The 68,709-nt window shown below is 55.2% G+C and overlaps 5 protein-coding genes and 1 long non-coding RNA gene across 6 annotated transcripts in view; all 6 read left to right on the top strand.

The window, feature by feature from the left end:
* p115 (General vesicular transport factor p115) overlaps nucleotides 1–10,515 on the top strand; it is a 21,151-nt gene extending 10,636 nt beyond the window's left edge. The window contains exons 10-22 of the mRNA XM_037228079.1: nucleotides 1–74; nucleotides 533–683; nucleotides 764–770; nucleotides 1,658–1,863; nucleotides 3,079–3,201; nucleotides 4,088–4,198; nucleotides 4,958–5,138; nucleotides 5,770–5,888; nucleotides 6,905–7,049; nucleotides 7,386–7,594; nucleotides 7,992–8,153; nucleotides 8,382–8,513; nucleotides 9,337–10,515. The exon at nucleotides 1–74 is cut by the window's left edge and continues 57 nt beyond it. Of these exons, the coding sequence (XP_037083974.1) occupies nucleotides 1–74; nucleotides 533–683; nucleotides 764–770; nucleotides 1,658–1,863; nucleotides 3,079–3,201; nucleotides 4,088–4,198; nucleotides 4,958–5,138; nucleotides 5,770–5,888; nucleotides 6,905–7,049; nucleotides 7,386–7,594; nucleotides 7,992–8,153; nucleotides 8,382–8,513; nucleotides 9,337–9,357 (1,641 nt within the window). The 3' untranslated portion in view covers nucleotides 9,358–10,515. The remainder of the gene's footprint in view (nucleotides 75–532; nucleotides 684–763; nucleotides 771–1,657; nucleotides 1,864–3,078; nucleotides 3,202–4,087; nucleotides 4,199–4,957; nucleotides 5,139–5,769; nucleotides 5,889–6,904; nucleotides 7,050–7,385; nucleotides 7,595–7,991; nucleotides 8,154–8,381; nucleotides 8,514–9,336) is intronic.
* A 1,802-nt stretch (nucleotides 10,516–12,317) lies between these two features.
* LOC119104383 (uncharacterized) lies at nucleotides 12,318–23,236 on the top strand. Its single transcript, XM_037228078.1, has 4 exons — nucleotides 12,318–12,380; nucleotides 17,960–20,705; nucleotides 23,070–23,180; nucleotides 23,227–23,236. Exons 2-4 carry the CDS (start codon nucleotides 19,327–19,329, stop codon nucleotides 23,234–23,236), a joined length of 1,500 nt encoding a protein of 499 aa, XP_037083973.1. The 5' UTR covers nucleotides 12,318–12,380; nucleotides 17,960–19,326.
* Nucleotides 23,237–23,287: 51 nt separating this feature from the next.
* Nucleotides 23,288–25,143, top strand: LOC119104258 (uncharacterized). Its single transcript, XR_005094916.1, has 2 exons — nucleotides 23,288–23,326; nucleotides 23,592–25,143. It is a non-coding gene; the product is annotated as an uncharacterized LOC119104258 (long non-coding RNA).
* Nucleotides 25,144–34,840: 9,697 nt separating this feature from the next.
* On the top strand, nucleotides 34,841–38,550 carry LOC119104382 (uncharacterized). The gene is made up of 4 exons (XM_037228077.1): nucleotides 34,841–34,897; nucleotides 36,766–36,928; nucleotides 37,551–37,750; nucleotides 38,428–38,550. Exons 2-4 carry the CDS (start codon nucleotides 36,802–36,804, stop codon nucleotides 38,548–38,550), a joined length of 450 nt encoding a protein of 149 aa, XP_037083972.1. The 5' UTR covers nucleotides 34,841–34,897; nucleotides 36,766–36,801.
* Nucleotides 38,551–38,668: 118 nt separating this feature from the next.
* On the top strand, nucleotides 38,669–41,925 carry LOC119104381 (uncharacterized). The gene is made up of 5 exons (XM_037228076.1): nucleotides 38,669–38,787; nucleotides 40,178–40,261; nucleotides 40,655–40,741; nucleotides 41,281–41,412; nucleotides 41,911–41,925. Exons 1-5 carry the CDS (start codon nucleotides 38,764–38,766, stop codon nucleotides 41,923–41,925), a joined length of 342 nt encoding a protein of 113 aa, XP_037083971.1. The 5' UTR covers nucleotides 38,669–38,763.
* Nucleotides 41,926–42,201: 276 nt separating this feature from the next.
* Nucleotides 42,202–53,287, top strand: LOC119104257 (protein lin-54 homolog). The gene is given in 7 exon segments (XM_037227953.1): nucleotides 42,202–42,257; nucleotides 43,375–43,493; nucleotides 46,364–46,580; nucleotides 46,582–46,599; nucleotides 47,146–47,233; nucleotides 49,157–49,429; nucleotides 52,048–53,287. Coding segments are annotated over 6 exon segments (741 nt in total). The 5' UTR covers nucleotides 42,202–42,257; the 3' UTR covers nucleotides 52,074–53,287.
* Nucleotides 53,288–68,709: the final 15,422 nt, after the last annotated feature.

The raw sequence follows: 68,709 nt of genomic DNA, 5'->3' as shown, positions 1-68,709 counted from the left end.
TCGGAGGTGATTCGGGGCTCGGATGTGAACCAGCAGTTCTTCGCGCAGGTCATGGCGCCCTCAGAGCCGCCCCGGTGAGCTCGGGTTTTGGCGAGGACGTCGAAAAGCGTGTGTGCATCCTGAGTTCTTTGACTCGGTTTTTCTGGGGATATTATTGGCTTCTGGGGATTTCTGGGGATGAACTATGACTTTCCGTGTCGGGTTGTGGGTACTCGGCTCAGCTGGAATCACATGCGCTGTCTTGTGAATGATAAGCTGCGTGGTTAATTCTAAGCCTATTGCAGTACTTTTGACTTTCATTTTTGCGTTCCGCTTTTGGTTCGATTTTGCCATTAGGTTTCCACCTGGAAGTATTGAGCTCTACTACAAGTTCTTACGCTAGTGCATTCTTCCATCCGGCGCGTCGTATTGCCGTGCCGGTGTAAGATCACGGACGTCTGATCACGGCGACGTGCGACGTACTAGAGCCTGGTCCACACGACAGCGGCCGCACATTGCCGAGCCCTGTGTGACGCGTTGGCCGTTGTTCCAGACCGGCGATCGTGGTCCTGCTGATGTCCATGGTCAACGAGAAGCAGCCGTTTGTGCTGCGCTGCGCCGTGCTCTACTGCTTCCAGTGCTACCTCTACCGGAATCAGCACGGCCAGGCGGCCGTGGTGCAGACGCTGCTGCCGAGCCAGACGGTAGGAGGGTGAGTGGGGTTAAGGGGACCGGCAGGGTTAAGTATTCGTGTTGTATACGGTTGAGAACGTCTGTTGGTAAGGCGGGCTGTAGCTGCTTACGTGAGGTTCTGATTTATGTGTGCTGGTTGACTTATTTGCATGCATTTGGAGGAGGCATGTGCAGCTTCACGTGCTAATTCGGTGTGGTGGCCAAATTTCAATCTAGTGCTTTTGTGATGTGGTGCTGAGTTCAGTTCAGAAGTTAAGTAATTTATGCATTTTTAGCAGTGGCTCCCAGTGCTGGCGCCTTGCACCTAGTTCAAATGCGCTGTAGCTGGGGTGATCAGCTCGGTCGATGGATTTCATTTTAAGCGCTCGTTTTGTCTGCGCAATCTTTTTATGCTGGCGACATGTGACATCTCGCTACTCATGAGTCAGAGGAAAAAAGAATGAGCAAAACACTTAACAAACAAGACATAATAAGACATAAGTCTAGTGAAACATATTATGTCTGTGACGCCATTCGACCATTCTTACGGCAGACCGGGCCGGATTGTTTCCCTAACAGACCAGCAACTCTAAAGAGCCATATCCTCTCCAACCAATCACCACTATCGTCTTAACAGGCCCCAACTACCCACTATCGCCCCAACAAGCCCCAACCACCCACTATGACCCACCAAAATCGTAACCACTGACTAACGCTCCAATAAGCTCCAAGCACCCACTATCGCCCCAATACAAGTCCAATCCACCGCCCAACGGCCCAAGCCCACTGATCGCCACACAAGCCACCCACTACGCGTGGGACAAGTTACCACTATCTTCCCATGAAGCCCCAAACACACACTATCGTCCCAACAAGCTCCGATCACCCACTATCGCCCCAACAAGCTCCAGCCACCCACTATCGTCCCAACAAGCCACAACCACGTACTATCGCCCCAACAAGCGGTATCTGACCCGCTGCCGGGCTGTGCTCGCGCGCCCGTCAGCCTCCGGCATCACGGCGGGCCAGCTGCTGTGCGGCGGCCTCTTCTCCAACGACCCGCTCTCCAACTGGTTTTCGGCGGTGGCTCTGTCGCACGCGCTGGTCAGCAGTCCGGAGCAGCGCGCCCAGCTGCTGCGCGTGCAGCTGGCGACCAGCGTGGGCAACCCGCCCGTCAGCCTGCTCCAGCAGAGTGTCACCATACTGCAGCAGGTGGGCGGCAGCGGTGGTGATGTCTACTGAGGTCTATAGAGATCCGCCTGGGTTTGCCGAGGTCTACCAACGTTTGCTGAGGTCTACCGGGGCTGGCCGAGGTCTACTGGGGTTTGTCGGCGTCCATCGGGGTTTGCTGAGGTCGACTAGGGTTTTCCTAGGTGTACCGGGGTTTGCCGAGGTCTACCGTGATCTACCGAGATTTAACAGGGTTTGCGGAGGTTTACCGGAGCCTGCCGAGTTTTACCGAGATTTAGCAGGGCTTGCGGAGGTTTACCGGAGCCTACCGAGTTTTACCGAGATCTACGTGGATCTACCGGGGCTATCGAGGTCTACCGGTAGTAGCCAAGGTTATACTAAAGAAAACTAGTTGTCATGGTGTGGACCGGGGCGTACTGGTGTCTACCGAGGTTCTCCAGGCGTCGGTCTACCGAGTGTCTCCGAGACTGTACCAGCGTGAACCGTATCTGTGCTAGTGTCCATCTAGATCTGTCCGTGTCAGACGGGATTTCTCTTGTTACAACTGTCGCGCTCCGATGGGGTCCTCCGTGGCTAAAAGATGGCGTCAATCGAGGCTTTTAAAATTTCGGCTCATTGGGCCGACAGCCAACTCTTGTAATGGAGGAAAGAAATCGGCAGGCACCTTTCCTCTTGGGAGATTTCGGCGTACCCAGTGAAGCCTGAAGCTGAAGGTCTACCGGCATCCACCGCTTGACCGGTGGACGCCGGTAGAATCCGGCCGGCTCTGACCAGTGGATGAGCTTGAGTCCATAGGAGGACCATTGCGTTGGGCTGTGGCGTGCGCGGCTCCCCGTCAGTGCGCGGTGCCATGCGCGATCTGTTTACCTGTTGCTTTCGAAATGTGAACATCTCACCCCGTGTCCCCCGGCCCCCGCGCGAAACCCCATGACCTCCCCTCCTGTGTCTGTCCTGAGCCTGCGCCCATTACCTCTGGTCTTTCTCTGCCCCCCCCCCCCCCTAGATCGATCGTTGGCCGTTCCTTTCGCCCCCCCCCCCCCGTCCCCAGACGAGACGCCGTGGTTTGCTTTCTTGTCCGCTCTTCTTCCCCTGAGTCCATCGGCTCCCGTCCGCCTCTGCCCTCCCCCCCCCCCCCCCCACCTCCTCCATCCCTAGAGTAGGGTTGTGACCTCTCCTCCCTCCGGCGCCCGGCCCCGGGACGGGTCACGTGACTTGGCGCCGTGCCTGCGCCGCCAGACGGCTCGGCTGCAGACCAGGGTCGGCCTGCTGATGCTGCTGGGCACGTGGCTGGCGCACTGCACGCCGGCCGCCAACCAGCTGCTGCACATCCCCAGCACGGTGCCCTACCTCATGTCACAGGTGAGGCTCGCAGGGGTCACGGGCGAGGTCAGCGCAGGTCACAGGTCACAGCTGTGTGCCTCGCTGCCGGTCAGAGGGCCGCCGCGGCAGCTGTCGGGTCGGGCTGTGCTTCGTCGCAGGTCGGAACTGCGACCTGCCTCGCGTCGCAGGTCAAGAGCTGCGACCTGCCTCACGTCGCAGGTCGGAGTGGAGTTTCAGGTCAGACGAGAGGGGCACGACTCGGGTCATATGTCAAAAAAGCGCTCAAAGTCAGCTTACAGGTCAGGAGTCTGCCCTACTTGAGGTCATAGCCTACAGTAGGTCACATGTTGTGCTGTCACGTGGACGAACTCAGGTCGCGTTCGTCGCCTGTTCGTAACGTATTCTTGCCCAGCCAATCAGGACCATAGGACTGGTGGGATCCGCTGATACTGTTGGGATCGGCTGATATTGATGGGATCGGCTGATACTAATGGGATCAGCTGATACTGATGGGATAGGGTGGTGCTGGTGGGATCGTCTGGTACCAATGGGATCGGCTGATGCTGGTGGGATCGACTGATACTAATGGGATCGGCTGATGCTGGTGGGATCGGCTGATACTGATGGAATGGGCTGGTACTAATGGGATCGGCTGGCACTGGTGAGATCGGCTGATACTGGTGGGGTCGGGATACTAATAGGATCGGCTGATACTTATGGAATCGGTCGATACCGGTGACATCGGCTGATAGTGATGAGATTGGCCGGCACTGGTGGAATTGGCTGATACTGATGGGATCGGTTGGCAAGACCGTTAATAAAAAACTTCCACGGAATGTCGGAGAAGCTGCTCTGCCCTCCGCCCCCCAGCTCGCGCGTTTGTGCTCACCAACGCAGTGCGTTTGACCGTGGCCTGGGCCGGCAGCTGACGAGTAACGAGAGCGACGAGCTGGAGCAGCTGTGTCAGGGCGTGTGCGCCTTCATCATGGGCCTCTGCGTCATCTCCACCGACAGCTCCGTCCCCAACTACACCAAGGTCAGTCGCCTGCCGCACTACGCCGCACGCCTTGAGAGAGCCCTCCAGGCAGCATGAGCGTCCCCGTACGCGGCGCCGGGCTGGTCGAGAGTCACGGCAGTTGGCGTGGCGGCTGCGTGGCGCTGTGCCTGCTGCCTTTGCCTTTTCCGGCTGAAATACATCGACGGCGAGGGGATCAGTGAACAAAGAGGCGGCTTTTCTAGTCTAGCAACGACACAAATCAGTCCTAGATTTATTTTAAGGTCCAGGTGGCGTCAAAGGAAGCCGGCGCTGCAGGCAACCCTCGCACGCACCAGCTCTCACTCAGGCTTGCGCCTGACGGTAATGACCTTAGGTCGGTCGGCAAATAACGTAAGTTGACTAGAAAGCCAGTGAATGGCCCCGACCAGTTGTTGGGTGCCCTGTCACGCGCATCCAGGCAGGTTGCTCCCCGACTGGGATGGACGTGTGTCTGACATAGCGTCTCCGTCCTGAGCTGACCTGACCTGATCTGGTGATCCGGACATCACCAGATCTCTTCGACCTCAGCAGTCTCCGACCCGACCTGGCCTGACCCGACCTGACCTGACCTGACCTGACCTGACCTGACCTGATCTGATGATCCGGGCACCTGACTGGGATCTCTTCAACCCCAGCAGTCCCTGGGTTCGACGTAACGTGACCTGACCTAACCTGATGATCCGCGCATCTGGCCAGATCTCTCCATCATCAACAGTCCCTGACCTGACCTGACCTGGCCTGACCTCGCTGCATCCTCAGGAGGACCTGACGCAGCTGATCGAGCGGCGCGTCGGCGTGGAGACGTTCCTCAACAAGCTGAGCCTGGTGATGAAGCACGAGCTGTACAGCCGCAGCCTGAAGCACCCGCAGCTGAGCGCCCGTGAGCCCCGTCACCTGGTGTTCGAGCACGAGTTCTGCAAGCTCTTCAAGGCCCTGGAGGGTGAGTCCGGCGCCGGAGCAGGATATAGGCGAGAAGGTGATAGATGGGCGAGAAGTGCCGGTGGAAAACTAATCAGGAGGGATGGTGGGCAATGTGGTCGCGGACTCTGCGAGAAATTAGGCGGAAGTGGTGAGAGGCTGCAGACGAGTTGTAATTGGCGCGGTCTCAAAACAGAAGAGTTGTGGTTGATGCAGTTGCGAATTAGAAGGGATCACGCTTGGTGTAATTACAAAATACAATGGATTTTAGCTGGTGGCATATTTCTCGACGTTTGTCGCCGTTAGGCTGTTAGAAACCGGGGTCAGTGAAGGTTTTCTGCTGCGAGAGTGGGTCCCAGATATTTATGAGGCGGACCCAGTGCCTCTGAACACCTGTTCCCGTGCGACCCAGGCAACCCTCGACTATCGCTGTGGTCAGCTGAGGCGGGCACCGCTATTCAGAAGCGCGTCAGACTGATGACGTCACTGGCCGTTCACAAGCAACGTAGCCAAAGTTTTGCTCGGCGGTGTCACACAGGGTGACGTCCTAATGACGTTACTGACCGTTTACAGGTATTGTAATCACGGTTATGCCGCGAATGGTGTTTCGCCCAAGGTGACGTCACACTGACGACGTCACCGCTCGTACGCAGGCGCTGTGATCAAGGCGGTGACGATGGAGGACGAGGAGGGCGGCAGTCAGTCGCCGTCGCCCGAGGAAGAAAACGACTCCCAGATGGTGCAGCGCTACAAACAGCTGATCCGGCAACAGGTGATATACTTGTGACGTCATTTGACGCGGAATGCGTGGCGTGATTGATTCAGTGGGTGTTGTAAGGCGTTGGCTTTATAACCTGGGTGCGTGGAAATCGCGTTCGTATAACGCGTTGACGTTCTGCCTTTTCGTTTGTTTGTGATTTCCTATGACATTAGGCCTTCGCATGCTTTTCAAAGTTGTCTCAAAAAGATGCTCGAGAATCAGCCAGCAAAGACAGTGTAGGTATTAGTGCAGTGAGCCTGCTAAACTGCACCACGGGAGTAGATGGCTCTCTGTATGTCGCTGGTGATGCGAGCGTGATTTGGGTGCAGTCACAGCGCCACCCGTCATTCTATGTCGGCTTGCATCTGCCTGTTGTCCAGGTGTTCCCCATGCGGCTATCACTTCAGTTGGGTCTGAGCAGTCTACCACCCATATTGATATCCATTGTATGATCGGATCATTTTCGCGTATACATCGATTTCTCGGTCGCCGTCCATCTGTCATCTGCTTATCATCTGACTGCCACCAGTTGTAATTTGTCTCTGTGACCCGTATATGCCGCTCATCTGTGTCGTGACTCAGCTGCTTGCCACTGAGCTGTTGTTTCATTGTCAGCAATCTGGCATCTGCTTCTCACCATATATTATCTACCCATTTACCCTACCTACCCTTATTATCTACCCGTCACCACCTGTCATCCGCCTGTCACCACACGTCACCTGCCTGTCACCGTCTGTTACATACTATCACCATCTGTCGGTGGTCTGTCATCATCCGTCGCATGCCCGTCACTATCCGTCACCTGCCCATCATCATATTCACACACTGTCACCATCTTCATCCGCCCGTCACCATCTATCGTATGTTCATTACCGTTTTCCATCTACCCGTCACCATATGCCATCTGCCTGTCACTTTCTGTCACATACTGTCACATGCATCACCATCTGTTGGTTGTTTGTCACCATCTGTCTTCTGTCTGACACCATCTGTCACCTATCCGTCACCATCTGTCGTCTGTCTGTCAGGACGAGGAGCTGGCCAGTCTGCGCGCCTCGCGGTCCGTGCTGGAGGCGCAGACGGAGGCGCAGCTCCTCCAGATCAGCGAACTCAGCTCCAGCGTGGCGCAGCTGCGTGACCAGACCACCTTGCTGCGCGCCCAGATCAACACCGGTGCGTGCGCCCTCGGTCGCCGTGCTGGCTTGTTGGCTAGGCTAGGCTCGGTCGCCTTGCTGGCTAAGTTTTGTGACACATGTGCTTGTGTCTGACTGGTGTCGGGCGTGTTTGAACGACGCCGATGTAAAGGACATCCAGGCCGCCGTCCGTGTCCAGCTTTGCCCTCCCAGCTCTGGTGTGAATTCTTGTCCTTTTCGCCCTGTTTAGTGAAACTATGTTGCGCGCATGTGATGTTTGTGGGACATGTTCAGGAAGGGCAGCCGTCGCGGTCATTCTTGACTCTTTATTGCGGCGCACGGCCTGCTTGAGCGCACCATGCCGTCATGTTCCCAGATCCGAACCGACCGGTGGCAGCGGGCGACGCTAGCGCTTCAGCCTACCAGCAACAGATGGCGTTGATGTCGGAGCAGCACAACCAACAGATGGCAGCACTCAACGCCGACTGGGAAAGGCGCATGCAGGAACTCACCAGCGAAAACTCCCGACTCCAGGAGATATTGGAGTCACAGGAGCAGGAGCAGCAACATCAGCAGCAAGCAATGGTTAGTGGGAAGTGGGAATGCAGTGTTACTAAACATTTTGTTTGTTCTTCTGTCCATAACCTTTAAAACGTGGATGTGATGTTAAAAGCGGATCGGTGAATTGTCGATTCGCGGTGCAACTGATAATTTTAGGGCTTGAATTCAATTGTGTTCTGTCTTGTTACTTAAATCAAACATTGATGTCTTAGGTTCGTTGTGTGCATACGTTTGAATGTATTGTGCAATTTGCTCTCTGAGATTCCATCGTCTCCAGCTCAAACAATTCTAACGATGGAATATGACTTGATGGAAAACCTAAGGCAGCTGCTGTTTTTCAGTAGATTCTCTTGAACATGCTGCGTCGTACCGTTCGTTCGAAGATAAACGTGCTCGTTAACCGGCTTGCGTTGTTCGTCAGACCAACATGGCGCCCCCCGCATCGCCGGCTGCTGACCCTGCCGAGGTCACGACCTTGCGGTCTCAGGTCAGCGACCTCCAGCGACAGCTCGCGACGGTGCAGCTGGGCGGCGCAGACGCCGAGCTCGCGACCCTGCGACACCAGGTCAGCGACCTGCAGCGACAGCTCGCCGCCGCCGGCGCCGAAGCGGCCGAGGTCGCGACCCTGCGGCGTCAGGTCAGCGACCTCCAGCTGGCGGCGGCGCGCGGCAGCGACGCTGACGGCGAGGCGGCGACGCTGCGGTCACGAGTCGCCGAGCTGGAGTCGCGTCTGGCGGCGGCGCCGGCGCCGGCGCCAGCGGAGACGGAGCCGGAGCTGCAGCGGCGACTGCGCGAGCTGACGGCCGAGGTGGCTGAGCTGCGCGCGCGGGACGCCGAGCTGGAGGAGCTGCGGCGCGAGCAGGAGGACCTGCTGGTGCTGCTCACCGACCAGGAGGCGCGGCAGGAGGAGTACAAGCGGCGGCTGCGGCAGCTGGGTGTGCAGGTGAGGGGCGAGGGAGGCACTGTTCGAGGACGGACCCGGCACCGACTGGCGAGATGTGGGGACATTCTGGTGGGAGAGACGAGCTTGATGAGCTGCCCTGATGCCAGGGGCTGTGTAATCTGGCTGTTACTATGGCGGTAATATGGATTTGGTATGGCTGTGTGCTATGACCGTTGCTGCCTGTGGTATGTGGGTAGCGAGTCTCCGTCGCCTACTGCACAACGCCGAGTGGGTAGGTGATTGAGGGTGCGGGTAGAGTGTCAGTGCTGCCCAGCACCGGGTCGGCGGGATCCCAGGTGGACTGTGTGGGCTGTGTTTAGTGCGATGGACTGGGGGACTGTTGACTGGGGCAGTCTGGTGTAAGTCTCAGTCCGGCAGCCTGATCAGTCAGTCTCCACGGACTCTCTCTCTCTCTCTCTCTCTCCATGGCGTGCAGGTATCTGGGCGCCCTGAGTTGAGCCGGCGGAGCTGGCGGGCGTGGTCGAGGGTCGTTGGGTGGCGTGTCGGGAGGGGTGGCTGGCTTGGTTCTCAGCAGCGGTCTGGTGAGGTATTGAGGGGGCCAAGGTATGGGGCAGTAGGGGTGCTAGCCGGTGTGGTACAAAAACCCGACTTGTGGTGGGCGGCAAGAGGTCGATTTGGCTCACCTGTGGTTGAAAGTTAAGAAAGCGTGCTCTAGATAGTCGTCAAAAACACCTCTGCACAAATACCCCGCCATCCTGGCACCATACAGCACGGCACCACTGAGTTCGATGAGTCTCTTGGCAGTGTGGTGATGCTGACAGACGGGAGGGACCCGCTGACCCTGACGCCACCCTGCCTGCAGGTTGAAGACGACGACGACTAGCTGACGCTCCCGGCGCTTCGCCTCAGGACAGAGCAGATATGGGCCTACCACTGTGCAATGCCCGCCGGGCCCGGGCGTGGCACTCCCAGCGTACACTGCAGCGCCGTGGCGCGCCCAGTGTACGTCGGCTTCCACACGGGGCCTTCCCGCGCGTGTCTGGTGTCTAAGGACGGTGTGGCAGCAGGGAGCTGGTGGTCGCCGTGATCGGGGCGTGGCTCGCGGGCGCCGGGCGGGGCGCATTCTGGGGACCACGCCCGGGGCGGTGAAGACCGTGGTGATCGTGGACGTCAGCTGTGCTGTCGCAGGATTGATGGCACCGACGTGGCTGAAGCGGCGGCCGAGGCTGAAGATGAGTTAATGGAGCTGGCTGGGGCAAGCGTGAAGGAGCCGGTCTGATGGTGCCGAAAAGCGATGTGTGCCTGATGTGACGTGATCTGGCCATGTGTTGCGCTGGTGTAATGTGGAATGTGGTGTAATCCGCAGTGATGGGAGTATAGAGGACCGATCGGTACGAACAATTGCTTCGGTTGTGATTGCCCCGGCCGGTGACATGGTGCGCTGCTGTCTCTGGTGGCGGCCGGAGTGCGGCAGGCGCTCCGACCCATTAGCAGAGCCGAGGAGGGGGGGGGGGGGGGGGACTAGGTCCTGCCTTTCTTGATCGTAACCGCCAGTCATCATTGATTTTCGACGGGCCGGTCCGTCGCGGCTTTGGCAGAATGTGGCGGTCGCGCATGCGCATAGCGGTCCGTTTGGTTGACAACCAGGCATATCTTGAAAAGCCGGGTACATGAAGTCCGGGCACACTGGCGTGTCACCATTTCTGTGACCTCTAGGTCACCGGGTCAGCGTGCCGCTCGGTCTGTTTTGCCGAGGGTTGGGGGCTTGCCTGTTGTGACGCCCAGTGCAACCGTCGCGGAGCTGTTCGTCGTCTGGGCGCAGTAGCTGTACATAACACGCGCTCGTGTTTGCGGGACCTAAGCTTCTGAGGGAGGACGTGCATTCCGTCACTATTTTTATACGCTGGTGTGCGGTGATTTTGGACGAGGGTGCAATGCCGGGCCGTTATTGGAATATTCCAGAACTGAATCGCTTATCAAACTGTCGTGATGGGTGTTGAAATACATGCGTTGTCAATGTCACCTTTGCGCAAGTCTGACGACTTCACACTTTGCTCGGCCTTGACGGCATGAATCCGGTGACTGATATAAACAAAACGAGTCGATTCGTGCGAATTCGGACGGCCACTTCATAACGACATGCGGGGAGGCCTTTCTGGACCGCACGGAGATCGCGCGTTCAGGTACTGGAGTCATAAGTTTAAAATTGTTGTTCCATGGGTTTCCGTTAGTCCATATATGACCGCTCGAATCCTCTATTGTGCATTGTATATATATATATATATATATATATATATATATATATATATATGTGTATATATATATATATATACATATATATATGACCGCTCACATCCTCTATCCTTGCCTATGCATAATTTAAAGAAAAGGAGGTGACCGCTGCAGCCGAAGCTCCCCAAACACAAATATCATCTTCGAAATCGTAGCTTGTTGGCTCGATGAATACGCTTAATTAACCTTGATTTGCGTCCATTGGATTAGGCGTCTTCCCTTTAAACGGTGTTCGATATACCTTCACTCTGCCTCAGTGCTGGGGTTTTAGCAGTGACCCGTCAGCCGCTGTCACCGTTCCTCATGCAATGCTCCACTGAGCCACATGGTTAATCGGGCCCGTCTGGAGGCGGCCGTTATTTAAGAGCAATGTCCGCTGCCTTGTCGCTGACCAATCAAAACGTGACAGCAGCCCAGACCGATCAATCAAAGCGCAAGGATATGTCTCAGACGGTTGTAAAAAAAAAACTCATCGAGGTTGGGAAAAATTGCTTTAGTCGAGGGAGAACGATTTGAAGTGCTACGTACGTCATCTGGGTGGGTTGTAAAGTGATGTCATACCTTTCACGTCATCGCTGTAACGTCGCGAAATACTCAGTGGCTCCTCTTACGCCGCGAAATATATGCAATGATTCCTACCGCGTCGCGAGGCAGTTGCGGTTATTTATTCCAGGAAAAGGGCGAAGTTCCCTATTTCTAAACATTGACCACATGAACCCCACTCTATTGCCGTCCTTTTGTGAACCCTGCATGCACGTCACCTTTTCATGCTTGGCAGCCTCCAAGCGCGCAAAAGTCGAGCAGGGCGAAAATTAACGCACGAGTCCCATGCGGTTTTCAAAATGCGTGAGATGTTTGCGCATCATGCATACATACTCATCGCCCGCAATTTGAAAATGGCATGCGACTTGCGCGTTAGTTACGCGATACTTGCGAAGCGTTTGTTATGACGAAAGAAAGCGGACGCGTTGCTAAAACGTGCCTCAGGGAGGGTGCCAGATGTCAAATTACCTCCCGAAACCCGCGCATTTGGAGGGAAATTCTGCGAAATCGTCCATTATCTAGCGCATATGTCTTGACTCAGCTGGAAGGAAGGGGCGGGGGGGGGGATGCAGGCAAAGGTACTGGGTTAACATAACCTTCAACATTGGCAATATTGTTGTAAGATGTGTGTTGTTCCACTCAAAATGACGGCACATGGAGCACCGTGATGAATATATATGTCTGGTTTGCCAACAGTTCGGCGTTATTTTCTGTACTTGACCATGCATAGGGCACTTAGCAGTGTTGAAGAAACAGGCGGCAGCTATCCCGCCATTTCGCACGGAAGCACAGGAGTGTCATTAGCCCACACCGCAAAAAGAGGCGGAAAGTGATCGGAAAGCCTGCAGCAGCGATGAGCTGAGTCTCGACAACCCATGTTCCGAATCCACACTGATGTAAAGACTTGATGACGTCATCAACGGCGGTGAGCCATGCCGGGGCCTTATCGGGGCGTTGATAGGCCGGCGCCACTCAGCCAAGACGGGCGCCTGCGATAGGCTGCAGCCACGCGCGTCTGCGCGCCCGCGAGTCTGCATCAGCCGGCCAGGTCGCCGCAGGGCACGCGGACAGGTGAGAGACGCTGACCCCTGACCTCTCTGACCCGGGCTTGTTTAGCGCTCGAGTTGCGTGCGCGAAATAACCTTCCGATCGACCGGCGGGCTGGTGAGGCAGGTTCGCATGCGATGACGTAGTTTGACGTTGAGAGGAGCGACTTTGGGCGGAGTCCGGGCCACAGGAGCGTTAGTTACGTCTCAATGGCGGTCAGAGGTCGGTGCTGATACTGGCTTGACCCTCGGCCAGGCTGGTGTCATGCTGGTGTCAGGCTGGTGTCAGGCTGGTGTCAGGGGCGCAACGCTCAGGGCACGTTACACCAGCGCTGAAGTCGCCAGGCTGGCGTGGAGCGGAGGAGATGACACTCCAGCATGAGGGAACTCGAATGCCAAGAGCCCTGGCCAACTATCTATGCCCCCGCAGCTAAGCCCATGTTTGCCAGGCGTGCCCAGGTGTCGGTGAGAGAGACTTGTGCCGTGGCAGCTGGAGAGCTGGTGCCCCGAGATGCAGGCTGACGGGGTCCAACAAGCATTTACGTTTAAAGCAGCAGCATCTTGGAACGAACGTGTGTTTTGTATGTTCATAGCTTTTGTTATACACCCTGGGAATGTACTTGATTGCATTGTGGTCTAGCGTATTTCATTTTTAGTGAAAAGGGGTGTTGCGCATTTCTGTGGGGCTTCCAACTGAAGTATGCATACTGAAGATCATTCCGTGTAGTTCATGGCCCTGCCCTTCATAAGATCTAAATCCCTCTAGTTTCACACACATTTCACATTTCTTTTTCTAAGCACTTCTGAGCTTCACGCCCGCGAAGATGTGCAAACCATTTCGTGCAGGTTATTTCAAAGTCACCAAGGCATCCATAACACCAGAACCACGTGATAAGAATCCTGCCATTTCATTGGTCATCTGGCGATCAGAGCCAATTAGAATATAATTGCCGGGTCGTTCATACTTGGCGTTCGTGAGCACGATTTCCAGATATAACGACCGTTAATTGGCTCTCAATCAAAGTGATGCAGGGTACGATGGGGCAATTAAAGAATGACGTATAGGGGAGCATATGCACTAAATAGAGAAACCGTGCTGTCTAGAGCAGTATTTTTCGCTGGAATTTGTCCCAATACTTATGAGTGAGCGCATTTCATCATAACTAATGCCTGCTTTAATATCTTCAAATAAAGATTGAAGCCTTGAACGCTGCTTTTCCGCGTCATTAGCCGAGTGCCTCCGCGGACATTCCTGTCTCACTCCTGAGTTCGCGGGTCGCCTACCCCGGGAGCTAACCGTGCATCGATTGCCGGTCACCAGACTGTCAAAATGGGCGTGGCCCGGAAGTCACGCCTCCGTCGGGCCGATTTGATGCGGTTTGTGGGTCGGGTGGCGGACCGGCGACCGGCGCCATGGTGGGGCCGTTACCACTGGCACGCTTGCCATGGGCTGTGGGAGAGTTTTGTGGCCATTGGACAGTTGGCCTATGCACGATTGATCGGAAACCGCCAGGCAAAAGGCGCAGTTGGTCTGCTGTTTCTAGAGAGGAGATAAAAGATCATGTCTTTGAGATACGCTTGTATATGTTCTGGCCACCAGGATCACACTGAGGCATTCCAATAAATGGAATCCTGATGTCTATCGTGTTGCATGAAATGGCAGGTTTCTAAGCGTGATACAAAATTGAGCTTTCCTACTTTTGAACCGACTGATCTACGAGTATGAGCACGGACACGAATGCATGATAAACCGTCTGCCATGTTGGCTGACCAAGGATGATCTGCAAACGTACGGATTATAGATAAAACAGTTTTATTGGCCTTATTCGTCTCAGAATAACCTGGGGATTAAAGAGATGGAGGTGATGCTTGGGCTACGTGGCTTTATCGAATCGAATTTTAAATTTAGACATTGTTGAATTTTGAAAATCTTATTTCGTTTTGATAAAGGCATGTAGTCGAAATATCACATTCATCTCTCCATTTATCTGGTCATTCTCCGACGAATAAGACCATCAAGGCTGTCTCACCTATATGCGTAATGTTCCTGACATATGCACTTCACAACGAATGTACAGATTCGTTCATTTTTCTCCCCGGGGCCGCCTAGACAGAGAACAACAACGAAGTGAGGGTAACACACCATTCTATGTGTTTAGAGCGACGCGCACCATTGAAAAAATGAAAACGGTAAAACGACATCGATGCTGTGTTCATTTTCACCGGCGTGAGCCTTTTCGGTATCTGTACGTCAATCCATCTTCAACCTTATCAAGTCCCGGTCGTCAGCCGCTGAACCGTACAAACGCCACCGCATTGATGCAATAACTCTAAAACTGCGCGTGGCTGCAGCGCGCTCCCGCACGCTCGCCGTGAACATGGATCGATGGCAGAGCCGCCACTGCCATGGCATGACGCCGTTTACGGCTCTGTTATGCTGATTGCCAGGCCTCGCTGGCAGCCCGTTTGCTGACATTTAGTGCGGCGTAAAGCCCCGCTCCCTGTGCGTCCGTCCCCGCACGCCCGTTCACGTCCGCTGTCAGCCGGCGCCGACGTAAATGACGTGCAGGTTCATGCGTGCATGAAGACTTCCGCTGTCAGCCGGCGCCGACGTAAATGACGTGCAGGTTCATGCGTGCATGAAGACTTCCGCTGTCAGCCGGCGCCGACGTAAATGGCGTGCAGGTTCATGCGTACATGAAGACTTCCGCTGCCGGCCGGCGCCGACGTAAATGACTTGCAGGTTCATGCGTACATGAAGACGTTCGCTGCCGGCCGGCGCCGACGTAAATGACGTGCAAGCTCATGCGTGCATGAAGACGTGCGCTGTCAGCCGGCGCCGACGTCAATGACGTGCAAGCTCATGCGTGCATGAAGACGTGCGCTGTCAGCCGGCGCCGACGTCAATGACGTGCGGGTTCATGCGTACATGAACCGAGCTGAACGCCCGCTTGAGGCCAATACCAGTGACGTCACCACCAGCGACGCAGCGCAGCATACCGGAGCTCATCGTCGCATGCGTCCTGTAAACAGGGTTCCTTGCACGGTGGGCAACGGTCGTTTCGCACTTCTTCACACGCGAATGTTATGCACTTTTGTGGCGGATGACGGCGATCAGCGGCGAGATTTCGACACGCCGCGGTCATGTAACTTCCCAGGGAACGGTTCTGGCTGGGCAGCGGTGCGTCCGAGGTGCTGTTGCCGCGGTGGTGCTGGTGTCACTGGAGAGCTGGTGCCCGCCCGGTACCGACACCATGCGTTGGTGCGTGCGCGGAGCTGGGATGGGTGGTGCTTCATGCTCGGTGGTGACATGCGCTCGTTGGTGACGTGTGCTGGGCGGTGAAGTGATGATGGTGCCGGCTGTGACGTAAGCTCGGTAGTGACGTGTTCGACGCGGACAAATGCTCGGTGGTGACTGTACTGAGCGGTAAAGAGAGCTCGGTGGCGGTGGTGACGGCCGTGTCCCGTGCCATATAACAGTGTGCGCTTGGTGGTGACGTGTGTTCAATGGCGATGCGTGCTCGGTCGTGCGATGGTGGTGTAAACGTAGTTGTGATGAGGTGCGATGACGCGCGACTCCCTGAGACGGGGCACGCTCAGACACGTGCTGTGGTGTTGGGGTCGTGAACCATTAGGCAAACGACAGTTTGGCGACAGTCTTAAATGTCTAAACGTGATGTAAAACACACCAAACATGTTATTTTCCGGACCATATCGACATTCTGTTGGAGGGCTTGTCGGATTTGCCGTTGGCTGCGCCCTTACTTCTTGGAAAATGTGATGTTAAAAGGTTGAGAAGAGTCCGGGACGCTGTATTTTTGCTAGTCATTATGCGCTGCCGACATCGTTGGCTGGCCGAGACGTGGCATGTGGCTCTTGTAAGGACCTTTTTACTTTGTCAAGTGCAGGGGGACATGCTCCCACACTCCTCCCCCCCCCCACGCGGTCAAACTGACCCTCTCCCACACACCCCTCGGCCTAACTCCCCCCCCCCCCCCCCCACCACGCAGTCGGCCAGACTCCCTTTACTAGGCGAACCGTCCTCCCACTGGGTCAAACTCCCCCTACAAGGCCAACCCTCCCCCTCTGGCAAACTCGCCCCCCCCCCACGCTCGGCCAAACACCCCCACACAGCCAAACTCCTCCCCCCCCCCCCACTGGCAGCTGTTCTAGCCACGTCATGACCCAGCTATAGCCTCAACACATCGCAACCAATTCGCTACACATATGTTGTCGATCCTCAACTGAACGCAAAAATGAGGTGGCCCACATACGAGAAAAAATAATAATTTTGTTGTGGTTAAGCTCGTTTGAATTTGCGATCAGTGACGTGGATTTGGGATGTTTCCAGCACTAATAAGTTCTTAGGAAAACCCATTGCTACTGCACCTAGCTAGCCCCCATGTGCGGTTTTTATTTCAAATTAGATCTGCCTATTCGTTCGTTCTTCATCGTGTGCAAACGCTGTATTTAACAGCTTGATGACCGAGTAACGGACCCCCCCCCCCCCCCCCTCCGACGCCGGAGCTGTCCATTACTGGGAAGTGCCATGGGCGGAGGGCTCGCTATCCATCACTTGGGTACTTATCCCCAAACGCAATAGTTTCCCTCGGGAATAAAATCCATCATCGGCGACCCCGCTTCCCTGAACTGGGTCGATCGGTGCCCCCGTCAAACTTTGGAAAAATGGATATGGTGCGGCACGGCGACACGAGCGAAGTTAAAATGAGTCAGTCAAGTCGCCGGTGGAAGAGCTCTAGAACAAAGAGCCTGATGCCTTTGTTGGACGTCGAGTTTTATGCAGTCTATGTGCTGGAGCGCCAGCCGGCTTCACGGCTTTGTGCAGACAGCTGTCGGCAATGTCTTACACACATGTGACGACCACCCTGCCTGGGACGCAAACAATAGAAAACCCACGGGAGCACGTCCCCCTCCATCATGAGTCCAGATGCATACACTAGATACGGGGCGATTTCAGGGAAATTTTGTCAAAAATCACAAGATTGGGAGAAAAAACTCGACATTTTGCCCCATGAGGACAATTTTGGTTGCGTGCGTGCACCGTGGTGCTGCAGTGGCTTAACGTAGGTGTCAGAGTAAGTTTTTGGTTTAAGTTTGACTTTTGCATGCTCTTCCTCCACTTACCACTACGCAGGAAGGAGATGCCAACCGTATGGTGATCACCCTGTTGCGGGATTAAGGTTGTGCCAGACAGTGCCTACGGCTGTGGGCTCACGGGCATGGCTGCTTCTCTCCGATGACCCACCCCGAGGTCACGGGCTCACCCTGGGTCACCGCAGCAGTCCTCTGACCAACGGGCTCGATGAAAGGGGAAAGGCCGTTTTATGCATGTGTGCTACAGCGGGCTTTCTCACAGACAGTGTGTGGTCAAGAATGTCTCGCAAGGATAACGAAACTTGATCCCCCACCGCGTACAGTGAGCAGTGTGTGCTCGCAACCAACGCAAGAAACCCTGTCGTCGGGCACCAAAAACAGAGAAACATAGGCACACCACATGTACGCAGTCATGTAGCCCCCGGCATGTTCTGAAGCCACAAGTCTACAAAAAGATCTTACGCTTCGCTTCCCTCTTTTAATCCTCAGACGATCGTGGCTCACGCGCCACCACCGACGGGCACCTCCTCTCCGCGGCGACGGAGCCGGTCGGACCGACGTCGCAGGCCGCTCTGCCAACCACGGAGGATCGATCCACGGACCGCTCATTGGCTTGCTGGCGGCCGTCGGGTCCGGTCACGTCGGACGTCGCCCGCGGGCACCGGCGACCAATCAGGAGTCGGGTCACGCAGCTGCGTCGCGGCGCGACGGGAACATGGAAGGGTGCCGGCGGTGACCTGTCTGTGCGTGAGCCGACGAAGCCGGCGCTGTAGTCGGCTGTTTGCCGGAGAGTGTGACGGAATTTTCGCCGCTGGGAGGTGAGGAGTGTGACAGCACGTGGCCAAAGAGCGACATTTTGACACCCCGTGACCAAGGAGCGGCGTTGTGACACTCCGTGTCCAAGGAGCGGCATTGTGACACTCCGCAACCGGAGTGGCGGATGTGACCTTGACGTGACTAAGGATGCGGGTGTGTTCTTCGCGTGACCGAAAGCGGCTGGACGTTTTCTTCGCGTGATCGACGAGGGGGATGTGACCTTTGTGTAGTCGGAGACCGATGCCTTCGCGTGCCGTCTGGAGGAACGGAATCACCCCGTCGATCTGTGACGCCGCTTCCCTCCTGGTCATTTAAGCCGTTGTGACGCGTACCTTCCCTGCTGACATCAGCGGCACGTCGGCGAGAACGTTTGAGAGCAGTCGTGAAAACGGCAGCGAACGTTTGGGAAACCGGTCTGGCGGCCATAAAGGCGGCCATCGGGGAACCTTCGGCGAACACATCGGGCGGCCCCGGTGAACCAGCCAGAGAACCTCCGGTGAACCAGTCGGAGAATATCCGTTGGAACAGCCGGAGAACCTCCGGTGAACCATCCAGAAAGCCTCCGGTGAGCCAGTCAGAGAACCTCCGGCGAACCAGCCAGAGAACCTCCGGTGGACCAGCCGAAGAACCTCCGGTGAACCAGCCAGAGAACCTCCGGTGAACCAGGGCAGGGAACCCCCGCCTCCGGCGCAGTCATCAGTGAACGCTTGGCCGTGGGACCTTCAGCGACCCACCAGTCACTTACTGGTGACTTTACCTGACGTGCCGTGCGTTCGGCTGTCTCAGCGACCCCTCAGAAGAAGCGAGGAACCTGTCAGAGACCCCGCCCGAACTGCAGCCTCCCGGAGCCAAGCAAAACGCACCGCATTGGCCCCGTGTCAGCCCCCAAAGTGACCACCGCGAACGTCCCTGATTAATTCCCTGGTGTCTCTGCAGTAATTCCTGAAGTGGTTCCCGCACGCGGCGACATCACAAACTCCGCCGGAGAGTCTCCCCGGCGGCGCTCGGTGGCGCCGCCCAGTGTTCACGTCAACGCACCCATGTCTGCGTCGCTGCCGAGGGTCTGTGTGCTGGCGGCTCTGACAGCCTGCGCTGGCGGGATATGGCTGCCCGATGACGTCACTCCGCCGCCGGCGCGGCCGTTCAGCTCCCACGGAGGCGACATCTTGAAAACCGGCGACGTCACTCAGCAGCCACGACAGCCAATCAGCGGCGCTGGCGGCGGCAGGCCGCAGGGCGAGCCTCGCCGAGAGCCTGAGGGTAGCGGCAGGACGTACGACGACGAGGCCGACGTTTCTGATGACATCATATGGGCCATTGAACGTGAGGAGGAACGGGTGAGAAAACTGGCGGAGGATGTGGGTCTGTTAGACGTGGAGCTGGGGTTTGGAGAACCGAAGCAAATCGCCGAAGATGCAGGAGGAGGAGGACGTGCTAAGGACGGTTGGCAGAGCGGGCGCGAGGAAGGCAGGGGTGCGAAGGACTCAGAGCATCGCCCACATATCTTGGAAAAGGTAACGCCCGTCAACGCGGCTGGCGGCAGCTCAAGACTTCGCCCTGCCTCCGACGACGACCTCTTCTTCAGTACTGAGTTGAGTGGCCAGGAGGTTGAAGCTGATGTCAAGGCTGATGCACGGGATAAAGGGTATACCGGGGTCGAAGATATCGCTGTGCGGCCTGTGATGCCCGTTTCTACTGCATCGGCGACGATTTCTAACGCCCGAGGATCCGCACGTTCTCCGACACCAGCTTTATCGACTCTCTCCCCAACCATACGAGTTGCCAGCAGTCCTCAAACCCCGGCAGCCGAGGGTCAAAGTACGTTCAAAGACGTGAGGATCAACTTCCTGGCTGACGGCTTAGATGAAGCCGAGAGCAGGACCAGCTCAGTCCTCCCCACGAGAGCAGCAATAACGAGGACCACCGCCATCACCCTCACTACTGCCGTCACCGCCGGCGCGGCTGAAGACGCGGACGTTGGCCACGTGGTCGAAGCCGACGATGCCGGAGCCGACGACATCAAAGCTCCCGACGCCTTCGACGTCTCCAAAAACTCCGACGGCGCCAGACCCAACGCCGGAGCCGACGTCGCAGCTGACGACGGCGCCGGCACCGCCCCCAGCACCGCCTCCAGCACCGTCATCCCCAGCACTTCGCCGTCGCCTTGCCTGCAGCGGTGCCAAGCGGAGCTGTCGGCCGCCCAGCTGACGGTGGAGCCGTCCCTCCTGCCAGTGCTGCTCGGCGGCAACGCCAGCCTGGAATGCCGCCTGAGCGGGCGCTCAAATCAGAGTGCCGAGCTCGGCTGGGAGTTCCGGCCGGCCGGCGGTGGCACCCCCTGCCCGCTGGGCGACGCCGCAGAGTGTCCGGAGTTCTCGGGCTCGGTGGAAGCACTCGGCAATCAGAGCGACGTCGTGTCCAGGTATGCCGGGACGTCTGGGGGAGCTGTGTCCAGGTATGCTGGGGAGTCTCGGGGAGCTGTGCCCAGGCATGCTGGGGACATTTCGGGGAGCTGTGTCCAGGTATGCTGGGGGCGTCTCGGGGGGCTGCTTCAAGGACTCGCGTCATTCAACGTCAATGGCTGTTTTTCATTTTCAAGCATGTTCATGGAATCCTTTTGCCCAAAATCGGCCTATTGGTGCCGTGATAGCGAGCGGGACGGGTATGGGAATGTCGAAATCAGGAGCGCAGCCAGAGCCTTGGCAAAGGGGGGGGGGGGCATAGGGTTGAGAAAGGGCCTGAGGTGGTGAAAGCTATCCCCCCTTGAAGAAATCGCCGTATATTTTATCAATTTTGCCCCAAATGACTGGAACAGAAGCCAGCAGCGACCGCCGCAAAATGAATTTCGTTTGAATTGTTACGTTAAAAAAAACTGAAGAAATCGGGCCGTGTAAAACGACTGCACGAAAGCAAACACAGGCTCTCGTCCTTTTACATTTTTTTTGGACTGCTTCTAAACTGATAGAACTCAGAAGGTTTGCCAATTTTTTAGTTGGGCTCTACAGAGGTATTGAGGACCCCGTGAACGTAGATTGTAGATAGAAGTGGGCCAAAACTTGTGTTAACATGGCCAACCCATGTTTGCTTGAAGATGTTTAACATGCATTCAGAATCGATTAGTGAGAAAAATTACTGTAGCGTAGTGAACAAGCGCGCTCGCAAATCTAAGCAACAAAAACCTCGACGCCCGACGTTGCAGCCTCTGTGGGCTGCTCGGCGTCGGCCCCGCGGCTAACACTAAGCGCTGGCAAACGAGAGGCGAAAATCTGGTGCTAGAATTGGAGGAGTAAAGGTAGAGTTTTCATTTTTCGTGCTGCTGCAATTGTTAATTCATCCCGAAGATAACCTCAGAATTTTAAGAGCCACGCTCCAGGCTTATCTTTGAACGGTGCGGACTTATCTTGAAAACCTTTCGGAGGCATTGCTTCACAACGGCCGATCCCAAGCGCGGTGTCCAGGGCTCAGGCTGGCACGGAGCCGACTGTTTGGTGTCGGTTTCTGGCCAAAATACCCACAGGTCCCCAATCAATGTAAGAGGCCCTCTGACTGACATTTGAGGCCAGCTCCCTAATATGACACAATATATGACACAATAAGGGCGGGTAGGCCGTCCTCATTGTGTCATATGGCCAGTCTTTCGGGCTCTTCGGCTAACTTAGCCCTCCAATCGGGTTCTTGATCTTTGAACCCCAGGGGCCCTTCGGTTTCTCTTCGAGCTCTGGCTGATATTCCAGGTAACGGCCCGTATGGCCGTGATCACTGTGGGCTCCTGACGGATACAGGGACCCGTACCAGTGTAAATCGCCGTCCCCGGCTTTGCCACTGCTTGGGAAGTGAGTTCTCTGACCGATACCGACACGGAGCCGGCTGTGCGGCACGTGCCCCCCGCCTGCGCCACTGGTTGCAATATTACGGGAATATCCGAACCCTTGAAGGCATGCCAGCGGGGATGATTTGTTATGGTCTGAAAATTGTGCGTTTGGTTAAATTTTCATCGCTAAAACAGTCCATAAAACAGCTTTCAGCCTCCAGTTTCACAACTTCTTGCAGCCGAGCACTGCCGATCTGCCGTGGAGTCGGCCGTTAAGGGCTTTGTTTTTGCCGTTCGACGTCTTGACATCAAGAGTAGGCGCCCGATCGCGCCGCCCCTGGCGAAAACCCCCGCCAACAGCTGCAGGAATTGCGAGCCGTGTTTTTCGCGCCGTCACGCCTTCCGAGGGGATGACATTGATTTCCGATCGGCCGCGCGCAGAATGGCCTGTTTATCTCCGGTCTACTCGGCGCGTTTTTGTCAGATCAGGTCGTCAAGCTCGTCGGCGATCAAAGAACAGTTGACCGCTTCGTCAGCGTCAAAAAATGGCGCGCCGATGATCGGATTCGTGTCAGAGCAATTTGACTCCCTTGGGTGTAAATGGACATTCTGGCTGCAGTTTCGGCGCTCAAGCAAAACTTTCGCAAGCTCGATATTCAGCTCTGTCGTGAATTTTTTCGGATCAAAACGCGGCAACGGACTTTCGATGTCTGTTTGATATGCATTGCCGGCTATCCTGGAGCTATGGGGAGATAATGCCGAAGGACGGTTGCATCATTGGTCACGTCGTTTTCACCGAATGATTCCCACATCCTGGCACGTTTCCTGGTGATTTTCAATGTAGAACATCCTCCTGAAAGATTCTGACAGTGGAAGCGTCCGCCGGCTCTGTCGCAGCAACACTTCCCAGCCACTTGGCCGCATCCCCGACACCGCCTAAATCCGTCCCCAACCACCACCGCGTCTCCGTTCCAGGCTGACGGTCGCCAACATTACAACCGCTCGCAGCGGCCTCTACGTCTGCGAGGCGCGCGTCTTCTGCTGCGGCGCGGCCGCCGCGCCGCCGTCGCCGCTGCGCCGCTCAGTGTCGGCGCGCGTGACCGCGTACACCGCGCCGCGCTACGGCCGTCAGCTGGCGATGACGTCAGCGGTGTGCCTGCTCTTGCTGAGCGGGCTGGCGGTGACGGCGTGGATCAGCCGGCGCCGACGCCGGCGCAAGGGCGGCGCGGCAGGTCAGTGACGTCAGCGGCTCACAGCGACTTTTGAATGGGTGTGTCGCTGGTTTGGGGTGGAACCGTTTGAGATTCAACCGAGGGAGGATTGGCGTTCTGGTCGTATTTCGGGGTTGCGTAAATCTCCGTCATAAGAATGTGGTGAAGCAATCTGTAGCTTGTTCTGAACCGAAGCTTTTCTGCGGGAGACAACCTGCATGCCGAACGCATGTGTCCGCCGGTCGGCGTTTGGAACTCAGGTCCAACAGTGTCGCCCCTGCTCCAGGCCCCATCAACCACTACCGATATCAGCCGGTGCGCTTGCTGCAACTGCCCGACACGGCGGCCGCCCACCGGGACCCAGAACCGGACGGGTACGAGGACGAGGACGAGGAAGAGGACGAGGACGAGCTGTACGAGTCGGTGCGCGGAGCGGGCGACAGCCGTCCTGGCAGCGTGAGAGTGAACCCTCTGGCGGTGCCGTTCGATGCGCCGGACGTGACGTCGCTGCCGCCACCTGACGTGACGTCACCGGCGCGGGAGTTGACGTCACCGGCGCGAGGGGAGCGACCAGTTTGAGTTTCCGCGGCCGCCGTCGGACCTGCTGAAACGATTCAGCACCAGCGACGGCTTCGAGTGATGTCATTGATCCGAAGACGCCTCACACTGACGCCACTGATCCAGAGAAGGACCACAGTGCCGCCATTATTCCAACAACGGCTCCGAGTCACGTCATTGGTCCAGTAATGGCTTTGAGTGACGTCACTGGCCTGTCGACAATGTCGGATGACATTACCTGTTCAGCAACGGTCTATTGGGATGTCACCGATCCAGCGACGGCTTTGAGTGACGTCACTGATGCACAAAAAAATCTAGTGACATCACCGGCCTAGCATCAGCGTCAAGCACCACACTGGCCCAAGCTGGCCCTGCTTGTATGGAAGGTCTGACACGAGGTCACTGGATCACGGCCGGCCCTGATTATGAGGGACGGGTGGGCGCTGAGCGGCACCGACACGCCTGACTCTTGTGGAACGAACGGAAGTTGCCGACAGCTAGTGTCTGCTCATCTGGCGCTCCTACCTACAGCTGTGAGTGTCGGAAGGCAGCCAAGATCGCCACGCACTTACGTACCGTGTGTAGAGCTATCGTGTTTTCAGTCAAAATCACGATTTCTGTGCGTTTCGTGCAGACTGACGCCACGCGGTTGGCTGGTCGTGAACTGCGACGGGACGATGACATCACATGTGCTCGAAGAGAAATTGACGGCAGTAAACGCGCTGCGTGGAAGGATACAATAGGGGAGTGCCGTTGTCGCAGTCCCCACATATCCCGTGTGTCGAGCGATGCGACGCTGGCGTGATGGATGGTTCGCTTCAAGCGCTTGTTGTTTCACAATAGGTGCCTAGAGCCAGGAGCCAGGACATTACCGTACCCTTAGATGCCTATTGTTATGGCCGAGTGTGCTGTCGTTAAAAGTCAGTGGCGAGGCCAGAGGTGGATGCAATCATAATGTCTTGCGCAACAGCTGCACTGGAAAGAAATCGGCGTCAAATCGCAATTGGTTTGCTGCTCTCTGAAAGAGAACATAAACATATGTACTGGTGCTGAGTGCTGCGCGCCTTACAGTGTCGCTCACCGCTCTATCTGAATGCGATGTTAAACAATGCCATAGTCCGTCCCACGTGACCAGCAACCCTCAATGTCATAGGCACGTGCCATATAGCGCTCGGGACGTTTGTGCACCGGCTTAGGCTCGCTTTTGCGCAGCTTAGAACGCAATGCTTCCAGGTTGTGGCTTCCCCATTTAGTGTGAATAAATCGAAACGGTGATGTCGTCCCAACCTTTGCCTGAATTTGCCCGCAGCAGCGATGTCGATGTCGATGATGTCGATGTCGATGTCATCCGATGTCGGATGTCTTTCTGCACATGACCAGGAATGCAGCCAGACTGTCGTTCGCTCTTGAACGCCGCCGGGGCAAGCAGCAGATCACAATCTCGAGTCGAAACGAGCACAGCTCATGCTGTTGGGTGGCAGCAGACATAGAGCAGCGAAAAGTACACAGTGGTGTAGCTATTTCCATAGCGCGATAAAGGCTGGGAGGAAAAGACATCATTAGTGCTGGCTCGAAAATAACGCTGATCTTTGCACATGTACAGCGGGCAGCGGGCTAGTTTTAGATGCACTCGAGTAGCTTATCGATAATTGAACTATCTGCCTGGACCATATGCGAAAACTTATACTTAATGTAGAAGTCGCATTAAACAATTTTTGAAAGAATTTTGATGCACCGGAACACTCGCTCTCCAGTGTCGCTGATCGCATCTCTCCATGTCAAAAGATCCCTGTCAAAAGACACAACCGCTTCAACGCCACCGTCCAGGGACTGTTCCGATGGATGCTGACCGGAGGTGGGACGTGGCGCTCTATCCCCGTATTGTTCCGACGGCTCTCCCGGTGGTCTCTAGCTGTCTGCAGCGTCTTATCGATGCCATTCCGTTCTACCCGTGGCATGGCCGGTCAGTCTTCGGCGCCACCGGGGAGCCCAGTCCTCGACACATGTGGAGTCAACAGCGCGAGGAAGGAGGAAACAGCAAGAGGAAGCAGCGGGACGCAGGACGCGGTCAGAGTAGCTGGTGCGTACGACCCATCCTCATCACCAGGGAAGCCGGTATATGTTGATATTCTTGCAGAAATATACGACACGCTCAGCAGCTCAGACCAAATGGCGTCGCCTTCCTCGCACCCTTGTAGGAAAGACGGGCACCGCGGAGAATCGAACCTCGTACTATTAAGAGTTGATTCCCCACGCTAAGCAGTGCTTCTTGCGTGAACCCTGACCCCTGCCATCCGACCGTGAAATTACAGGCGAGCGAGAGAATTTGTATGTTTTTAGTTGCCCTGCCTGTCGGGATCCATTTCATTTGTAGTGAAAGGAGAAAGCATTCGGGTCTAAGGGGCAAGCGACGTGCACCCTTGGCTGCCCCCTTGCTCTTCCCCACATACCGCTATAGCGGTGCCTGGCTTATCCCATCAACAACCCTGCAAACAGTAGTAATCTCTTCCTGATAAGTACTATGCGTGATAAGTACTAGCGCCACGGAGGAGCCACCATGCCCTTAGCCATGACCATGCCTCGTGTGACGTCAAAACATGCCACCGTATCATATCCAGGGGTGGGGCCGGACTGTCGTTTGAGTGGGGGAGGGAGGCAAGCCGTCCTCGTAGAATGTTATTTAAAACACCTAATGCCTCTCACTCGCACATCCAGACGTGATAATATTATATATTATTTATATATATATATATATATAATATATATATATATGGATATATATATATTTATATATTTATATATTATACCGCCATCATCCTTGTTTTCTTTCTCTCTTTCCCTTTTTCCTTCTCTCTCTCTCTCTCTCTCTCTCTTTCCTCTCTCTCTCTCCTCTCTCTCTCTCTATCTCTCTTTTTTCTCTCTCTCTCTCTCTCTCTCTCTCTCTCTTTCTCTTATCTCTCTCTTCCTTTTCTTTCTCTCTCTCTCTCTCTCTCTCTCATCTCTCTCTCTCTCTCTCTCTACTCTGTTTTTCTTGTGGACACTACTGGGTGTGACTTAGCCTCTGTCGCGTGTCGCGGCGGACGGTTATGCAGGGAAGGGAGGACAACCTGTAACCGGAAGCCTGGGTGTAATCATGATGTTAACGGGTCACTGGGGGACCCAGTCAACAGGATAGCGGGCTGAGTCACGTCTCGAAATATCAATGTGATAACGGGTTAGCCATTCACCAACGATGAACCGCTCATGTTAGAACCGCAGCCGTCGTAAGCAGTGGCGCAGGCAAAGGGGGGGGGGGGGGAAGTACGGGGCGCACGTACGCCCTTAGGATCCGAGTGGCCTTTCGGGCTCCTCGGAACGTGCGATTAAAGGTCCGGTGGGGGGTGGGCGAGGGCCCGAAAGGCCAGCCGGAGGTCGCATTCAGGGGTCTGGGGGGCAGGGCCGTGTACTCCAATGCCGTCCGCAGGAGAGTGGATCGCCGGTCGCCGGTTCGACGGCGCATGCGCACAACCTGTCGCACCTGCTGACCGTGCGTGACCAGCTGGACGGGCACGTGGTTCGTGGGGTGACCGAGACCATCCGGCACAGCCTACCAGCCCGCCTGTCCCGTCTGATCCGCCGCCGGCGAGGTCGCCGGGCCGGCGCCTGCACCCGGCGGCCGATTCGGGTCGTGTGCGGGGCCGATCGGTGCCGCTCTGCTCGCGCTGCTGGTGTAGTACACCGGCCACAGACGCTAGTCCATCCGGCCAGGCGGACCGTGCCGCAGACTCAGCGGGAGTGCGCGGCTGTGGCGGGCGCGGCTGAGCCCGCGAGTCGTTACCACTGCAATATTGGTCACAGCAATGCCCAGTCGCTGACACGCCGACGAAGTCAACCAGTTACTGAAAAAACACCACATGGACAAACTGCGTGTGTCTGAGGCATGGCTCAAGCCTGAGGTACTTGACAGGGTGCTGATATTCCCGGGATTCAGCATACTGCGGCATGACCGCGGTGTCGCCCGGCTCACAGCAGCCCAGCAGACCCAGCAGTGCGGAGGTGGAGTCACCATACTGGTCGTGGACTCCCTCCACGCAACGGAGCTTGACGTGGGCGGTGCCGATCCCATGGTGGAATCCCTGTGATTCTCGGTGAACGGCCCCGGCCTCCGCACCGTGGTGATGGGTGCCATCTACCGACCGCCGGGGGACCAACGTCCTAATGCCTGAAGAGCGTTGGAGACGACCTACAGACCGCCGTCTCCATAGGAAAACCGGTTTTCGCAGTGGGAGACTTCACCATAAACCTTCTCAAACCGGACCATCACGGTGCACGCTGTATTCGGACCATCCTGAGAGACGTGAGTCTCGAAGAGCTGGTTGTCAAGCCATCCACCTTCATCCGACACCAACACTGCTAGACATGATCGTCAACAACGTGACCGGTCTCCGGGACTCAGCCGAGGTTCTCCCCGAGCCTGTGGCGGACCACCAATGGATGCTACTCCGCTCCCCCGTCCCCAGACAGCGCCGGCGGCCAGTCACCACCACCGCGCGACCGTGGAAACGCGTCGACTGGGACGCGTCCAACCTGAGTCTGCTGCTCGCCGATAGGGAGCCGCTCTACGCCGCTGGCACCGCCGACGACAAGGTGGTCGTATTTAAGGAAGTGTGAAGCATCGCAGTCGACGCTCACTGTCCCGACCACCATCGTGACGTCACGCCGGCCCGGCCGTCCGTGGCCTGCGTGGAGATACCGAAGCCTCCGCAGCCATGGAGGAGCGCGACTGCGCCCGCGAGACCTGGGAGCGCTGTCGTACCACAGAAGCGCGCCGCGTGTACCAGCGGTACCTCAACAGAGTGAAGGGACTGATCACTCTCACGCGACGCTCCTACCTGTGCAGTGGTCTGTTGACAGGGCGGCGAGATTTCTGAACCCGCCTCAAGCAATTTGGACTGCAGCCAGCGAGAGGGCTGCACGGTGTCCTCCTGAGCAAGCCAGAATGGTGCGGGGTGTGCTCGGAGTGGTACCGGGATTACCTGACCGGTCGAAAACAGGGTGGTTAGAGGTAGCTCGGTTACCTTACCTCTATTTCACGGGGTGGCCAGGGATCCCTTGTCGGCCCAATCCTGTTCCTCATCTTCATCAACAACCTATCCAGCTTCCTAACCCACGGCCGGCCTACTATCCTACGCTGATGACACCCAACTCCTGGACTCCGCTACCCCCGATGTCGTCGGCCTGTCCAACCTGAAAGCCCGTGTCGAGGAGTGTATTCGGCGCCTTAAAAGCTGGTTTCAGTTAAAAGCCTTAAAATGAACCCCACAAAGACAGACTTCATGCTGGTCGGCACCAAACCCTCTATCACAAAGACCGGCAACTTCCACATTACCATCTCCGGTGCAAACATTCATCTATCATCTTCAGTGGAGGTACTGCGTGCACTCCTCGGCCACCACCACACCTGGGAACCCCACATTTCCCCTCTCGTTCGGCGCTGTAATGCAATCTTCGTATCTCTGTTCAAAATCCGACACCACTTCACTCCTGAGGTTTTGAAGCGCCTTGTCCAAATCCACGCCTTCCCCACATCCTCCACTGCCTATTCATCTGGGGTGGAGTGACCGAGCGTCACCTAGACCAGGTAATTCGCAGCCAGGCTTGTGAGTAGTCAGCGTCGGCGATCACATTTCACCCGTTCTGGAGGCGCTCGGCTGTTGCAGCGTCGCTGATCTTGTTCACCACCGGGACTGCCTGAAAGCGTACAGTGCACTGCACGTCCCCGAATCTCCCAGCGCACTGTGTGCTCTATTCGTGAGGCGCGCTGAGTGTTCCCAACACCAAACTTGGGCTGTTTCGGGCGATGTCGGCTCGCTACGTCTACCACGCGTCCGACTGAGCGCCATCCAGCGGAGTTTTCCGAACCATGCTGCCGCCGGGTGGAATCGGCTGCCTGCGTCGGCCGTCCGCGCCCCCTTGCGTCAGGCATTCTTGACTGGCGCGCGAGGCATTCTTGACAATCGCTGACTCATTGACTGAAACTGTGTATCGTTGTCTAATCGCTGACTCATGCGTAGGTGTGTATATCTGCACTGTGTGTGGGCTCTTTTTTCTCGCCCGTTTAGGCGCAGAACGACCACCACGTGGATACGCCCTAAATAAAATAACTGTAACTATAACTGCAACTGCCAGCCAGATAACCCTGCTGCTGATCAGAGCTCCTGAGTCGATAAGGTCCTTTATGTCGATCAAACACCACCAGTAACTCATAGTCGGCTCGGTGACGGCGTGAGCCTGAGGGTCCATTTCCCAGGCAGAAAGACGGAGCCAGCGATTTACAATTTTCAGGGCCGCAGCGTCTGTCACCGCCCAACAGCGCCTAGCGGAGCCTTGTGTTGGCTCCGGGGCTCCGAGGCTCCGGGGCTCCGAGTAGGCCAGAGGCAGTGTTCGAGGAGGCCTTAGGAGTCTAGAGGACCTATCGGGTCCGACGATCATTGACCCGATTGGAGGGTCTGAAGTCTATATCAGATAGGCCCTCGAGAAGAGCGCAAGACACACATTCAAGGGAGAAATACCCAACATCTAGTTTGGAGGGCGCCGAAAGATCGAGCGTATCCAAACAGGCGATCAGATGACTCCCGACAGGAGCGCAGGGCCCTGCATTCAAATAATCAATGTGCAGGGCCCGAAACAATCCAGTGTGCCCAAACAGGCTAACAAATGGGCCCCGAAAAGTGTGTAAGGCCCTCCATTCAACCACGGGTGTAAGAACAGGGGGGCCAGGGGCCATGCCCCCTCCCACTTTTCAAGGTTGGCGGACAGCAGTGTGAGCTGTCCCCTCCCCCACTTTTCAGATTAAGGTTGTGTTTAGCTTACTTTTTCACTACATTAAACATGCATTGTGGTTTACATATTTTACCAGCCATCTTTCTCAAGATGTGTAATGTTTTTCGTTTGCTCATTAGCCATCGCTTAGTGTCACAGCCATAAGGCCGACGCCAAGCGGCCCATGGAGACTGCAACACCGGGCGTCGAGGTTGTTGTTGCTATGACTTGCGAACGTGCATGTTCAAAGCCATATTACGCAGTTTTCTATCGGTAATAAATTTTGACTGAATCCTGGAAATTTGAAGATAAACATGGATTAGCCATGTTGATACAAATTTGGGGCCCCTCTCATCTACAATCTACGTTCAAGGAGTCCTCAATATCTCTGAAGAACACAGGAAAACATGAAACTGTGGTCTATGCGACAATTATTTGACCACCTGCGGCGATCAGGGATGTCGTTGCGTCATTGAGGTTCCTGTGCTGATCCGGGGCCTACTACGCGAGTCGGAAGGCCTCCCGTGTCAGGGAGGGGAGCAATGTGATATGATATATCCTTCCCTAGGGTCCCGCATCGACGAGGAGATCCCGTCCCGTGTCGCTTGAATGACAGCCAGAACACACTTCGCGATGGGACGGAGTGGCCCTTCAGCCCCTGACCAAAACCGGTAATGTGCCCCTGGTGTCCTACTCAGGGGGCCCCTTACCCGGAAGGAAATAAGGGGTGGGACCATTACTGTTCAGTGGAGTGATGGTCTCATTATGGTTGAATTAGAGTGAGTCAAAATTAATTTTGAAAAACAAACAAGGCCATCCCGTGGTTGCCTGATAACGATAATTTTTTGCAGAGTGGATTAGTGAAACAAATAACATCAAAAGTTTGAACATGCCGGCCCACAGCCTCGAGAGCAAGGCCATTAATGACCTGGGCTGCAGCCTCCGCAAAACTGAACGGCGGCGGCCACTGCAAGTGCCACCAGGCGGGCGCCGTGTAAATCTGTCTCCTGGGCAAATTGATAATTACGGAGACATGAAAAATAGAGACTCTACCTTTACTTTTCCAGTTCCACCAACAGATACCACCCCCACTGCGCAGTGTTTCAAGGGGTAATCTGTTCTTATCATCAGTCTAAAAATCTCGCAAGTGAAATATGAGCCCAAACTGCTTCTAAATGTAAGATTTGATGTCATGAAGCGTTCAAAGGTGCTGCTTTCAGAAGCGTCATCATTTTCGTCCACCCGTTAGCCTCGCCTCAATATTAGCTGCTGGACCAACGCTGCGACACCCACGAAGACTGCAACGCCTGGAGTGAGGCTTGTTTCTAAGATTTTCGGGTGCGCATGCTCAAAATTTCGTCACGTAACTTGTATCACTAATCGGTTAATGTGTTTAAAGGTAATTATTTCAAAAGTTTCACCATTTTCGTCCACCGGTGAGCTAAGGCTAAAAGTTAGCCGCCGGACTAAGGGTACACGGACTATGGAGACATGCAACGCCCGGTATTTTGGTTTTTGTTAAGATTCGCGTGCGCACATGTTGAAAAACCACGTTACACAAATTGTATCACTAATTGATTCTGACTGAATGGTGAGAACTTCCAGACAAACATGGCTTAGCCATGTTAATACACATTGTTGACCACTCGATCTGCGAAACAATTTTCATCTTCAAATTTTGATCAAACGTAACGATTTGATTTACCTTCGCGATGTCTGTAGAACCCAGATACAAAATTCCGGCAAAGCTTCTGAATTTTATCGGTTTGGGAAGTCGTCTACGTTGGATGATGGGCAGTGAAATGTCTGTTGGGCCAATTCATACATAAAGTAGGCAGTTTCCCCGGGGGCTATTTTTCTGCTGTGGTGTGGTGTGAGGGAGAATAATTCGAGTACCGTTGCATGTGTCTAACAAATGTTTCACACACCAATTGGTTGTAATTCTGATCCAGAAATATGCAACAAAGCAGCCATGCAATCAGTTCAGTCAGTCAAGAAGGGGTACCTGGGCCAGGGCAGTGGCCGCCGACGGCGGACGGGAGCGGGGCGCAGATAAGAAACATATGACAGACGGGCCTTCATCACGTGGCTTGGTGTTTAAAAGAGAATCTCCAGTTTTACGGTTTTTGTCACCTTGTTTTCAGCAAATTCAAGCTTCCGAATTTGTTTCCGCCTAAAATATGGCGACAAGTCTCATCTTTTGAAAAGAAGCCAGCGAAAGCAAGGCGCATGAAAAATCTGTCGCAGAGTGAGCCATCGATCCACTTTCGAAATTCTCACCAGCCTGTGTCCAGGCCGTATTTTGGCATCTACCCTGTGGAGGCATATGCCTACTTAATGACCCAAAATGCCTACCCGCTTGTGGCATTCCGCCTCCTCAGGAAAGACAATGTTAAAATGGAGGAATAATCTTGGGGAACTGGATAGCCTTATTTGCAGAATGACATAGATGAGTCGAATGGGCAAGATTGTGCACCAGTAAGAAACAGCTTTACATGCATATCTAGCATAGCAGCCATGACATTTGAATAAAGAGCGTCCATCTCTACCCCCCCCCCCCCCCCCCGGATCATCGGGCTTGCTTTCCAGAAAAGTTCCTGAAGTACACCCCTAGCTTGCCCCCCCCCACTTTTTGAAACGTTCCTACGTCTATGCATTCAACCATAAGGTACCCAAGATCCAATTTGGAGAGCCCCGATAGGCCGAGTGTGCCCAAACAGGTTAAAAGATGGCCCCCTGGCAAAATCGTACGGCTCTAAGCAAGCGACAGAGAACTGGAAGGGCCCTAGACCACTGTAAAGGGCCTATCAGCATATCGCGAGTGTGTCCGTGGGTTAACTGTGACCGACGTGAAGGGTCCCCTGACCAGCCTGAAATACCCGGGCAGGTAAACATATGCGGCCCCCGGATATAGCGTACAGAGCCTTTCGGGCGAATGAGAAGAATCCGTGAAAGGCACCTGATTGACAAAGAGTGCCTTGGCACGCTAACAGGAAGGGCTCAGCAACGGTGCAAGGTCCTCCGAACAAAGCAAATGCAAAGAAATCAGGGGCAACGTAGAAGACCTTTAACCATCAGGTTGATCCCGCAAGAGGACATGTAGAGCCCCCAGAAGCAGCATAGGGCCTCTGGACAGCGAAAGCATTCTTAAGACCTCCCAACCTCTCAATCAGTGGAGAATAATTTTGGTCCACACATGAGTCCTTCGCTTTCACTCGCAACTATTATTGGTCGCCTGGAAGCCCGAAGACGCCCGATTTTGTTGCGTCTTGTCTTAAAAACTGCACCTTTTCGGTCAGTTTTGGGCTTCTTCAGAGCCTAAGGGCGCCTTGGGTGCCCAAGGGAGGGGGTATGGTCCCATGGACCCCCCTGTGGATCCGCCCTTGCACAAATTGCTCGCCTGCTGTTATATTTCATTTACATTCGCAGGGTCCTTGATATCTCTGTGCAACCCAGATCAAAATTCTGATAAAGGTTCTGCGTTCTATCGATTGAAGAAGAGTCAACAGAACCATTGTAAAATGAAAAGCGTCGGCGGCTTATTTCATGCAGTCGTTTCATTTAAATATCTAAATTCTGTATATTTAAATCTGCATATATATATATATATATATATATATATATATGTATATACCATATATGCACCATATATGGAGGAAAACATGTCCTTATAAACAAATAGACCAAACCTGGCGATTCTCGGGGGGGGGGGGCTCTCTCTATCAGGGGGCTTTTGTCCTACCTTTGTCAGCCCTGTATCACCCCTTTGCCAAGACTCTAGCTGTGCTCCTGGCCGTAAGCTGCGGGTGCACGACACGCGTTGACTGCTGACACAGCTGACTGCCCCAACAGTACCAAACCAAGAAACATACGCAATTAACCGTTGAAACATGACGTAGCATGCACATAACAGCGTACGTCCTACCGTTTTCGGGTGCCAAATCATAGTTTCACGTTCTTTGGGGGAGGTACGGCCTCAAGTACCCCCTCCCCCTTTAGATCCGTCCTTGATCATCTCAAAGGCGTTATCGCTTCGTCATGCGGCGAGGAAAGCGCGACGGGCGCTGAGCGGGCGATAGTCGACTGACATGTCTACGCAATTTAGTAGAAACGAGTTTGTCTGCTGTTGTTGGCGCGTTTCGGAGTCGCGCCAGCGCCATTATCGAATCAAATTTCCCGAGTTCCGCGGTCCTCCGGCGATTTTGGGGGGCTTGAGGGGGTGCTGCGATTTTAGTGAGTAGTGAGTTTGTTATGATTGCCTCTGTGTTGCAGCCGTTTTTTTTGTGCTTTTTTTCATGTCATCCGCGGAACGGAGAACTGTGATACTTGTGACGGTGCTCTCTTCGCATGTTAACTAAGGCTGCGTGCAGGCCGTGTTGATTGTTGGTTATTAGACGCGATATGAAAATATTTTACATATTTTGAAAAAAATATCATCAAAATGGTAGGATGGTCTGTTAAAAAGGTGCTGCATGTGCCTATTTTGTTATGGTGGTGCTTGTCCTGTTTATTTGCCAGGCTTGTCGATACATTGGTCTCCATGATGGTATCAAACATGCACTTCTTATACCCAGCTTCAAGACAAATGTTCATACAAAAGTAAATCTGACTATTGTGTCTGTGAATTGTTGTCAAGAGCCACCAAACTGAACCCTGCATTGCAATTTGTATCTTGGTTGCATGTGTTGAGTCAGCACAATGTCTTGTGAGAGCTGATCAAAAATTTTGTTTGGAATAGTTGATCGGCATTTTTTATGTGCAGTCAGTGCTAGTATTCCATGATTGCAGAAAGTGCTCTTTACTCACCCCACTGTCATCATCTTGCTGACTTACCTCATCTTGTGCTGTGACTGTGTGGTGTGTTACAGGTTTATGCTCTTGGTCATTTTTTATATTTTTCATGGCTTGTTTGGTATTTTGGGCTACAGGTGTAGCTTGCATGTGCCAGATATTTATATCAGTCAATGTAGATTATAATGCTTTGCCATCAGTCAATTCATGTGACCTCATGATGTTGACAAAGGATATGACACTGCCTACTCTGGATGTTCATATGTTTTTGTGTTGTTGTATGCATTTCACACAGTTGTATCATTTGGCAGTTCAGCTATGGTAAACTAGGATCCGAATATGGGGTTCTATAATTTATATTGAGGGTTTAATCTGCATCACTCAAGTCCTAAAATTTGGGGTATATGTTATTTCCTATCCCCTGACCCTTCTCTTGGCTCTTAGTTTGCATGCTCTAAATACTATGCCAGATTGCATGTGGTATCATGTGCTTGAAAATTTAACTAATTGGCTTCAGTTTAATGTCTTGAAGTCCTGTTATTTCAATTTGCCTGGCTTACTTAGGTTTAGTGTCAAACAATTTCATTTAATCAAGTAGTTGCAACTAGCTGGAAGTATAGCTGTGGGAGGGGGGGGGGGCTCCTAAGCATAAGTGTATTACCTAAAACCTTCCACCAAAATGTCTTAAAATGTCATTTTCTGTGACATGAGTATAAGCAAAATCAAACATGGGCAAGTCTGTGTCATCAAATTGCTGGACATGCCATGAGCCCATAACACAATGAACTTGGTAGGGGGCCCAGCCTACTGATTATGAGTGCTTAGTTACCATAGGCTTAGTGTTGATAGATTGTCTGGAAGTTTGGGAGACAGGAAATCAGCTCTTAGTTGCCAGCCACAAAAGGTCATAGAGGAATGGGGCTAGAGATGTTTTGCTATCACAAAAACAGCATTGATGCTTTAAGGAAATTATGAAATGCTTATACCTAACACAGGGTTAGCTTAGCTGTGTATGTAAAATATTTATGTACAACCATGCAGGGAAAGCTGTTAGTTCACACATGGCTACCTAGATCTTTGTTGCTGTGATAGGCTGTGTGAAGCACTGTGATGCCAAATAACCTAAGATGCTGCACACTTTATTAAACCTGAAATGCCATTCTCAACAAATAAGTCACTGCCTCATCATTTGCCCACCAGATTACCAGCACAAACAACCAAACAACTGTCTCAGCAAAGGATGAAAAAGGGAGGAAATTACATTTCAGATTGCACTTGCTTGTTGGGTGACCAGAGCCTCATTTCCCCAGCACTGCCTGGCATCGCGGCTGAGCTCGCAGCAAGCGATGGAGGCGATGGACTTTGATCCAGAGCAGCTGCTGACCAGCACCGGCTCTGACCCCATGCTGGGCAAGATGGCGGACGCGGCGCCGGTCGCCAGCGGCGTCGAGCAGCCGCAGGCCGCGCCCTCCGGTACGCCCCCTGCTCTGCTGAAGGGGGGAATACCAACGATGGGGCTGGCGTCCATCACGGACTGCTGGGCAGTGGCTGTGGCTGGGAGCTGTGGTGAAGTGGATGGGACTTATGCAGAGACTGTGTCTGCCAGATCTGTTTGGTCGTGGGTCTTTGGGGTACTGGGTGATCAGTGTGTATCAGCAAATGAGTGGACTACATGGCCAGCATATCAACCGACAGGCGATGTGTCACACTAGCTTGCTTCCCTTGCAATAAGCACCACCTGAGCATCAATTAACCACCACCTGATCATCACCTGACCAACAACAGCCATTCAATTGCTTAATAGCTATGTGATCAAAAGACCAGCATCTGACCAGCCAGACTACCAGCAAGCAACACTGCTATGACCTGACCACCCTGTGGCCCACCTGACCACCCTATGCCCCCACCTGACCACCCTGTGCTCCACCCGACCACCCTGTGCTCCACCCGACCACCCTGTGGCCCACCCGGCCACCCTATGCTCCACTCGACCACCCTATGGCCCACCTGACCACCTGGTGCCCCATACGACGACTCTGTGCCCCACCCCACCATCCCATGCCACCGCCTGACCCTGTCCCCTCCATCGCCGCAGGCTCGTTCATCGTGCTGAAGAACGCCGCCTCGCCCGGCGTGTCGGGCAAGGTGACCCAGCTGGGCAACATCAGCGTGTCGAGCCTGGCGCCGGGCCAGGGCTCGCGGGCCGCCTCCAGCCGACTGACGGCGGTAATGGGGCGGGCGGCCGGCTCGGCGCCGGGCGCCCTCACCAAGTTCATCATCTCGCCTTCGCAGCAGGTGCGGCTGCTGGGGAGATGGAGAGAGGAGGAGGGGAGAGGGCTCAGGGCAGGAAGGAGGACTCAGGATAGAGAGGACTCAGGGGAGGAGAGAGGACTCGGGAAGGAGAGAGGACGCAGGGGAAGAGAGGACTTGGGGATGAGGTAGGACTCAGTGGAGGAGAGAGGACTCAGGGGAAGAGAGGACTCAGGGTTGGAGAGGGGATTCGGGGGAGGAAAGATAACTCAAGGAAAGGAAAGGGGCTCAGAGGAGGAGGAAGGGGACTTGGAAATGAGGAAGAGGAGTAGGCTTGTGCAGAGAGAGAGAGACTACTTGAGGAAACTTGGGATAGGAGAGAGGAGAACTTGGCAGAGGAAGAGGCGAAGGCTTTGAGAGGAAAAGGCAAGGGGTTGAGGATAGTGAGATATGAGGATAAGGGATAAAAAGATGACAGTAAGACCAAGAGTGGTGAACTGATTGATGAGGTTGTGTCTATCATGAGCTGTTATAGACGCTGTTAGATATCAAGGATATACAATCTGATATATTCATCTACGGACGACCAGGTAGTGTTCATGTAATTGAACGTCTTCTGACTTTTGAGTGCCGCGTCCGCGTGTTTCCATGTCATGGCCGCCGTCTTCTTCAGTGCTGTGGGAGGCCGCACGAGTCGTCTTGCCTGCCCGTCCGTTGTCCAGGGGACGACCGTCGTCCCCTGTTCCGTCTACTGTGGGAGGCCGCACGAGTCGTCTTGCCTGCCCGTCCGTTGTCCAGGGGACGGCCGTCGTCCCCTGGTCCGTGTGCTGGCGCTCGCCGCCTGACCACCGTGCCCTCTGTCCCGGCAGGGAAGCGCCGGCGTCCCGGCACCGGTGGCGCCCCCGGGCGCCGGCCAGCCGGTGCGGCTGCTGGGCGGCGGCGGCGGCGGCGGGGTGCGGCTGCTGGACGCGCAGCAGTACCGGACGGTGGCGGGCGAGCCGGCCGCCCAGGCCAGCCCCACCAAAACCATCACCCTCACGTCGGCACAGGCCCAGCAGATGGGACTCATCAGTCCGAAGAAGGTGAGGAGGAGAGGGGGTGGGAGGGGAGGGGAGGGAAGGGAGGGGCATGCAGCTGTGGTAGTTCTAAGGGCGGGCGGGGTTTGTGAATTAGGCCGGTGGATGAGCGCGTTCTCGTTCTCCATGAGCCATCGGCCCTGCCTTAGATCCCAGCAAACCACAGCTGGAAGTGAACTTGAAGCTGAACTGAAAGTCCATGATGTTCGTCGCGATAGTTTGGGGTAAAGTCTAAACAAGCTATGGTAAGATGTTTTTCTAGGTTCACCCGTCCAGTGCTGGTAAAGAGAGGTAAACAGAGATCTCGCGAAGCAGTGACTCATTCGGAGCGTAAACCGGGGACGGAGTCGAAAATAGGGCGAGTCCACATCTGCATTCGCTGGCAGTAGTCTTTGCGCCACATCTGTCGGCCCCGCCTGCAAAAGCTCAGCATGCTGTCTCTGCTTAGCACCGCGGGCGTATTGAGTACGTGTTTGCATTGCATTTGTTGCATGTGAGTGTGTCCGTTTGTCGCTTGTGAATATGTCCTGTCTGTGGCTTGTGAGTGTGTCCTGTTCGTCGCTTGTGAGTGCGTCCTGTTTGTCGCTTGGTAGTGTGCCCTGTTGGTCGCTTGCGAGTGCGTCCTGTTTGTCGCTTGTGAATGTGCCTTGTTTTTCGCATGTGGGTGGGTGCTATTTTCGCTTCTGAGTGTGTCTTGTTTATCGTTTGTGCGTGTGTCCGGTTTGTCGCTTGTGGATGTGTCCCGTTCTTCGATTGTGTGTCTTGCTGGATGCTTGTGGGTGCCTTTTGTTTGCCGCTTGTGATTGCGTCCTGTTTGTCGCCTGTGGATGCCTCCTGTTTGTCGCTTGTGAGTGCGTCTCGTTTGCCGCTTCGCCCATGACGTAGCCGGCTCCGCGTGACGTGGCCGGCTCCCCATGACGTGGCCGGCTCCCCGTGACGTGGCCGGCTTCTCTGATGACGTGGCCGGCTCCCCGTGACGTAGCCGGCTGCCGTGACGTGGCCGGATCCGCGTGACGTGGCCGGCTCCCCGTGACGTGGCCGACTCCCCGTGACGTGGCCGGCTGCCGTGACGTGGCCGGCTCCGCGTGACGTGGCCGGCTCCGCGTGACGTGGCCGGCTGCCGTGACGTGGCCGGCTCCGCGTGACGTGGCCGGTTCCCCGTGACGTGGCCGGCTCCCGTGACGTGGCCGGCTGCCCGTGACGTGGCCGGCTGCCCGTGACGTGGCCGGCTCCCGTGACGTGGCCGGCTCCCCGCGACGTGCCCGGCTCCCCGTGCCGTGGCCGGCTCCCTGTGACGTGGCCGGCTGCCCGTGACGTGGCCGGCTCCCCGCGACGTGCCCGGCTCCCCGTGCCGTGGCCGGCTCCCCGTGACGTGGCCGGCTCCGCGTGCCGTCAGGGCCCCGGCTTCGACGGCGTGCGGCCGTCGGGCAGTCCCCACCGGATCGTCATCAAGTCCTCACAGTCGCTGCAGAGCAAAACGGTACGCGGCGTGGCCCGAGACGCGACGCGGCTGTGGGCTGGGCCGCCCCCCGTGGAAAGGCCGCCGCCAATGCGTCCGTGCCTCGCTGCCGGACAAGACGCGAGGAGCGTGAGAGAACTGGGTTCTGGAGGTGCGGTTGTATACCGACCGGTCATGTATGATGTGGCAATATCGGCAGGAGGGTGTAATCGTGGACTGGCCAGCCAGACCAGCCTGTGCATCGGTCAGACTGGTCTGTGGGCCGGTCAGACTGGTCTGTGCGCCGACCAGACTCCCACGGCAGCGATATGGGTGGGGGGGGGGGGGGGGGGGCGTGACTTCACCGCCCCGAGCTAGTACCCGGGCCCGCTGCCTCGGCGCAGGCTGGACGTTGTACCGCCGCTGTGCCGGCAGGTGGCGTCCGTGGCGTCGTCAGCCGGCCAGCCGGCGTACCGGCTGCTGACCCAGCCAACGGTACAGCAGGCCGTACCCGGCAGACAGGTGAGGGGAGGGGACAATAAAACGGGATGTCGGGACCGCGTGAAGTGGGATTGAGAATGAGTGTGAGCGACTTCATCATGTTTGTCACAGTAGCAGGCAACGAGATAAGATAGGACGGAGTTAGGGGACGCATGTAAACATTACCCTACATTAGTGACAAGCAGGTGATGAAATCAGGTGAGTTTGAATTAGGTACGCTCGGTTGTGTTTGGGTTTCGGGTTACGTCGACGGCAGCGGTCGTGTTGCACAAATCGAGAAGCTCATGTAAACACTAGCCCACTATTTGATGTCACGACCGGCCGTTTGTCCGGGGTAAGTTGCATGCGCTACCCAGGAGTGCGCCCCCACCGAAGAGTCCGTCCGAGCCCCGGAAACGAGTCCCGGCGCCCCGAGCCGACGGGGCTTCCGACGGGACTCCCAGGTGCTTGTCCTGCTGCAACACTATCCACGCTCCTCCGCCCCACGTCCCTGAGGTGGTCAGATGTGGCCGGGAAGGCTCGAAGCCAGGCCCCGCCAAACAGTGCCCGTGTGCCCCCAGGGGGTGCAATTCGTGCGCGTGGTGGGCTCGGCGGGCGGCCTGCAGAACTACCTGCAGTCGTCACAGCCGGCGGCGCACGAGGTCGCCAACACCGCGCCGGGCGCTGTCAAGGTCGCCATCGCGCCCAGCCAGGTCAGCGGTCGCCCTGTGGTTAGGAGCCGGAGCTCCGTAACCGGAAGGTCGCGGGTTCGTTTCCCGGCGACGGAAGCCGTTATTGGCGCCGGCCTTGTGAAGGCCCCGGCGGATCAGCCGCCCCGGTCCGGGCGAGGTTGGCGTCTGCGCGACGTCGCGGTACTTACGGCGTGCCGCCCTCATGGTGCGAGGCCCTCTTCTGACGGTAACCGTATGCTCTGGCGTCGCGTGCTAGATCTTTGGACCCTGGACTGTGGCGTTGGCCCCTTCAGTCCAGCCCGTGGACACCCACCCCTCTTGCGACATATGCCTGTATTTCGCAACGTTTCTACGTCAGGGCTTTTCAGACGACAGTTCAACTACTGATACGGCGACCAATCGAGCCTGTGAACCATTGATCTCGTGAGCTGTTGACCCTGCGACCCCATAACCCCGTGACCCGTGACTCTGTGACCTGCGACCCCGTAATCCTGCGACCCCGTGATCCGTAACCCCCAGGCCCGTGACCTGTGACCCGTGACCTGTGACCCATAACCCGTAACACTGTGGCCCGTGACCTGTGACCCTCACCTGTGACCCGTGACCTGTGGCCCGTGACCTGTGACCCGTAACTCTGCGCGGCCGTGACCGGTGACTGTGGCGGCGCCGCCGACTGACCCGGCGCCCGGCCGCTGTCCCGGCAGCCCTCCCAGCGGCTGCTGCTGCCGGCGGCGCCCTCCACCACGGCCGACTCGCTGCGGACCGACCCGCTGTCGCTGACGGTGCCGCTGACAGCGCCGGCGCCGGCGCCGCGGCCGGCCGCCCGCCAGAGCCGGGCCGGTCATGCCGAGTCGGCGCGCTCCCAGGTCAGACTCCGTCGCTGCTGTTCCGTTGTGCCGTCTGTGCTGTGGTTGGTGCGGGGTTCGGCGCTTTGCCGGTTGTGTTTTGCGAGGTTGCTTGGTTATCGTTGTGCTCGGCTTTCCGGCATGTGTTCAGTTCAGCCCGTCAGCCCATTTTCTGGCCCGTTTTTGTTGTTGCTGTTGTCTTCGTTACGGCTTTACAACGCACTCGGATACCGGGGCTAGGTGGCGTCGCCTGGCTCTCATACTGGCAGGAATGGCGGGCACCGCGGGGAATCGAACCCCGTACCTCAAACGCGCAGCCTGACCGCTGCACTTTTGGTACCCCTTTCCGTTTTATTTCGCGCGAGGGTTTTGTTATGACGCATGTTGTAGCGCTGTAGCGTCGCGGTCGGTCACTAATACTGTGCGCTGTTCTGATTTCTGTTCTGTTTTCTGCTCTACATTTTTCTCTGCTCTGCTCTGTGTCTCTTTCCTGTCCTGCTCTGTGTAGACTATGGTGTCCATCGACTGGTCTGCGCCGGTCCCCAGTATCGGGAGATGAGCCGCCAACAAGCGGTGCTGCCCACTCAGCGCTGTTTGGTACCAGAGATGCTCTTGCCAGGGATGTGCACCGTGCACGCTACAGTGTGTGCCTCCACTCATGGGTGGTCAGTTACGCTGGCGACTAGACCCCCCCCCCCCCCGCGGGTGACTGGGATTCTGTGCCATTGTGATCAGATGCCACCTTCGCTTGGCGCAGTATGTGGTGTATTGAGTTAGGATGGTGTGGTTGGCTTAATGAATCAGCCATTGGCCGTCTCTGGCTGGTATGACAGAAGAGCCAGGTTGGTCCGAGCTGAATGACATGGCTAAATGGACTTGGTTATGCACTTGGTTTAAAACATGTAATTAATTTCATTCATGGTTTAAATTGTAATTCACGTGAGCCGGTCAGCTCATTACCAAGCGACCTGCGGGCATTGTGGGCGTTACATGACTTGGCCTACGAGAATCCGAGTGCTACCGATCTGTCCTTCGCTGCTATTACCAAACCTGACAAGAGCAATTATGTTTGACCTTATCCAGTCTGATGCCCTGCCCTGCCCTGCCCTGCCCTGCCCTGACCAGCCGTGTCCGGCAGATGGGTTCGTCGAAGGCTCCGTCGGCGCACGTGGCCCGGCCCGTCAGCCGGGTGGACGGCGTGCCACAGATCCGGCCCCGCAAGCCCTGCAACTGCACCAAGAGCCAGTGCCTCAAGCTGTGAGTGGCGCGTCTGTTCGGGGGCGGCAGAGGTCGTCTGTCCGGGGTGGCAGAGGGCGTCTGTTCGGGGCGACAGAGGACGTCTGTCCGGGGCGGCAGAGGGCGTCTGTCCGGGGCGGCAGAGGGCGTCTGTCCCGGGCGGCAGAGGGCGTCTGTCCGGGGCGGCAGAGGGCGTCTGTCCCGGGCGGCAGAGGGCGTCTGTCCGGGCGGCAGAGGGCGTCTGTCCGGGGCGGCGAGGGGCGTCTGTCCGGGGCGGCAGAGGGCGTCTGTCCCGGGCGGCAGAGGGCGTCTGTCCGGGGCGGCAGAGGGCGTCTGTCCCGGGCGGCAGAGGACGTCTGTCCCGGGCGGCAGAGGGCGTCTGTCCGGGGCGGCAGAGGGCGTCTGTCCGGGGCGGCAGAAGGCGTCTGTCCGGGGCGGCAGAGGGCGTCTGTCCCGGGCGGTAGAGGGCGTCTGTCCCGGGCGGCAGAGGGCGTCTGTCCGGGGCGACAGAGGGCGTCTGTCCGGGGCGGCAGAGTGCGTCTGTCCCGGGCGGCAGAGGGCGTCTGTCCCGGGCGGCAGAGGGCGTCTGTCCGGGGCGACAGAGGGCGTCTGTCCGGGGCGGCAGAGGGCGTCTGTCCGGGGCGGCAGAGGGCGTCTGTCCCGGGCGGTAGAGGGCGTCTGTCCCGGGCGGCAGAGGGCGTCTGTCCGGGGCGGCAGAGGGCGTCTGTCCGGGGCGGCAGAGGGCGTCTGTCCGGGCGGTAGAGGGCGTCTGTCCGGGGCGGCAGAGGGCGTCTGTCCGGGCGGCAGAGGGCGTCTGTCCGGGGGCAGAGGGGTCTGTCCGGGGCGGCAGAGGGCGTCTGTCCCGGCGGTAGAGGGCGTCTGTCCCGGGCGGCGGCAGAGGGCGTCTGTCCGGGGCGGCAGAGGGCGTCTGTCCGGGGCGGCAGAGGGCGTCTGTCCGGGCGGCAGGGGCGTCTGTCCCGGGCGGCAGAGGGCGTCTGTCCCGGGCGGCGAGAGGGCGTCTGTCCGGGGCGACAGAGGGCGTCTGTCCGGGGCGGCAGAGGGCGTCTGTCCGGGGCGGCAGAGGGCGTCTGTCCGGGGAGGAGGGCGTCTGTCCCGGGCGGCAGAGGGCGTCTGTCCGGGGGGCAGAGGGCGTCTGTCCGGGGCGGCAGAGGGCGTCTGTCCCGGCGGCGGTAGAGGGCGTCTGTCCCGGGCGGCAGAGGGCGCTGTCGGGCGGCAGAGGGCGTCTGTCCGGGGCGGCAGAGGGCGTCTGTCCCGGGCGGTAGAGGGCGTCTGTCCCGGGCGGCAGAGGGCGTCTGTCCGGGGCGGCAGAGGGCGTCTGTCCGGGGCGGCAGAGGGCGTCTGTCCCGGGCGGCAGAGGGCGTCTGTCCGGGGCGGCAGAGGGCGTCTGTCCGGGGCGGCAGAGGACGTCTGTTCGGGGCGGCAGAGGACGTCTGTCCGGGGCGGCAGAGGGCGTCTGTTCGGGGCGGTAGAGGGCGTCTGTTCGGGGCGGTAGAGGGCGTCTGTCCGGGGCGGCAGAGGGCGTCTGTCAGGGGCGCAGAGGGCGTCGTCGGGCTGCAGAGGGGCGTCTGTCCGGGGCGGCAGGAGGGCCGTCTGTTCCGGGTGCGGCACAGCGGGCCGTCTGTACGGGGCGGCAGAGGGGCTGTCGGGGCGCAGAGGACGTCTGTCCGGGGCGGCAGAGGGCGTCTGTCCGGGGCGGTAGAGGGCGTCTGTCCCGGGGCGGCAGAGGGCGTCTGTCCCGGGCGGCAGAGGACGTCTGTCCGGGGCGGCAGAGGGCGTCTGTTCGGGGCGGTAGAGGACGTCTGTCCGGGGCAGCGGAGGGCGCCCGGGCATGTGATGCGGCACTGGGACGCCTGACGCCTTGTGGTTGTCTATCTAAATGGGGGGTGTCGGGGTCTCCGTTGTGAAACACCCGCGCGGCCGAGTTTCGGACAGGGCTGTGTGTTGTTTTTGTCGGTGTCTGGTAGAGACGCCGGCGGCTGGGGCGGACCGGATCCCTGCGAAGGGAGGTCCTCTGGCCGGTGCAGGGTGTCCCTCTGAAGTGAAGTACTCTGTCCGGTGATGGTGTCCCTCGGAAGGGAGACCCCTGTCCGGCGGAGGTGTCCGTCGAAAGGGAGGTCCTCTATCTGGTGAGGATATCACTCGGAAGGGAGGTCCTCCGTCTGTTGAGGGTGTCCCTCGGAAGGGACACCCACTGTCCGGTGAGGGTGTCCCTCGGAAGGGATGCCCTCTGTCCGGCGTGCGGGGTCTGATTGCGACGGGCACAGGAAGAGGTGTTACAGGGACGGCTGGTTACACTGGACGATGTTTGTATGGACCTGACTGACAATAAGTGCACGAGACCTTACAATTACTTGTGCAGTTATTGTAAGGTTATTTCGTTGTATAATTCATGAGGACGTATGAAGGAACATATAACTGCCTGTTAGACATGAAATAGATAGTTATATGAGAAGATAGGTAGATAGCTAAAAGATCGATCAGCGAGACGTAGCTACGAGGTGGCACCGTTTGTATTGGCTCCTTGCGGTGAGGAATGTCTCGTGGTTGTCTGATTGGGCGCACCTCTGCAGGCATCCGCGTATTGTGCCCTTGCACGTGGTTTGGTCCGACCCGTTCTCTCGGCGCTCCTGCGTATCTACGCTCCTGTGGTCGCTTTCTGAGAACGTTTTTTAACTCGTGCATTTATGTATTAATGTGGCCCACGTAACTTAATGTGTGGGGATGACTTACCGGGCAAATACCAGCTAAAGGCACTGGCGCCGCCACCAGCTGCTAAAACTGTAGCCAGAAAAGTCCCCTGTGACTGGAATCGAACCCGGTCCCCTCGGTCCAGCCCACCGCCGTGGGCACTGACATCGGCCGCCCGGCAGCTACTGCGACTGCTTCGCGTCCGGCGAGTTCTGCAACAACTGCAACTGCACCAACTGCTACAACTCGCTGGATCACGAGGAGGAGCGGCAGCGGGCCATCCGCTCCTGCCTCGACCGCAACCCGTACGCGTTCAAACCCAAAATCGGCAAGTCGGACAACGAGACGAGGAAGCACCAGAAGGGCTGCAACTGCAAGAAGAGCGGCTGCCTGAAGAACTTACTGCGAGTGTTACGAGGTGGGTGGCGCTGCTGGGGTGTGAGCGATGATGTCTCAGAGAGACATCCCGCCCGCCAGGACGCATCAGACACTCCGTTTCTGCTGGCGGAGTGTTGGTTGGCTATGTTGAGGATCGACAGGGAATAGCTGAGCCTTCGTGTAGATGGGTTTGGTTGTGATGAGAACTGTCCTGGCTGAGGGCATGGATGGTGAAGGGATTAATGAATGAATGTATTTAGAACCACTGCAGAGCGTAAGATGGTGCAAGGATAAAATGAAAACCTGACTTGGGGCACGTGCCGAGTATGTGGGGGATCCCAGTATTCCGGTGTGTGCAGTGCCGTTTCGCCCGCGCTCTTCATTCGGTAAGCCCAGGCTGTCCGCCCTCCTCTCGTAACCCGTAACACTGCCGCTGGATCAGTAATAAGTACCGTAATCTCACTTCGGTACGTGCGACACTGGAGCTGGTCCGCTGTCTCCCGTGCTCCCGACATCCCGTGTGTGCCTCACGCCATGGGCGGCGCGCTGCTGCTGTGCTGACCCCATCTCGCCCTCGGCGTTCCAGGCGAAGATCTTCTGCTCGTCGCAGTGCAAGTGCATGGGCTGCAAGAACCACGAGTCGGCCGGCAGCCGTCCCTCGCGCAGCGGAACCGGTGAGGACTCGGACGATGGGATCAGGGACGGTCCAGCGGCCCGACAGCCGGGGTCAGGGACGGTCCAGCGACCCGAAATCGCGTGTCAGGGACGGTCCAGCGGCCCGACAGCGGGGTCAGAGGCGGTCCAGCGGCCCGACAGCCGGGGTCAGGGACGGTCCAGCGGCCTGACAGCGGGGTCAGAGACGGTCCAACGGCCCGACAGCGGGGTCAGAGGCGGTCCAGCGGCCCGACAGCCGGGGTCAGGGACGGTCCAGCGGTCCGAAATCGCTTGTCAGGGACGGTCCAGCAGCTGTACAGCCGGGGCCAGGGACGGCCCAGCAGCTCGAGAAGAGAGCTGTGGGAACCGTTCGCGCGTCGGAAAATGACCACAAAGGCTTTTCGTACTCGTCAATGTTGTACTGTGTTCGCACAAATAAATCAGTCGTCTCTTGCCCTGAGGTGAGAGTGTTTTGGCATCTGGTGAGTGAGGTGAGTGAGGTGAGAGTGTTCTGGTGTTGTAAACAGCGGATTTCCTGAAGGCGGTACTGGTTCTGCGCCGCGCACTACCAATGACTGACACCTCAGTCAGTGTTCAGTAAACGTGCATACATGCTGGTGAGCTGCCGGGATTCGAGCTGTGCTGTGTTTGGGGCCTAGTCTGGTTTAGGTGGTATGCTGTGCTGGAGCCCAGTCTGATTCAGGTGGTATGCTGTGCTGGTGCCGTCTGATTCAGGTGGTAGGCTGTGCTGGTGCCCAATCTGATTCAGGTGGTATGCTGTGCTCACCTTTGTGTTTGTGGCCACCGAGGTTACCTGGTATATAAGCGACACCAAGACGGGGCTTTGATGCGGCCGCTAGCGCAAATGAGCCCAATCTCACTCCCTCCCTCCAGCTGGGGCTGGTTGGCAAGGGTTCCTCGCATCGCCGTCTGCGCCTGTGCGCCGAACAATCACCTTTGTGACCTCTCTGTCCGCTGCTCCCCCCCCCCCCCCATATGGTGAACTTTGACGACGTCGATGTGCTCCTTCCCTGCCTCCGTTCGCCGACATGGCTTCTTTCCCGCTGTGTGGGCGGAGTCCCCTGCGTGCGTGATGTCACTGTACGCTGTGGAAATTTCATCACCAGTGGTGCTGCTGCCCTGCCTGCAGTTTGCCCTCCTGTTTTTTGATGTTCGCTGGCTTCAACGCGTTCTTCCTTCACAGCCCTCTCCCTTGAAGCACGGCCTACCCTCTTTGTGGGCCCCTTTCCGCCGCCCTGGTCCCGTTCTTTTCAAGGGTGTTCCCCCCCCTCCCTCCCCCACTTGCACACTTCAAGGGTTTTGGTTGCGCAGTGGCTGTACTGAGCGTCTGTGGAACCAGAGGTATAAGGTTCAGTTCCCTGTGGTGGCCGCGCCTTATGCCGGAGTGGGAAGCAGGCGACATCATATAGCCTCAGTTGCAGCGTGTGTCGTAGAGCCCTAATGACAACAGCGGGCGTCCCCCCCCCCCGGTTTAGAAGGCGTCCTGACGCTGCCGCGACCCCCCGTCCCACTAACCCGGCCCCCTGCCCTAGGCGTGGCCGGCCCTCTGGAGGACAGCCTGACGCTGGTGGCCGGCGAGACGGGCTCCGGCCGCGGCCCCGTCCCACTAACCCGGCCCCCTGCCCCAGGCATGGCCGGCCCTCTGGAGGACAGCCTGACGCTGGCGACCGGCGAAACGGGCCCCGGCCACGGCCCCGTCCCACTAACCCGACCCCTGCCCCAGGTGTGGCTGGTCCTCTGGAGGACAGCCTGACGCTGGCGGCCGGCGAAACGGGCCCCGGCCGCGGCCCTGTCCCACTAACCCGGCTCCCTGCCCCAGGCATGGCCGGCCCTCTGGAGGACAGCCTGACGCTGGCGACCGGCGAGACGGGCCCAGGCCGCGGCCCCGTCCCACTAATCCGGCCCCCTGCCCCCTGCCCTAGGCGTGGCCGGCCCTCTGGAGGACAGCCTGACGCTGGCGACCGGCGAGACGGGCCCCGGCCGCGGCCGGCGCGCAGGCGCGCTCAAGGTGGCCACCGTTCCCGTGGCGGACCGGGCGCCGTTGGTGCGCGTCACGCAGGACGTCATCGACGCCACGCTCATGTGCCTGATGACGGAGGCGGCCGAGGGCGGCTCGGCGCCAGACGCCGAGCGGCGTGTGCTGAATGAGTTCGGCCGCTGCATATCAGAGATTATCGACTACGGCGCCAGGAAAGGTGAGTGTGGCGGCGGTGGGGAGGGGTGCGTGTGGTGACGGCGTGTGGCGGCGGTGGGGAGGAGTGCGTGTGGTGACGGCGTGTGGCGGCGGTGGGGAGGGGTGCGTGTGGCGACGGCGTGTGGCGGTGGTGGGAGGGGTGCGTGTGGTGAAGGTGCGCGGGGGCGGGGGAGGGGGCGGTGTAAACGGATGGGATGAGAGGATGCTGCGGAAAGGGCGAGGGATGGCCGCGGCTATGATTGTTGGCTTTTAGAGTTCTTGCTTGTTTCGCCTTCAAAGTGCGGCGATGCTGACTGCCTCATCGCGTGCACGCGATAAATATCGATAACTGAGCCAGTCAAAAGGCAGGAATTGAATGAATCAACAATCAACCGGGTGAGCATTCATATACGCACTTCCTGCAAGCCAATTGTGAGTAGACATGCACACAGTAGTAAGGCGGCATGGAAGTTACATGGAGCATGGAAGTTAAGGGTACTGCTGTCTGCTGGTCAGTGCCGACCAGGGGGCGTCATGGTAACCACGGTAGCTGCTGATGAGGCCGGCAAGCGGTTGTGATATGGAACAGGCTGATGAGTTATGACAACGATGTTCTGGACATTCTTGAAGGGATCAGTTCCGCTGAAGCAAATACTATTCTGGAGTTAACGACGAAGGACTTTGCAGTATCTCGCGACGTATTGGTTGTCTTTGTTTTGTTGATAGCGTGCTGCTTCCCATTGGCTGTCTTTATATTTGTTAATATTTTGTTATTTCCCATTGTTCGTCTTGCTTTTTGTTACGAGTGTTCTTTACCGCTGTGAACGTTGCGCATAGCGTTGGTCTTAAGGCGGGTATGGTAGGCGGGTACTGCGTACTGGTTTTTCAGCTTTTGCTGCTTTGGGTCCATAACGTTACGCTGGTGGATGAGGTGAGCGAGTGATAACGTTTCAGCCAGTTCGAGATTTGATTAGAAAGTTCAAAATGGTCTTGCCAATTATTGTTTTCTGGAGGAAAAATCAACAAGCCAGCCAGCTTTTTGAGATTGCTCATCTTTTATTAGAAAAAAGCAATCACCGGAAAGTTACTGATAATTGTTTACGTAACAGTAGTATCAGCAATGCCGTCGACGTCCCGACAAAGCACTAAGAAGCGTTTGAGATTTAGTAGTGTTAAACAGTTGCTGTTTTACCGTTGAGTTGCTGCTCGTTCTTGATATGTTAAAAGATACATGTGTTGAGCGCGGTCCATCCGAGGAGCCGCATGAGCATTAAGTAACAACACTTGTCTCGAGGTAACCTGAAAGAAAGCTTGCGTTCCCACCGGCTCCGCGAGCTGACCAACGGTCCAAGATAAGATCGTTTTGGTAGGTGCGATCCAGAATAGGCTTGTGAAAGGTGAAGTTTAAGTTAGAAGCATCTCCTTTTGCTGCCGAAGTAGACCGGTGCAACGCCGGCTGGAAGGCGAACTGGACTTCTTTCCGTCACAGTTCCAAGAGAGGTGTTGCCCTGCAGCAGATAGTGCAGCTTCTGAATCTGGACCCATGAATTGTGGTGGGGACCATGTGATCATTTTATATAGAATGAACGTGCTTTCAAATCGTAATATATATATATATATATATATATATATATATATATATATATATATATATATAGCATGAACGTGCTTCTAAAACCTCCTCCCATGTGTCCGGTAGTGCAGCGTTTCACGAGCCTTGCGATCCGCCATCCTGAATTTTTTCTCATCCATGTTATGTTCCTGCAAGGTGCTGCCCTGACGGAAGGAGCAGGACCCTGCACCTGCGCCTCGCCGCCTGTCCTCCCGCACCTTCCTCCTGCGTCTGTCGCGATGCTGAAGACTGGCGAGGCTCAGTGCCGAGGACTGCGGCGTATCCTCATCTGGTCCTCCGTCCTCCATCGCAGCTAGTGTGATGAGCTCCACTGGCTGGCCGCCGCCTCCGCCCGTGCCCCGCCCATGTTTTGCTGCCCCTTCAGAGCATCTAGGTATGGTTGGCGCGCTGTGAGTCGCCCCCCCCCCCCCCCCCGGCGTGTTGCCACTCCGGAGGGCGCTGGACAGACCCTGTGGCTGGCTTTGCTTACTGAACAGAGCCGTTCTATTTTGATATCCCCGGTCGCTTTGCTGTCAACATTTTGTAATGTAAATATAGTTATCCTAGTTAGTAGTTTTCGTACTTAAGTAAATAGCGGCCGCAATATAAAGTAGCTAAATATAGTGTTAAATTGTTGTATTATATTAAATGAAGTTATCAATTGTTGTAATATGTTTACCGAGAGAATATTGGAAAGGCGGAAGTACGATAGTGATACGATTGTCAATTCGTATTACAAACAACGAGTATCAAAAGAACCTGGACCACTACTACTGTAATTGCCAGCATTTCGACGATCTGACTCGCCTCGAGCTCACGCTGAGCTGAGGCGCAGTCCGCCTGCTGGCCTTCCCTGCAGCCCGTGGTCGCTTATTTGACCCGGCCGGCCAGGAGCTGTCTCACACAGATCCAGGCTGGTGGGATGCCGCCGCCTGCGCCGACGGGAGCCCACCTCGTGCGCGGCGCAGCGGGCCGGCGCGCGTGCTGCGCGTGTCCCGCGGCTGACGGGCGCCCCGGCGTCCCCGCAGGTGACGGTCTGGGCGGTCTGGTCTGATGGTGGGCGCCGGGTCAGCTGACCGGTGACACGGCCCGCGGTCGGCGGTGGCGCCCCCGCCTCCGCCCTCATCCCTGGCGGCGCCAGGCGACTCCAGCCAGGCGGCCCCGGCGGGTCCGCCAGTGCGCCAGGAAGTGGCCGCCGCCTCGACTGATGCTGTGCGCAGCGAGCTCGGAGCTACACTGCTACGGAGCGGGTACGCGGCTGCACTGCGATGGAGCGGGTACGCCGTCACGCTGCCACGGAGCGGGTACGCAGCCACGCTGCCACGGAGCGGGTACGCAGCCACGCTGCTACTACAAAGGTGTTCTGCTGCTGACGGCCGCGGCGAGGCAGGGAGCGGCTCGGACCCGTCGGCGGACGAGGCGGCGCAGGGTGTGCGCAGCTCGTGGCGACATCTGCTGGTGGAGCGGCGCTGGGAACGTCACCCCCAGCCCGGCTCGACGCCATCTGGCGATGGAGGGACGCGGCGAGCGACAGGAGCTCGGGCGGCCGGACAGCGGCTGCGGATGCAGCCGTGCGCGCCCCGGCCGGCGTCGGTCGGGCGACACTCGCAGTCATCCTCTGCGCCGCCGCCCCCGGTCGGGCGACACCTGCAGTCATCCACCGCGCCGCCGCCCCACTGAGCGGCGGCGCGCCTCACCAGGAACCGGCGCCACCTGTACGTCCGCCGACCTGGCTGGCGTGTGGCCGAAGCACACTCGAGCTGATGTACCGAGGGGCGTCCGAGGCTGGCCCCACGGCGCTGCAAAGCAGGCGGAGTTGGGACGTGCCGCCGGTTGTTGCCGTTTGTTTATAACGGCGGTCGGCGCACGGCGTGGGTTTTGTAATGTTTTTGCGTGTACAAATGGGTATTATCGACGTGGGTTGATATCTTCACAGTGTTGCGGTTGGCGGGCCCCGGTAGCCTCCCGTGATAATTTTATTAAAATGTCGAAGTTTTAACGGAAACGTGCGTTAAATGCTGCTCGGTACGATGTTACTTGAGTTCTATTGCATGCATTTAATTTGTGTTTTATAACGTGTCCAGCCTGACTCCAAAAGAGGGAAATACAACCGGGCTTGTGCCGGTTCCACACAGACTGGAACTCGAGTCTGCTGTGCGATTTTAAAAAGCGTTCTCTGTGTGGTGTCACCTGATTTTGTGGTGGCTTTTATAGTTTGTTTTCTCGCCGCAAACATAAACTGAATCAATAAACCATTTCCATTGCCGACTTTGATCGTTGTGGTCCTGAGGGTTGAGACATGTACACGTGCATCACTGTCGTACCAGCCGCCAAACAGCTGTGAAGATCGTCTGGCACAGTTGTACAGCGTCGAAACTTCTTGCTGCTAAATGCTATTGAGATAATGATTCGTATCGTATAGAGCTACTGGGACGTGTTATTTCTCGGATTAGCTTTTTAAGTCCCCCGATGTCTCGAACTGCCAGATCCCGTAACATGCAGGAGTCAGCAGGTTAGGATGTGCCGATTAGCGCTGCACTGTAGCCACCTACGCTAGCTTGCGTCTGTTGTGCGTGAATGCACATTGTCTGTACCAGCACGCATCATCAGCAGATGCACCTAGCCTACATACTTACAAATTGGCGCCCCGAGCGGTAACCCAACTGCCGTTTCATCGCGACCGCTGACACCGCGTACAGTCACCGGCACACTACCATCCGGTGCCGGTAAAATACAGCCTCTGACAGACGGTCCTGTCGCAGCCGGGAATGGCAGCCAGGGGCTTTTGGCACGGGAGCGGTCGGAACGTCCGCGCGCGGCACGCCCACTGACGGCGCGGCCGCCGGGGACCGCCGTGTCGGCCGCAGCAGGCGGCAGAAACACGGCCGGGCGGAGGTCCGCCACGTCGGCATAATTCGGTAGTCCCCGGGGTTTTTACGCCTCCATGTTCGGTGCGGCGTTGAGAGGACATGCTTATGGGAAGTATTCCACAGTGGAATCGGATCGCTCGCTTGTGCACTTTAAACGACAGCAAGCGTCGTATCCGTGCAAGTGTATGTCCTATCCACCATCCATGTCCTATACACCACCACCATCTATCCACCAACACCATCTGAAAATAGACCCATGCCACGTAACCAACTTCTTATGGCGTCGATTCAGCTTAAATCATACGCCAGTGGCATGTACGACCCAGCCTGACCCAGCCTGGTCCAGTTCAGCTCAACTCGGTTCAATGCGCTTCCGTCCGGTTTAGCCAGTCGCCCATGGCTGTCTGGCTGCCGTCTTCCAACGCGCTATACATCTCTCTCTCTCCTCTCTCTCTCTCTCTCTCTCCCTCTCTCTCTCTCTCTCTATCTCCCTCTCTTTCTCCCTCTGCCTCTCTCCCTCTCTCTGCCTCTCTCTCTCTCTCTCTCTCTATCTATCTCCTCTCTTCCCTCTCTCTCTCTTCTCTCCTCTCTCTTCTCCTCTCTTCCCCCTCTCTCCTCTCTCTCTCTCCTCTCTCCTCTCACTTCTCCCTCTCCTCCTCTCTCTCTCTTCTTTCCTCTCCCTCTTCTTCTCCCCTTTCTTCTCTCTCCTCCCCTCTCACTTCTCTCTCCCTCTCCCCTCCCCCGCGCGGTCAGCTGTCTTCGGAGCCGCGCTGAAGTTGCCCCGTGCGGTACGCCGCAGGCACGGGCGACAAATACTGATCCAGGGGCCAAACGTCGGCCAGCGCGTCTTTACGCCACCCCTGCTTTGACGGATACTTTCACTGCCGTTGGTTGAGTTCCGTTGTACGCGTACTGTGCGTCAATGCCGATGCGCGACGATCAGTGCCCATTTGCTTTGGCCAGTTGGTCGTCTCGCAGTCAAAGGCGGACGTCGTTTCTAAAGGGAGCTGATTTCCCCGGCGGCAAGCCTGGCACCGCCTCTGCGCACCAGTTCACCACCCGGTGGCAGGCCTGGCGCCGCCTCTGCGCACTAGTTGACCACCCCGGCGGCAAGCCTGGCACCGCCTCTGCGCACCAGTTTACCGCCCGGTGGCAAGCCTGGCACCGCCTCTGTGCAGCGAGGCTGCCAAAATACTTTGGCGCCGGCGCCGGCCGTCGGGGATATTCCTGGCCAGGTGAGCGGGCGCACCGTGGCCATGGACTCCGACCGGTTCCCGACCCAAATCGTGTCTCACCGACCGGACCACGCCGGGCCCGCGGCCCTCTGCGACCAATCCGGGGCACAGAGGCAGAGCGGCTGTGACCAAAACCGGGGCACAGAGGCAGAGCGGGCTGTGACTAAAACCGGGGCACAGAGGCAGAGCGGGCTGTGACTAAAACTGGGACACAGAACTAGCAGGCTGTGACCAAAGCTGGGACACGGAGGCAGCAGGTGTGACTAAAGCTGGGACACAGAACTAGCAGATTGTGACTAAAACCGGGATACAGAACTAGCAGATTGTTACTAAAACCAGGACACGAAGGCAGCAGGTTGTGACTAAAACCGGAGCACAGAAGCAGCAGGTTGTGACTGAAATCGGGACACAGAACTAGCAGATTGTGACCAAAATTGGGACACAGAACTAGCAGACTGTGACTAAAACCGGGACACGAAGGCAACAGGTTGTGACTAAAACCGGAACACAGAAGCAGCAGGTCGTGACTAAAATCGGGACACAGAACTAGCAGATTGTGACCAAAATCGGGACACAGAACTAGCAGATTGTGACCAAAATCGGGACACAGAACTAGCAGATTGTGACTAAAACCGGGACACGGAACCAGCAGGTTGTCACTAAAACCGAGACACAGAAGCAGCAGGCTGTGTCTAAAAGCGGCACACGGAGGCAGCAGGTTGTGACCAAAGCTGGGACACAGAAGCAGCAGGCTGTGACTAAAACCGGCACACGGGGACATGAGACGAGAGGCGTTGGCGTGAGTTAGTAACCTTTCCCCGCCCCCCCCCCCCCCACACACCGGGTGATGTGCAGGAGGCTGCAGCTGAAATGGTCGTGACCAGGGTCCAGCACATTTTGGCCTCTAGCGTGCGTGCGAATGGGAAAAAGCGTGCGTGCCAATTGGACTATAATTCAACGTGCATTGAAGTGTGAGAGCGTCAGTTTAACACGTCATTCAATGACTAAAACTTTCGGACGTCTGCAACATCGACATAAAACCGTTCTGACACTATAGCAGGGCGGGCTAGCCGGGACGGCGAGCGCGGCTGCTTCAGGCCTGCATGCTTGAACCCAGCGGACATTGTAGACTTCAGCTTCAGTGTATGGGTGTGGGTGTAATTACTGGGTTGCATCTAGTCAAAACACTCCGTGGTATCAGTCGTGTGAAAAATATAAAAACAAGAAACACTTCACGAAGAAAAGCATGCCAAAAGCGTTTTTTTCTGGCCTGCACCGTGCTAGCCGTTTTGTCGTTCAAATGCAAGGTCCGTCATTTGCATCATTTAAAGTGGGCTGGACGAGTCACTCCGTGGTCCGTTCGCAGTCCGTGACAAGTTCTTAGGTCAATTTTCAGCTTTGAGTGTAGAAATTGACGTTTAATAACGACAGCCATCCATGAATTACCGCCTTTCAGACACAGTTCAAGGCTGGAGCTCCACAAGCGGTCGGTAAAATAGTCGAACGACCGACGTTAACGTGGCTTTTTTCTGCTACATACGGTTGGTGCATGGTAGAAATTTGACAAACAACTGAGTTCCTGAAAAGTTATTCCGGCCCCATTGTGGTACGTTCTTTACCACATGCCCCTTGGTTTACCAGGCTTTTGGCCGAAGTAAACTAGCTTCTGTATAGGGCCGGTGCCTGTTTTGGATGATGTGTTGAAAAAAGCCTGGCAGGATGTAAATGTAATGTAAATGTTATGTAATACAGGATGTAAGAAAGGGGGTGCCGGTAGTGTAGTGGTTAACGCGTCCGCGTTAACCACTGCGCATCTGGGAAACCAGAGGTACGGGGTTCGATTCCCCGCAGTGCCCGCCCTTCCTGCCAGGGTGAGAGGCAGGCGACGCCATATAGCCTCAGCAGCTGGGTGCGTCGTAAAGCGCCAATGACACACACAGGATGGAAGTGCTCGGCGGAGCTAAGGGTTTGACCAGCTGACATAACAACGGTTTTCAACTGTTCCTGTTTTATCCATAACCTGTCCTGTCCTGGTCTGCCCATATGCCCCCCCCCCCAATGCCGTCGTGCGCCGTCCCTAACGATATGCTGCATTCCTTCAAGAACAGCCACCTGAGGTCGTGCAACCTCCAAAAGTAATTGACAGCGACAAATGCTTGCCCAGAAACCTACAAATTCGGAAACAGAAGCGCACTTCCAGGGTGCATGCTTAAACGGATCAAGTGGCTATTCAATCTATGATGGAACCTAGAGAGCTTGTTTCACATAGACCCTTTGTTCCTGCCCTCCCCCTCCACTCCTCCCTCTCTCATTCTTTGGTGAAACACTATCCTTGCGTAGCCCCGGCATCGATCACAGCATCGTTTTCCGAGAAAGCAAGTCCACTCACCTGTTAGGGATGTTGACAGAAAGCTCATATGCCATTCCAGGTCTCGTGACTTTGACTTTTATCACCGAGATGTGTTCCCCGAGCGACGAATGAGCGGACGCCAACGCTATCTTAACGCTTTCAATAAACCACATCACAGGAGTCAAATCTGAATGGGGTGGCGGTGAGTCGATATCAATGCACGTATTAACACACCTCACAATTTTACGTAAGTCGTACAGCAGCTGTCCTTGCCGCCTGATCGCGTCGATGCTGCACTGCATTCTGCAGAGGTCACAAACTTATGCTCTTTCGAATGCTTATGTCACGGTTCTCTTGTGCGGGTTGTAGACCGTGTGTACCGCCACCATGACGGCGTCCAAGGTTCCCTCCGTCGTTTTGAAAACGCCATCGGCTTTATTTACAAACACGTGTCAACCGGCCTAAGCTGCTGAGCTGCTGCTGACAAGCTGGAGGTAGCCACCATCAAATATGTAACTACACCCCAGTTACACGCGGTTGCTTTGGTGTTCTGAGTCCTCTTTAAGAACTAATCTTTGAGTAGCCCGCTGCTGAGAATGTGAAAGCCTTGGAATGTTTAGGCTATTCTACGCGAACGCGGGTACTAATATTTTAAAAATGAAACACGTGAGAGGACTGCGTTACAAACGTACTGATTACTGACTTAAAGCGTTCAAAAGAGCTTATTTCATAAACGTATTTTTTCGTCCGTTCATTGGCCGCCTCCTAGTGTTAGCTGCAGTGGTCAAAACAGCGCGGCCTAAGGAGACTGCAACGCGGGCTGTCGGGGGAGGGGGGGGGGGGGCGAGTGAGGGGGTTTGCTTTGAAGGCTCGCGAGCACTTGTTCAAAACTATGTTGTGTCACTTCATTTACAACTTTAGACTCAAGGCTGAACATTCCCTCAGGAACGTGGGTCAGTCATTTTGACGCAAATTTGTGAATTCATTTCAATCTGCAATATACGCTCACGGTGTTGTCAACATGTTTTTAAAAAAACCCCAAAATGGACAAATCCTCCGAGCTTTATCGGTTTAAAAAGAGCTTGCCTGAACCAACGTTAAATACAAAGAGTCAGCGGATTATTTCATGCAGTTATTTAGCGGCCGCCTCCTTCAGTTCACTTAGTTCAAAATACTAACAACAAAATTGTATATTCCATGACCTACTGGCTTCTGTTCCAGTTACATAAGGTAACAACAGCAATAAAGCGAAGCAAATCGTGTGCTGGAAATCAAGTCGGACCTATCCGGTAACTTTTTTGTGGTTGTGTGTGTGTGTTCATCATCAGGCGGCCCCTCTCAGCCCTGCACCCTGCGCCTCCTTACCAGGGGTCTAGGCTGCGCCCCTAAATGTCAGTAAGCCGCCATGCTGTTCAAAAATGTTTTGGCAGGCTGAATAACAATTTAAAATCCTGCGAATTCCCATTTTACATCTTGACTCTGTTATTTAGTGTCCAGTCCATGAAGTCATTTTTCGTAGGTCGGAAGTTTAGTTTCAGTCATAATTCGAAAGGCAATCAGCTACAGTTTTGGTAGCAGACAAAATAGCATCCATTATTGGCCTGCATAGATTGTGATGGTCCACTCTGCCGCTCCTCATATATTCATGACGATACTTTATCAGATCATTAGACCCAACCTTTAAGCCATTGCCCCTGGTTTTTCAACCGCATTGCCTGACCCAGCCAGCTCCTGCTCGTCGTTCCAGCCATGGTCGCCTCACCACATCATTTAAATGACTGTGTTCACATTCTCAGGCTATTCAGTGCCGTGTGCAGGCGAAGTAATCACGCGACTTACCCGCCTGGTCGGGGAAGGTCGTGTTTGCAGAGCCGATGCCAATAGTCCCGATAACCTGCCCTGCCGCGGCGTGTCAGAATCACTTTGGTGTCGATATTGCAGACGTCCGAAAGCTTCGGACATGAATGATCTATGAAACTAGCGCTCTCACTGATGTAGATCAAATGCATGTTAAATTATTGCTCACTGCGCAGTTAAACACACGTCAAATGCCGAAATATGCCAACCCCTAATCATGACCATTTCAACTGCAGCCCCATGTACTTCCGCTCTCACCGAGTTGAGAATGGAGAACGCCAGGCCCCGCCGAGCACGTCGCGACAGGTGACATTCAGCAGATGCGGAATAATACGTCGCGCGACAGCACCATGATGATATATATGAGATCCATTCATAAACTTTGATATATATATATATATATATATATATATATATATATATCAAAGTTTATAGATGGATCTGTAAAACGGCAGTGGTATCGCTGAATGACCTGGCCCATAAAATTGGGCAAAACATGGAAGATCGCGTGTATTAACATTGTCACTTGCCGGCATCCGACCGCAAAGTTGGTAGGCGAATGGAGGTACATTCTGACGCCATCCCCAGCTATACAGGATACTCCACGCTGGCCAGAACCGCGCCAGGCACCCTGCCAAGTTGCTGACACTGCCAGCTGTCCGGCCCAGCGCTCTCCCACCTTTTCGTGCCTCGGCTGTAACCGAGGTGTACTGGGGCTGGTGGAACATTTATCGACAAGTAATTTTCTTTTCTTGCGGAAAATACCTTTATACCTCGCTGAGAGCTCTCACCTTTAAGTCGAGTGGACCGCGGAACCAACGCATCTAGAGTAGCGTGAGATCTTATACAAACCCACAAACATTCGCGTAAACACCTGACTTTGCAGTCTGGGACGTTGGCTGGGCTGTGTTTTCTCTCGCTGATTGAGAACTTCTGCTAGCCTCACTGACCATTTCTGTGAAGAAAGCCGTTACACGCTTTCGAGCTGTATCGTAGCAATTAATAATCATACCATCGGGCGTTTATATATGTTAAGCATTGATAAAAACGTACGATCTCGAATGCCAGGGGGCAATGTAAAATTCCTTCCTGGTGAGCGACAGCTATCCGAACTAAATGAAATACGTCAACAAAATTTGCCAAAATTTATCACTAGGGAGAAAAACGGGCATAGTGCTGACACAAGGGGAACTTGGTGTTTATGGTGTCACCCGTTCCCCGTTATGTTATGGTAAGCCATTATATGCCATAAGCCGTTGTTACCATAGGACAGGTAGCAAGGAGTGTCCTTCTCTCCCACGACGAGTGAACTATACTTTAACTAAAGCGACGTAATAAACTGTTCCGTAACACCAGTAAGCATAAAATCAAGTCGCGACACTCCCATCCAGAAAGTGAAAGCAAGGGTATAGAAACAAAAGAAAGTCACGCGCGTGACGCGGACCATGACTCCATTCACAGGGCCAGCTATCATTGATCTGTTATCACTTAGTGAAATTCAGCGGATATTCGCGCTCATTTTTGCCCGGCATTCGAAGACATTTTCTTCCCGAAATGGCTGCAGCTAGCTAGTGGTTGGTTCAATGCCGCGCACAAGTTCTTCCTTCTTTTTGCGCTTCGTGCTGTCATTCGAGCGAGCATATTGAGCAAACAGAACACATGTCCTGGAGTGACGTCATGATGCGATACTGTTTTACAGTGAAGAATAGTTACATTGGTACCTGCGAAATGATAAAACTTGTGAGTCCTGGCTTTTGTAAAAGAACTGCTCTTTCGTTCATGTAATATGACATAAAATATCACACCAGCGAAGGGTCATGACGGGGCGTTCTACATGAGTGCTATCCCGCAGTTATTTTGTGATTATCCCTTTCCTAACTCCGTTAATTTTAGCTTCGTAACGTACTCTGACCTCGAGAAAGTTCATGAAACATGTCTCCTGCAGCCCCTGTCATTAATAAATTAGAAATGAGCACCAGCAATCACCCCATAACAAAGCTCTCGAGTACTAAAAACTTTTTACCTCAGTTTGCGCTTTATGACCTTAAGCCAACGGAATCTGCTGTCATTCTAAATGCAATGGTTTTGTTGCTTAACAAATGTCTAACACTATGTTGTCGTATCAGATAGAACGGTTCCCTGGAGCTGACAGCTACGGCCTGACTTTGACTTGCCATAAATCAGCACACTTTAAAAGTAAATCTAATTGCATGACACTAAAATATCCGCTATTGAATTGTCTATAGCCATGCAAGGTTTATCGCGGCTACGCCGCGCCGTCTGTAAAATAATTCTGGAGAAGCCTTCGGGAAGGAGGGGAATTGACCGAGCTTGTGTTAAATTGACCGAGTTTAATTTCGACATACTGTGACAGGAAACGTTTCGTAAACCGTTTTTCATCCTGAATGCTAGATAGTTCACATTTTCCCTTCCTCCTTCCCTTCCTTTCTCTCTCTCTCTCTCTCTCTCTCTCTCTCTCTCTCTCTCTCTCTCTCTCTCTCTCTCTCTCTCTCTCTCTCTCTCTCTCTCTCTCTCTCTCTCTCTCTCTCTCTCTCTCTCTCTCTCTCTCTCTCTCTCTCTCTCTCTCTCTCTCTTCTCTCTCTCTCTCTTTCTCTCTTTCTCCCTTCGTTTCCCACTTTCTCTTTCTCTTCCCTTTTCCCCTATCTCTCTTTCCATCCTGCCCCACCCTCTCCCCTCCCTCCCTCTCTTTTCCCCTCCACCCTGGTGACACAGGGCAGGAAGTGATGCCGCCGCCGTCGCCACCGCCGTCGTCGGCGGCGGCCCTTTTGGCAGCGGCCCGGTATTTGGCTGGCCGGCCGGCCCCGCCGCCTGCCGGCCGTGCCGCCTGTCAGGCCGACCGATCACCCAGCGCCTCAGCCGCACCTGAACTGAGTCAGAGTTCGAGTCTAGGACTGAGTCTGTGTCTCAGCCGGGATCTGAGTCTCGGGCCTGAGTTCATTCTTGGCTCTGAGCGGAGTCTGACCTGAGTGTGAGTCGAGTCTAGCCCGAGTTTGAGCTGAGTCTGGCCTGAGTGTGAGCCGAGTCAGATCTGAGTTTGAGTTGAGTCTGACCTGAATGTGAGTCAGGTCTGACCTGAGTGTGAGATGAGTCTAACCTGAATGTGAGCCACGTCTGACCTGGGTGTGAGCAGCGTTTGACCTGGGTATGAGCAGCGTCTGACCTCAGTGTGAGCTGTGTCTGACCCGGATGTGCGTCGATTCTGACCTGAGTGTGAGCCGGGTATGGCCTGAGCGCGAGCCAAGTCTGAACTTAACCTATTGTGTGCCTGGCTGCGTCTGAACTGAGTTTGGCTGCCTCGACTCAGAACTTGGCGAATGCAGGTTGACAGAGTGTGGACGTATTTTGAAGTAAACCCGAAATCAGCCCGTACTGAAACTGAGTGGCGTTTTAAGTGCCACCGAAGCCCGTCTGACGTTAGCTTGAGCTGCCGATCTGAGCTGGTCTTGATCTTCGCGATCCCATAATTCTACGGTTTTAGAAGACATGGATCGAAACTAACCTTCTTCTGAAGCTGTATTGAACCAGAGACAGGTATGAGGTAGGCGACGCGATTTTTTCTGATTCAACTCAGCAGACATCGGCTTCTTTTCAGCAGGTAGACAGCACAGGTTGAAGGAGCATTATGAAAACCTAATTATTCAAACATAGATTTGGATAGCGTTGATCAACTCTGAACTCGTCCGTCACCGCCGCATTGATCGCCAACAGGCACGGTTAGGACCTTGCCAATGTGAACCACGGAGTTGAGAGCTACTGCAGCTACCGGTGGACGCTGTCACGTGACTATGTACGGTTCATCGCGAAGGGCCTAAAACATCCGTGATCTGTTGATTAAAAAGCATGAGATTTGTGAGTTTCGTCCATGCGGATAATTTTGAGCTGAAACATTAGCTGACTGGTTATTGCACGGCAAATAATTCAGCAAAAATCGGATCAAGTGGTAAGGCAGATTTTTGTTTGCGCGATACATCAACCAGGATGTCATATCTCTCTTGTATGTTCGAGGTGATTCCAGTTGTAATTGCAAAAATTTCGTTATCTATTTTCTGAACATCTGTGATGAAGGAAAATGAGCCCGTACTAAAATCTCTTCTGCATTCGCGTTAAGCTAAATGCCGTCTTTCAACAAAGGATGTAAATGCAATTTCGTAACCGTTTGCATCGCGACTTATGTCATGACATGTCCAGCTTAGTTCTGAATTATTCTGAAAATTATCCATTCTGAGCTGCCCGGACAGCTATGGACCTTCAGTATACCAGAAGGCACTAGTTAAACGACGTTACCGAGTAAATGTTGGTTGCATTGTGAATACTGGGTACTATTGAGCGCACTGAGTATCTGAGTGCCACTGAGCGTGCTGAGTATCTGAGTACTGCTGAGCATACCGAGTATCCGAATACTGCTGAGGGTACCGAGTATCTGAGTGCCACTGAGCGTATTGAGTATTTGAGCACCAGTGAGCGTACTGAGCATCTGAGCATACTGAGGATGGGACATAGACATTATGACCAATGTTGGCTTGATAACATCGTTTAACCAGTATCTCCCAGTGTACTGAGCATCTGAGCATACTGAGGATGGGACATAGACATTATGACCAATGTTGGCTTGATAACATCGTTTAACCAGTATCTCCCAGTGTACTGAGCATCTGAGCATACTGAGGATGGGACATAGACATTATGACCAATGTTGGCTTGATAACATCGTTTAACCAGTACCTCCCAGCGTACTGAGCATCTGAGCATACTGAGGATGGGACATAGACATTATGACCAATGTTGGCTTGATAACATCGTTTAACCAGTACCTCCCAGCGTACTGAGCATCTGAGCATACTGAGGATGGGACATAGACATTATGACCAATGTTGGCTTGATAACATCGTTTAACCAGTACCTCCCAGCGTACTGAGGGCCGATAACCATCAGTATAAGAACTCTGAATTCATAATGCCGAAGGACCAGCAGCTTAACACTCGTCTTGCCTATATCAAGAAAACGATAAGTATTCCAGCTTAATCGCGTGCCAAAGCATGGGCACATTTCCTGGTCGATAACTAAAGCTGTTACACCCCTCCCACTTAAGAGGGTAGTTGCACTATAAATCGCAAACATTGGCGAATATTCGCATCACCGACATTTGCATTGATTACAAAGCGTCGCGTCGTGAAAGCCCCTTTGCACTTTTGGTATTCGAATTACAGTTATATATCTCGCTTTTGGCCCAGTAGGGGCATGCCTCATTTGTAGACGCTCGTGCAATGGCGTATTATTACATGCGAATAATATGGCCATTATTGAACCTTATTCCCAAGCAGATCCTCGGACACCCTAGAAACAGCTGAACTTGTTGCAGCCAATTTCAAATTTTGAGTGCACATTACCCTTAAATCACAGGCACTAGTGAAGTATTTACATGCTAGTATGCAATATTCACGTCTTGTGTTTTTATGGAATGCAAAGTGCCGCGTACAGGATAGCTATGGAACTAAAAAAAAACAGCGAAAACGAAAGCTCTTAACAAAATGACAGTTGTTTTCTTCGCCCTCTGCCCGAAATATAGCTTTTTAGATGCTCGTGCAATACCAGTGACGAATGCTTACGAGCTCATGCTTACAATAGCAATGACCAGCTAGAAAGTATCCTTATATACCAAAATGATCGCTCGGTACATAATCGTAATTTTACAGCGTGGTTACGGCAATAGCCTTATCACACAACAGTTTTCCTCTAGTTCTAATGTCTAAAACACGCGCATTGGCAGCTAAGCACACTTTAAAATGTAACTGCACTCAAAGAGTGGTAGTTTGTATCAAATTGAGCTCTTGACTGAGCAATGCAAGCCTGTGAAGGTGTGGTCTCAATTATAGTGGAACAATCCGCTGTGCGTTGATTTTGTTTCCACCTCAGCTGGAACCTTATAAAAGAAGTCTACGTCGAAATGCACTTCAACGAGGCAATGCAGGCTTGGAAGTCCGAGCACCATCATGTCCACAATATCCCCGGTATAAATGTTCCAGTCTGGCCAAATTGGCTGCACACAGAAGAGCGACCCGGAAATCAATTAGTGTGACGGAAGACGATCCTGATTAGTTGCCCACCCCAGTGGCCTTTTGCGCTGCTTGTTATCCCTTTTTGTGGCAATTCACGCACGCCCTTATGTGAAGACATGACTCTTGCATGTGCGTATGGTGGGAAAAGCCACTTACGAAGCTTACACATAGGATAGCGTCTCAAATGCGGAGCCCGATATTAGGGGTGCAGCCAATAGGGCGGGGATGAGGCCCGCATAGGGATATTAGGGCGGGGATTAGGCCCGCATTTCTTTTTCACCGCAGATCCTACAGAAAGCTAAAAGCCGGCGTGATTCGTTCTCACTACCCCCCCCCCCCCCCCCAACCAGTTAAGCAATGCCTGGCCGCACTGCTGCTGGAGAGGCCAATGAAATGGTGAATCCTGGCCGAATTCGGGGAGCTGTTGATGCATGCAGGGTTAGAGAGGCATCCTCAAGGTTCCAATCGTCATTTCTGAACAGGTCACGATTGACTGTCACGGAACTGATGCCTGAATAGAGGGGTTGTGAGCAAAAACATGGTTGCAGAAGTCATTTGGGTTGCTGCGCTCTGTGCGGCAGGTTATGGATTTATCACACCAGCTCCATACCTATGTCGCAGGGAACAGTTAGTTGTCTAGTTGGCGCTAGATTAAATATTACGCCCAGAATTCTTAACTTCGAGCCCCAGCTAAAACATGCCTTCTCCGATCACAATAACACGATTGCTATTGACCTAGGTCCTCCAGCAATATCAGAGGTGCCATGTTTTGCCAGTTTCCTGAATGATCAGGCGCCGCGAATGTTGCTTCAGTTGGCCGGGTATTTTCCCAACGTCAGTGCTGATTTCATGCCGGCGGCCTCCACACTGATGAATCACTTATCGATTAGCTTCCGATTTCATCCATTCAGCCAGTGCCCGACCCAGGGCTTGTTTGTTTATGTTGAGCTGTGGACATGACAGAGTATGCTCAGCACGAATCACGTAAACGAGTGATCGCTATCAGCTGGTGGTGAGATAAGGAACAACGTCCTTGGTCAAAATCAGTTCCCAGCAGTGAATGGTATGTACCGCCGCCTAAGTTAACAAAACGGCGTGTCCGTTTAGGCCTTAAGTCCCCTATGTACGATTTTATTATCTTCTATATTCTATTCCTACTCTATTCATCCGACAGAAACACGGAAGCTATCCCTGACAGGATCTAATGATGACGTACGCTGTCACACTATGGTGCATGTCATGTCTCTGATAAGCCGGTCTTGGTGTGACGCAGATTCGTATAGATGCTGTTCACATATACAGTGTTGCTGTATAGACACGGATATCTCAGCGTCAACTACGCTGGATACCCTGAGGACGCTTATCCCAAGCATATCAATGCTAACCACGCCCTTCGCAATATTTTCACAGCAAGCACGACCGTTGGTAATCATCGGCAGTATGATCGTTGGTCACGATTTGTGGTAACCATAAAAACATGTGCCGAACGGACGCCACGAGGACTATGCAGATTGTATCCCGGTCATTCGTCAGCAACGGCCATGCGTCATCGAAACGCTTCAACTGCAGCTTTCGGCCATGAAAAAAAAAAACACAAAACAGCGCGCAGCTGATGCACTCCCGTTTTACTGCGGCCAGTTTATTGCCTGACCTTACGTAACAGCGCGCTGGCAACGATGCGCTCAGGTGCTCGTGGAATACACCCGGCTCACGGTAATACGGTATCGTTACCAAGCGTCGGCACCGGCAGCGGAGATGCCGACACCGGCGGCCGTGCCCCAGGGGATGGCGGGGCCGACCTGACCTGACCCCGTGTCAAGGTCGCGACCGGCGGCGCCGAGACGGCCGCGCGGCCGCTGCCCCAGATGCCGCCCATTCCTGGTCGCCGGGCGCTTGGACCCGACGCTGACTCACGGACGGCGGCCGTTGTCTCGCCGGCGCCGGGCGCTCGTCCCCAGCGTTGGCGGACGGGCGCCGGCGGACGCGACGACCAATCGGCGTGGTCGTCTCATCGGCCGGCCGTCGCCCGGCCTTTGGGGGTGGGTGTCGGGTGACTTGAGTCTATAAAGGTGAGTCGGGGGCCGACTGCGGCCACAGAGCCGATCCCCGAACGTAAGTGGGCGGACGTGTGGTGCGGTGCCGAGGAGCGCGCCCGCCCCCTGTCGGCGTGCCAGTGCCGGCGTAGTGTATCGTAGCGCCACGAGGAGGCGACCTTGCGGTACACCGGCGACCGCAGACCTTTAGAACCCTGAATGAGTGGGATGGTGTTTTGATCGAGGTGCTGCCTTGTTCCTGTAGCTTTAGCACGGATCGTTGGCCGATCGGAGCTGTAGTTTGTCACATTCACTTAAGTTTCCCTGTTTGTTTTGTGATTATACCTCAATCAAATGCACTAAATTACAGTCCCGCGCTGAAGCGTCTTTAGTGGACAGGTTCGCAAAGTCAATCCAGGCAAATGAATCCTACGACACTTTGTCTTCGGGGCGTGTGTTTATTTTGGCTCTTCGATCTCTCATTGGCTGCATTACTTTCCGGAACCGGAAGGTTCAGCTCACAAAGCTCGAACATGAAACAATGGCTTATCCTTTGCTTCAGCTCTGGAATTCGACCGCAAATCATATGAGCGGTGTGGTCCAAATTCAAATTGCCGTAAGCATCACCAGAAGCCAAGAAGATCTCAAAAGCACTGGTGATGAGCATGCGCTGCGGGTTTTTGCACGATGCCTTCTTTTAAGCTGTCGAAATTATTTTGATTGTTGTTCTTTAGATCTCTGATATGTATCTTCAGTTTGGAGCATCTCGTTAGTCAAAGAAAATATCCCTGATTGGCTGAAAACATACACACACCTTGAAGCATGTAGTCAATTAAAAAATATTCCTGATTAGTTGAAAACATACCAAAACAAAGCAAGCCTAACCAAAGCAAATTAGCAGTCTCCACTAAAACAAAAGTCTTGCACTTGTGTGTGCCTGTGAAAGTCGCTGACAGAAGGCCCACGAGGTGGTTGGCCTTCTATCACCCACCGAATCTCTAGCACCATCCAACTTCCTTAGATCATCGAAAGCACCGTTGAGTAGCATCAGTACTTACAGAAGTTAGACAAGTCGCTGAGTGCTCGATCTTTCCCTCCGGGCTGAGCCGAGTGGACGGACGCGCGATTCATGTGTTGATGTTTAATGTTGATGTGTTTACATGTGTACAACGTTGTTTATTATGTTGCGGGGATTATTTTATCAGATCCATGCGTCTGTGATCAAGGGAGAACGTAGCTGACATGGCACCAATGCTTTTTTGAGGGGT

The sequence above is a fragment of the Pollicipes pollicipes genome, unplaced genomic scaffold, assembly GCF_011947565.3.
Source record: "Pollicipes pollicipes isolate AB1234 unplaced genomic scaffold, Ppol_2.1 Scaffold_6052;HRSCAF=7182_pilon_pilon_pilon, whole genome shotgun sequence".
Taxonomy (NCBI): domain Eukaryota; kingdom Metazoa; phylum Arthropoda; class Thecostraca; order Pollicipedomorpha; family Pollicipedidae; genus Pollicipes; species Pollicipes pollicipes.
The sequence above is the reverse complement of the archived record's forward strand: the minus strand, read 5'-3'. Positions and strand labels throughout refer to the sequence as shown.

Coding starts and splice junctions, on each gene's coding strand:
- LOC119104383 (XM_037228078.1), top strand. CDS start 19,327: ATGTCTGCGTCGCTGCCGAGGGTCTGTGTGCTGGCGGCTCTGACAGCC. Junction 20,706..23,069: donor CAGAGCGACGTCGTGTCCAG/GTATGCCGGGAC, acceptor TCTCCGTTCCAG/GCTGACGGTCGCCAACATTA.
- LOC119104382 (XM_037228077.1), top strand. CDS start 36,802: ATGGAGGCGATGGACTTTGATCCAGAGCAGCTGCTGACCAGCACCGGC. Junction 36,929..37,550: donor GCCGCAGGCCGCGCCCTCCG/GTACGCCCCCTG, acceptor CCATCGCCGCAG/GCTCGTTCATCGTGCTGAAG. Junction 37,751..38,427: donor TCATCTCGCCTTCGCAGCAG/GTGCGGCTGCTG, acceptor TCCGTTGTCCAG/GGGACGACCGTCGTCCCCTG.
- LOC119104381 (XM_037228076.1), top strand. CDS start 38,764: ATGGGACTCATCAGTCCGAAGAAG. Junction 40,262..40,654: donor AGTCGCTGCAGAGCAAAACG/GTACGCGGCGTG, acceptor CTGTGCCGGCAG/GTGGCGTCCGTGGCGTCGTC. Junction 40,742..41,280: donor AGGCCGTACCCGGCAGACAG/GTGAGGGGAGGG, acceptor GTGTGCCCCCAG/GGGGTGCAATTCGTGCGCGT.